The sequence below is a fragment of the Gavialis gangeticus genome, unplaced genomic scaffold, assembly GCF_001723915.1.
Source record: "Gavialis gangeticus isolate Ggan-Ray unplaced genomic scaffold, GavGan_comp1, whole genome shotgun sequence".
Taxonomy (NCBI): Eukaryota; Metazoa; Chordata; order Crocodylia; family Gavialidae; genus Gavialis; species Gavialis gangeticus.
The window spans coordinates 207,874,803-207,938,294 of NW_017729032.1; the positions used below are offsets into that span (position 1 = coordinate 207,874,803).

At 41.4% G+C, this 63,492-nt stretch overlaps 1 protein-coding gene across 3 annotated transcripts; it reads right to left on the bottom strand.

Annotated features, from left to right (window-relative positions):
* Positions 1–4,288: 4,288 nt before the first annotated feature.
* Positions 4,289–50,584, bottom strand: SLC37A1 (solute carrier family 37 member 1). Of its 3 annotated transcripts, none has more exons than XM_019525355.1 (20): positions 50,461–50,584; positions 45,251–45,473; positions 42,421–42,502; positions 39,597–39,723; positions 38,405–38,483; positions 36,854–36,989; positions 35,199–35,275; positions 33,046–33,212; positions 31,838–31,875; positions 25,853–25,936; positions 21,990–22,121; positions 19,407–19,497; positions 17,414–17,476; positions 14,623–14,708; positions 13,820–13,868; positions 11,212–11,285; positions 9,342–9,420; positions 8,150–8,247; positions 5,658–5,710; positions 4,289–5,054 (listed from the first exon to the last, which is right to left on the bottom strand). In XM_019525355.1, exons 2-20 carry the CDS (start codon positions 45,304–45,306, stop codon positions 5,039–5,041), a joined length of 1,587 nt encoding a protein of 528 aa, XP_019380900.1. In that variant the 5' UTR covers positions 45,307–45,473; positions 50,461–50,584; the 3' UTR covers positions 4,289–5,038. The 3 variants fall into 3 exon arrangements, with proteins under 3 accessions (XP_019380900.1, XP_019380901.1, XP_019380902.1); XM_019525356.1 differs by lacking the exon at positions 50,461–50,584 and adding an exon at positions 45,937–47,888; XM_019525357.1 differs by lacking the exon at positions 25,853–25,936.
* Positions 50,585–63,492: the final 12,908 nt, after the last annotated feature.

A 63,492-nucleotide genomic window follows, 5' to 3' on the forward strand; every position in this document is an offset into this window, starting at 1 on the left:
AAGATCTACAAGGTCCCTTCCGACCCGACGTCTATGATTCTATGATAATATGAAACATACACATGTGGCACACGGAATAACCCAGAGTTGGAACAAGCCATTTCTGCGCCCTAGGCCTCAGTGGTGACCAGGGCAGTAGCAGTGGCTGGAGCAGCAGCAGCTGCCTTTTTTATGCTCTTAAGCCAGAGTGCAGGCTGGTTCCCCACTTGACCACCGCTAGTTACACTGCTGGAATAACTTTTACAAATGTAAAGAGAAATCCCATTGGAAATCGCTTGCTTGAGATGCAAGAAGAAATCTAGTGGGAAGTGTATCTTAAATTGCACAAATACCCCTTGCACACACTCGGAGACAAAAAGGATCTTCAAAATGGCCTTTCTTTACTATTCAAAGAAATACCCTTAAAAACTAAGCAACTGATGGGCTTCTAAAGAGGTAAGTGACAGCAGCACTATATCTACCACAATTTAAGAGGTTCATGCTGAAAGAGGAATACATGGGCAGTGAATAATGTAATGCTATTATCATATCCCTTTCAGATCTCATGATCTGATAAGAGAAGTCCAAGAGTTACTACTCCATTCTATTTTAATTTCATTTAGATGGCTATGGAAAAAACATTGCAATTAAAATATATTTACAGTGATTTGTCTACATAGGATGTGGGCTGTAACATGGTACAGAAGTTGATGTTTTATTTCTGCAGTTATGCTCATCTTTGTGTTCTGCTGTTAAACTGAGAGCTTTATAACACATCTATGTGCATACCAATTTTTTAATTAGTGTTCTATAGGAACATGAGCCATGGAGTGAGAAAAATCTCAGGGGCCAAAGGTTTCAATATAGCACTTCCAGGGTACTTCCAATTTTAAGTTGCATCTACAGTTATGAGATTTTTTTTTCCCAGCCTCTGCCTTCATCCACATTAGAATAATAAAGCATGATCTTGATGAGGAAACTTTCTCTGCTTTTCAGTTGGGTTTGCTTGATAAGTATTTTGCCTGGCTCAAAATATTTGAAAAGCCGTGTCATGAAACAGGACTAGTATGACTGAAGAAATCTTAGCTGGTTGTGCTTTAGGATGGTAGGAAATGGGCACATTCATCTTTGCTTCTTATAACTAACATGGTTTGGTCTGCGTCTGTGCAGAAGCTTTATGCCTGTCACAGCTGCTATATGTCTGCAGAGAGATACTGTGTCAATGAATTAGCATTTTCTAATAAAAAATTATTTCATAAGAATATTCCCAGCTAATTGCACCCATGAAGATGAAGTAGCTTCTGAGTGTTACAGATAGAGAGTGTATTTACTTACACCATTTGAAATGCAAGTGTACCATGAGAGGCGTTTATAGCTTTTGAAACTAGATGAGGACTTTAAGCGTTTTTTGTACACCAAAACAATTTGTTAATTTTTTATGGTGCATTTACCTCCTACACTCGTTTCTTAATAAAATGGCACCAGGTTCAAGTTTGTGTCTTTTTTTCTCCCTTCTATTTTCCTTAGAAGTGGTTAGATGCATGGAAAACTTTGTATAACTTTTTCCTACTATTCTGATGTAACTTTACACCCCAATCTCTCCCTGGTAAGTTGCACTAAGACAACCAGTAGGTTCCCTCCCCGGCTCCTTTCCTGAGTGCCTCCTTCCACACAGGACAGAGAGGAAAGCATAACCTCTCCCACTGATACAGCCGATAGAGAGCAGTGGTGTTCTAGGTTTCAAAGGGCTGGGGAATAACCATGTGCTCATTCAGGTGAGAAAGCCAGTGTGCCTGGAAGAAAGATGAGAGTTGTTTTTCCTAAATAAACTATTTCCACAACTGTCTCTAGAAAGACAGACCCTCTCCCCATGAGGATGCCTATCCCACACATGCACGAGATGGACAGCTTTTTCAGGAACAGATTAGAGGCAGAAAAGAGTCAACATGTCCCCCTTTAATAAAGAATTCAGCTTTTATTCAACACAACGTAAAAAATATTTTAATTCCCAAATAATTAGCATTAACAAAATGAAACATTTCACACTAAGTTATGAACCCTATTTTGCCCATTGCAGTTTTGCATTCCAATGTGCATTTGCCAGCTGATTTGCTTCATCAGGTGAAGGCGCATTGACGCCTGATGGTACCAAAACACACTGTTTGATTAGCACTCAGGGATTTTTAGGGCTGGTTTTAGGAGAGAAGCAATTTCACTCTTGTACTACATATTCGCAACAGCAAAATAAGAGAACATTGGTGCCTAGTGAGCTGCCCTGCAGACAAGGTGGTTATGAAAGTTAGATCCACTAGTTCAATTTTCTGCAGTGCAAAGTGACTGTAATTGCAAAGTATGGACACAGATTTTAAAGCCAGACTAAAGGTCCTCTGAAAAATAAGAGCCTGATACTGCTGTTCTTAGGTAGGCAGAACTCCCATTGCAGACGCGGCCCTTACAGATTGAGCAGCATTGAATTCCAGTGGCCAAAGCATTTTTTGTAGCCTGAAATTGAAATGATTACATTTCCTAGCACTTTAAGAAACAAACATCAGTCATGTTTCAGCCATTTTATTATTCTGCACAATATTTTGACTGTTACATACGCCAGCTATCATTTTAGTCTGTCCTTCCCGATTTACAGATGTGGATTCCCTAACTCAACCCCAAATAAAAGTTGTAAGAAATTCTTAACATTCCACCTCTCAAGAAAACTGCACATCATTTTTTAAAATATATGCCATCCTTCTAGAACATTAAACTCCTGAATCGAAAAGGACAGAGTGTTAGGTACCAGAAACCCAATTCCTCAGAGCAATCATGTTCATTAGTTCAAATCTAGGTCTTTATACTGCAAAGGCTTTTTAAAATAAATAAATAAAATCAGCTCCCAAGAAGAAAAACACCCCAAATTTGGAGTTCATTAAACATTGTTACAACAGTATATTTCTATTAATAAATACAACTAGAAACACCTAAGACATTAGCCTTAGCAATACAGCTTTAACAAACAACTTTGGAGATGCAGTGTCTAACAGTATAAAAGGTTGTGATAACCAGGGACCCAATCCTACAAAGACTAAGGCAAATGCTTAATTTTATGCACTGAGACCCCCATTACAAAAATCAGCGGTACTACTAGGTATGGTGTATGTCAGGTTAAGCATTTCTGTAAATCTTTGCAGGCCTGGTGGTGGTGTCTAGCATTCATCACACAAAGACTCTGGATGACGAATGCTAGAAAACTTTGTTTGACTGAAGCCTTTGGAGGTTCGTTATTGCAAGCAAACACTTTGATTCAGCAAAATAGTTAAGCACATGCTTAACTTTAAATATGTGCCAAGTTTCAGTTCAGTCAGTGGGATTTAAGCACCCGCTTATGTACTTTGCTGAATCAAGGCCAAAATACAGAAACCCACACAATTGTCCTGTGTTCAAAAATGACAAGGTCAAAGTTTGAACAATTCAGAACAACATCCCTCAAAGCATAAATATTGAGCTAAAACAACACAGAACCAGCAGTTGGTGGACAAAAAAAAAAGTGTATCAGTACGTTTTTGTAGGGTTATTTTAAGAAGTGGTATTTTGTCCACCAAGTCAAGTATATACAGTACTGTCTTGTTTTGCAAAGCTTAAAGCAAAACTCAGAACATTCAAAACGTTATGGTTGCTTAAAAGTTTTAATAAATACATCTTTTAACAAACATAGAATGTGTCTATTTAACCTTTGCATTCAATCTGTATCAATGCTCCTTTACAGAAACTCTGTATTTTTTTGCATCTTATAATGTTCCCTAGAAACATGTTCTCTCTCAGAAGGAGAGAAACTGTCAGATGAAAAAAAAACTATGTTAAGAAAACACAAACAACTGCACTTTCAGGATAACATGTGCCATGACATTTCCTTTGACACCACATCCCAGATTACTTTTACCATACACACACACGTGCATGCATGCAATGAACATGGACCACCAGCCTCTCTCTGAGCATGTTTCTGGTGCTCTGATTAAAGGCCTGATGCTGTACTAAGCTGTCTTCAGGAAGATCCTTATGTCTGCATGCACCCCACTAGTATTTGTGAGGTAGGTGCCTGCACTGAAATTGTTGTGAGGTCAGGGTCAAAGTCAGCCTATTTTTGTTCAACCCTCAAAAATTAATGCTAAAGCTTCCATTACCAGTGAGACAAGATATTATCCTTTGCTACCCCAGAGTGGCCTAGACAAGCAATAAAACAGCAAACATGTAGTTTGTCCACCCAGTTTATAATAGCATTAGAGACCCTTGTAGGAAATGCTGAGCTCTAATAAGCTCAGACAATCCCAATCGAGCAATAATATCTAGCCAGAGGTCAGTAGAGGCACCCAACTTAGTACTTAGGTGTACGTTTCATTATGTTACACATAAAATAGCTGAATGTTGCCTTTGGGATCCTACTGTACAGGATTAAGTTAGTGATGAAGTTAAACCATAGCAATATGGTCTGGCTCTGGTATTATTCTGTTGAACAGTTTCAGAATATTGAATAGCAGTGAATTGTAGCCAGCTGGAAAATCCACATATAGTATTAGGATCTTGTCTCTTAAGAGATGACATGAAGGAAACTTTGATCACTAATGTTTTGTTAACAATACTGGCAGAGTCCACTGCTGGAGTAGCTGAAGAGCTTATTTTCTTCACGCTCTGTTCTCAGATCTCTTTGTTTTTTGATCAAAAATGCAGTTTAAATGTTTAATTGAAATATCCTATCCAAATGAATCCAAAGGCACTTGGTATTTCTTTCTGGCTCAGTTAAGGCATACTTGTAGCAGCTTCCCAAAGCTTCTGTCTCTTTCCAGTTCATAAAACAGTCAACATGCTGAGGTATTGATGCATGTGCAAAAAAGAAGAAAAAACTTCATCAGAAATTCACTAGTTAATTTCTAAATCGTCTTCTGGCAAGAGTACAAAATCCTTCATGAAAACAATCTCTTAAATATTGAATAAGTTATTCTGAAAAGTCTTTGAGGGAGGAGTTCTGATCACTCGCACAGACCTTATTCCAAGTCCAAGATATCATTGCTTAGTGTTCTTTAAACCTGTGAAAGCACAGCAAGCAAAACAGAAGAGCTTAATAACTTCCACATCCTGTATGCATTCTTTGTTATATACCTTTTCTATTCCATGCCTCGTCTTCTTATAATTATGGAGGGAGGACTGTACCTTATTTTACTTACACAAGTGTAAAAGGAATTCAGTTCCACTGATTTAGTGGAATTTCTCCAAATGTACATTAGTTTAGACTCAGAATAACCCTTTTTATCCAGAGGTCTTGTGGAATGAAAAAGTATAATTTGCTACTATTAAAAACTTTCAAAGAACTTAGTCTACCAGCTCAAGGGTAAAAAACTGAGATGGATCTGTCTTTTGAAGAAAGCTGTCACGTGCCATTTAGGAGTCTAATGTTCCCTGCTAGTTTTATTAAAAAAAAAAAAAAAAAAAAAAAAAAAAAAAAAAAAAAAAAATCGATAGAGAAAAAATCATCATGATTAAAAAAAGGCAGTGGTGTTGCTATTTGGGGGCAAAAGGTAGGTTGGGATACATGAACATAAGCAATCCATTATTTCTGGAATAAGAGGGAAGCAAGCTAAAAACAAACATAGTAAAATATTTAATGATCATTAAACACCAGTAATACTTACAAGGTATGATCCATTCTACATCCGAGCTCCTTCCGTATAAGACGGACTAAGAACTGCATAAAAATAAACCCGCATTAAAACTCTGCCTAGGTGCACCACGGAGTTATGTTTCAGTGTAAAATGCACACTGTCATTCTTACATTTACATTTAATATGCTATTGCAGTTTGCACAACTAAAAACCCCATTGTACTTATGGATAATTAGTATATCACTGGAAAATGATTTTGCACCATTAATGGCAAGGTGATGCATACAAGCCTGCTGGTACGGGTCAGGCTTAGAACCGATACATTTCAAAACAGAACAGATTTACAAAAATCCTCCTTTTTGACAAAATTGGAAAATGAAAAAGCTAGCTGTTGTTTCCCGGCCACACACTATTTTTCTCCCCCATTCCCTCCTCTGCCTCTTCCCGACTTTGTCTGTGGCAAAGTGAAAAAAAGAACTTCAGCAAACCAAACCACAAGGTAAGGAAAGAAAACAACAAAAACCAAACCCAAAGATGGCAAAGACTTTTTAATTAACATGTCAAACAACCTGCTGTTGTTCTTCTAAGCCTGGGATAAGAAATCCCTTGGAAATCCTCAGTGAAGTTCCCCATTTGTAGCATGAATCATTTTAAAGTGCTGGTACGGTTCACAAAAAACCAGCAGAGGGAGTCCAAGACTTAAATTAAAATGGTAGTGTATCAACAGTGCTCCAAGATTCACATTTCTGGGCATGATTGAGCAAAACTGTTTGGTATGAGAATAGCTTGACTTGTATGACAATTTGCACCAGTAAAATTTCCAGGTACTTTGGTGTTTTCAGAACCAGGTCCTTTATAGTTTCTGCCTTCTGAACAGTGATTTGTATACACAACATGGGCATGCACACCCACGCTAAGAGCCAAATGCAAACTTTCATGATCTCTGGCTGTTACTCAGGTGATCTGGTTATAAGCAAGTTTAAAAAAGTGACATCTGATTTACAAAGGTGTGGGCGGACATCAGCTGCCCAAGTGCTGCAGGGCTTTAATGGATTTTGAGGGTCTAATCTACTCAGGGGACATTTGGAAAAAGAGTTGCATCTTAACTACAAAGGCTGAAGAGCTTTACTGGCAAGAGGGAGAAAAAACAAACCAGTAAGTATGAGCAACAGGATTTATCAGGCTGACAGGGAAATTACCTAGTAGACAGGAGGAATTCCTGCAGCACCAGTAATGGCTCTGTAAACAACTTTTTATAGTGCTTTATAACACACACATTTACTTGACAAAGCATGGCAGTTAGGAAGCAGCAGTTTCATTCTGCCTTAGAAAGTCACACTTATCTCCTCCACCTGTCCATGGCACAGGACAGTTAAAAGGGAAGGCAAATCTTTCAGCGTACAATAAAAGTAGGTTTTAGGTCACAATAGAGTATTCATAGGAGCTCCTGTCAGTTATTAACTAGCATATCCATTTTATTGATTTGATCTCCAGAGGTCTCCGTGGGACAACTTTATAATGTGGGTTAAGATAAAACAATCCTCAGAGGAGGAACCTGCATTTCCTTGGATACCACTGAAGTCATTTAACTCTTCCAAGGTATCTGGTTCTGTCATTGAGCAGCTCAGACCGGAGGGGCCAGGCTGAATGGAGTCTCACACTGCTGACCCCTAAGGGAATCCCTTCTATTGAGGATTCACAAAGGGTTAGTAAGTGAAAGTTCACTGGACCTCTGTGTAGTAGGTCAGCATTGTTGCTCCAGCACTCTGGCAGAGCAGGAAACAGAGTCATAAAGATAAAACACCTAGGAGCTTTGTGGCAAAACCTGAAACAGAACCTACAAGTCAAGTTCTGCAGATGTAATATCACTGATTTAAATGGAGCTACACGCCAGCAAGTCATTTGTTCCCAGATCTCTTGACACCTTGTTTTGTGCTTTACAGAATGGAAGGCAAAGTAAGGGAAATCAGAGCAGACCCTACTCCTCTGATCATCCCATCCACTACCTTTTTCTTAAGTCAAATAATGGAAAGAAGTGCTGAAAGCAAGGCACAACTGGACAGTGTGTGGTTAGCTCTTGAGTTTCCTTACCCTGACAGTATGGATGCTGAGGCAATGCAGTAAACATTTGCTACTACTTCAGCAAATTGGCTTTGCTGCTTCAGTGTTACTTGTAACAAAGTAAATCAAAAGAATTCTTCTCTAGATCAAACCGAGTGGTCCTCCCAGATTTATATGTGAATTTTTGCTTGCAATACTGTTCACTAAAACTCCTCTAAAGAGCTGTTATATACACACATCATCCAGAAACCGAAGTGTACTAAAGACAAACTATGCTTTTGAATTAAAATTTAAGAGGATTCCGAAATTGTCATCTTTACACTTCAGTTGTAAAAAATCCTCTGCATTTGAATAAAAACAGTCCTCTGAAATGGATTCAGCAAATGGCATTAAATTGAGGAAATGAGCATTTTCATACAAATAGCTTGATACAAAGTAATCTAACATAGACAGTGACTCACCAGTAAGGCACATGCATCTGCCACCATAAGCATGTAAAATACATTGTTCCAGCCAGAAGGAGAAATGAGACCAGCTAACAAAGGTCCTAGAGCAGCACCTGCAATACAGGATGGGTATACTAGCTTGTTAAAACTGATGTGATATAAAAAAGTTACTACTAGATATTCTACATTTAGGTATTTTATTCATTTTCTGTCCTGGCTTCTCTAGAAAGCAAATCCCATATTGACATCTATTTGTAGGAGGATGCGTGAAGGGTAGATAAGTTATTATACAGTATGGCTTCATACTGTTCCTATGACGGGACAGTTTTTTGCTGCCCTAAGACTTGAATAGCTGGCTAAGGTATACAGGTGTCTGCAGACATGTAGGGATGCTGCTCTGACGCACTATAATTACAACGCGTCAGAGCAGACTTAATTAATCGAGTCTGTCTGGAGTGTGCTAATTAGCGTGCCTCCAACAGCCTCCACATCTTGTGTATTCAGCATCCCCACCTTTCAAAATGATGGCAGGGGTATTTTAACTAAAGCTTATCAAATGAACTTTAGTTAAAGTGCCCCTGCTGGCATTTTGAAGTGGTGGGACACTGAATACACAAGACACTCTTAGAGCCGTGTTAATCAAAACACTGCCCCCCCAACCCTCAGAGCAAGTGTAAAGATGCCCTATATGGAAGGATTCCCCATAGCAGGAGGAATTCCCAGGTGGTGCAGGTTCACCATGTTGACTCCAACACCATCCCCACCCAACTATTGCTATAACCAAGACATCAATGATCTTTCAAGGCTAAGACAGTTCCTTGACAGCTGGCATACACTGGGCCAGGTACCAGTCTGTGGCCAGGTCTGCCCCATATTTAAGGCATCATAAAGAATGCTTAAGGCTGCCTTTGCACAGCTCCCCACTTGCAAAGCTGGAGTGGGCAAGGTGGAAAGGATGCAGCTTGACACACAGTCCACGTGAATCTTGTAGCCTGGTTGCTTTAGAAAAAGCCTTTCTACTTGTATAACCTGAACATTTCTGATCCCCATGTCACTGGGACAAGTGCTGGGTTCCATAATTCTGCTGGTGTAGTCCCTTTTCAGAGCTGATCCACCCTCTTATACAGCTCCTAGGTCTTTTGGTTAACCTCTGCAGTCACTGTAACCTCCTATAGTCAAGACCAATAGCTTCAGAACACCGACTTACCTACAGAACCAGTTCCATCGATGATAGCTGTCACTGTGGACAGGGCCCTTGCATTCCCTTTCAGACTTTTGTGGGTGCCCTGCAGTGACAAATAATCAGTATGTAACCATTTACACCTGCTTTATGTTCTTACAATGACAAAGTAAACATTAGCATTTACTTCAGGAAGCAGCCTTAAATAATTAGGGCAAGACCTTTTTATCATTGGTTACACCACCCCTATGACCCATCTCTACTGTTTATACTCTTCTCATTTATCTTAAGCACATTCCTTATTATATATAACTGTCTGTGCTGCTTACACATGGTACGTGCAGAACAGAAAGCATTTCCCACTGGTGATTTGCTCAGAAGCTACAAGGTTATTGCAACCATTGTTCCCCTGGTCAAGAAGGCACTGTGGAACAGAAAGAAGTCACAAGCTGGACATGCAACACTAACAAAGCTACAGCACTGGAATAATTTAAAAAGCCCATTTAGAGGATTACAGAGCCAAAGGCATTAAGAGGAAGTGGTTGTAAAGGCCACTTTATATACTCTATTACTAAATCAGCATTGCAAAGTGAGGCTAACAATGACAGGAATAATTTTATAACAAGGCACAAATGGAACCTGGATGGTTCAGATGGCTGGTAATAGGACAGGGACCTTTTCGTTTCCAGGGGACTATGTAGAATTCTGTTTAGGTTACCAGTGGCCTGAAGTCTCATTCGTAACAGAGGGCTGTTTGGCAATATGTGAGAAAAATCAATTCAGTCCAGCTGCCGGAACACAGGTATCCACATCACCAGATCCTGCATCCTAGTTAATAGCCTCTTTGAAATGACTGACAACTGAATGGATATGAAGGGTAAACTTCCTTCTCAAGCTTAAAGATGGTTTGTTTAGAATAGATCACCAAAGAGGCCAGGGGTAGATTTTAAGTTCTGCTGCCTGTCCTGTATCTACAGGGCTATATACATTCAGAATATTTCAAAACCATAATTTGTACATATCATAAAAAAGCAACATTGAAGACAAGATACCAGGGTGAGGTTTTCATGGAGGATTTATTACGTCTCAGCCTGTGAGACCTTGTGTGGTATATGCAGTAGGAATGGTGGGGCATAGGCTGACTTGGATAAAGTACAAGGGTGGATGGAGGCAGATATAAGCGTTGGAGCCAGGCATGGTGCTCCAAGCCCTGGGATGAACACCACAAGCTCATTTTACACCCTCTTTCCCTTATTCTCAAGGGTGCAATTAAAATAGGTAAGCTACGGGTGGGGCATGTGCTTTTCTCATTCATGCTGGGTGGTGACCTCCCAGATCCACTTTTTGGTTTCTGCTACTAAGCCAGGATAATCTGCAGGCCAGGGCCACTCATGAGCATTAATATAGGATGGAGTTTACTGATGCTCCCTGTCCTGTACATTGCTCCTTGCCTTCTACTTAAGCACATGCTGACACTGTGGAGGATCAATCCCTCACTGCTTATTTATTAGTCTTCCTAGCAGTGATTCTCAACCAGTGTGATGCAGCACGAGTGCCATGAGATCTGTTTAAGGGTCCCATACACCATTAGTGTGGTTAGGTGTACAAATGCTTACATACCATTCACGAGATGAACCCAAGGATTTCAAATAGAAACACGGAGTTAAAAACATTCTGACCTGTTGCGGTGTTCCTGAGCTCTTTGCAATAGAACTGCTCTATTATTATTTTTTTTTGTAGTAAAAAATAAGCAAAAGCTAAGACCTGGCATTTTCCAAGCTGTGTCTTAAGTCTAACAAGGTTGGGAACCACTGTTTCATAGAAACCAGTTTTCCCCACATCATGCAGGCACATGAATGGAGCTGCCGGCTAACCATGAAACAAAGAGCAAACTCACCAAGTCAGCCGAGACTGCGGTTGTAATCAGTGCATAGGGGCCATTCACTAGGGCTCCGCTGATGAGTAGCATGACTGTAGGGAGTCAGGGAAAGAATACTGAATAAATCTGAGTGTTCTGGAAATCAATGCTAACTATGGCAATGTGTAAGGATTTAAACTCAGAGCACTCAGTGTAAATTACATTTACTGAAGGAATATATAGTAATTATGAGATTATGACTAATAGCATGTACAATTCTGATTCAGAACCTTTAAGAAGGCTTCTAAGAAAGCAAGGGTAAAGTTGTTCATCTACTAATGGATAGATTTAAGCACAAAGAGGGGACTTCTCCAAGCACAGCTATAAAAAAAAGATTCTTGCCCATCCCCAAACCCTCATTTGTTACAGAAGGTAAGCAAGGAGCATCCCTGGATCTGCTGGTGTAGTGCTTAACAAAATGGAGCCCTAACACTTTGCAAAGGCTTTGGGTACCTTGGCCACAAAAGTACAACTCTGCCAGCACTGACACTTCAACACCTTTTTTTTGTAATTCATAGGAGACCTCCAACAAATTCTGTATAGTCAAGCAGAAGGCAAGGCAGGGTGGTACCTTAGAGACTAACTTATTCAGAGAGGCATGAGCTTTCACAGGCAACAACCTACTTTGCCAGATTCTATGATTTTATGCATATTTAAGCTATGTTCTAAATTGAGTCCCTTTTAAAAGACACGAGTGGCATATGGTATGACGTACAAGGGTCTATTTAACCATCTCTGACATTTGACAAAAGGAACATAGCAGACCTTTGCCAAGTATTAGGTGTTCACTAAAGGGTGTCCGTCATGCCCCCTTTCACTCATTTCCCCACTACACCAAGGACAACAAAAAGTCCTTCTTCAGATATGTGGAAGGCAAAAAAAGAATAAAGATAGGATTGGGCCCCTGGATCAAACTAGGCAGTTGACATCTGACACTCAAGAAAAGGCCAATCTCCTAAATGACTTTTTCACATCAGGTTTTCACCCTTCCAAGGGGATCGCACTGTCAGAAAGGACACAAACCAGCCTGGGAGCGGGGGCCGGGCCCACAATTGATGTGGATCAGGTGAAGGAACACCTTGAGAATCTAGACAGTCACAATTCACGGGCCCTGGCAGAATGCACCTGAGAGTCAAGGAGCTGGCAGACATCATTGCATGCCCCCCCACCCCCCGCAAAGATATTTGAAAATTCATGGCACTCGGACGAAGTCCTAGAAGACTGGAAAAGGGCCACCGTGGTCCCTATCTTCAAGAAAGGGAGGAGGGATGACTCAGGGAATTATAGACCAATCAGTTTGACATCCTTCCTTGAAAAAATCCTAGAGAAAATTGTCAGGGGATCCATCAACACCAGACTAACAGAAGACAAGCTTCTGAAGGCCAGCCAACACGGCTTTGTTGTGACTGACAGGTCTTGCCTGACCAATGTCATCTCCTTCTATGACCAGGTGACATGAGTCCTGGACAAGGGAGATGACGTGGATGTTATATATCTGGATTTCAAGAAAGCCTTTGACCTAGTTCCCCACAATGTCCTTATGGCTAAGCTAGGGAACTGTGGCCTTGATCATCTTATGGTCCAATGGTTAGGTAACTGGCTATGGGGTTGGACCCAAAGAGTACTAGTTGATGGGACCAAATCAGTGTGGCACAGGGTGAGGAGCGGAGTCCCTCAAGGCTCGGTACTTGGGCTGGTAGTCTTTAACACCTTCATTAACGATCTGGAGTCAGGAGTCAGATGCAAACTGGCAAAGTTCACGGATGACACCAAATTATGGAGGAGGGCAGTCACACCACAAGACAGGCTGGGGATAAAGGCTGACTTGGACACGCTCTCAAGGTGGGATGACCAAAACCAGATGGCCTTCAATGTTGAGAAGAGTAAGGTGCTTCACCTCGGTAGGAAGAACCCTCAGCACACTTATAGGCTCAGCAGTGCTACACCTGCTAGCACCATGACTGAAAGAGACTTGGGGGTCCTGATTGACCACAAGATGAATATGAGTCACCAATGCGATCCTGTGGCTGGCAAAACAAACCAAACTCTGGCGTGCATCTCAAGCAAAACCAGGGAGGTCATCCTCTTACTGTACTCAGCCATGGTGAGGCCAGAGGTGAAGTACTGCATCTAGTTTTGGAATCCCCCACTTCAAGAGGGATGTGAAAAAGCTTGAGACAGCCACTTGTATAATTCAAGGCCTGCAGGGCAGGCCATATGAGGAGAGGCTGAGGGATTTGGGACTCTTCAGTCTGGAGAAGAGAAGGCTCAGGGGGGACTTGGTGGCAGCCTCCAATTACATAAGAGGGGTATATCAGAACCTGTTCACCAGAGCCAAGGTTACTGCAGTTTTTTTTCCCTGTGGCCTCCCATGGAAGTACTGAAATGCTTTCACCTAACCTTTCTCTGGGTGGCTTATGTCTATTAACACTAGGAAACACATATCCAACTGACTTAAATGCAAGCATTCAGCACCTCTCAAAAGCCAGGTCATTATCATCTACCTCAGAAATACCAATCTGAATGGAATTGAAGTAAAAAAGATAAATTGAATTAAGAACAGGCAAAAAATAATTTAAATACTCACCTATGGTGGCCTCGAGGCCCATTTTACTGACTGCAGAGAACATGTACAACTAGTGGGTATGAAAGAGCAAACAGCAGCAGTTAGAACAGCAGATTCAGGCTTGACTGATCTTTTACTTTTCCTAACACAAATCAGGAGTAACTTCAATGATGCTGAACAATAGGCAGTTGAGACTCCGTAGTCTTCACAGAACTGCAGGTTTTCATAAGACACTTCAAAATCACACTGAGAAAGCCAGTTGTCTGTTATACCAAGTTATTAGGTTTGTTATTCTGGCTGCTTCATTTTCCCATGCATCCCCTATCATATAAAACTCTCAAAGACAAGAGATAGCTGATGTGATCAACTGTTTTAACCAGCCAGGTTGCTCACTTCAGCATAAGACACAATACTGTTGATATTCATACAGTTCAGTCTATGCTAAAAAGCACGCACTGCCTGTCTGCAGCAGACAGCTTTCAAACATTAGCTCAGGGATTTTAATGATTTGGTGGTTGTTTTAAATAAAATAAAAGAAAAGAAGGTAAACTGCCAGGCACTGTCTGATTATGAGCTGCAAAACTGAATAATAGGAGTTCGGTAAAAAGATAGCTGAAAGTGATAATTTTTCATGGAGTCCTGAAATAGACATTGTACCATTTTTTAAAGTTAAAGCCTTCCCAACCCTCTGTATTTGCTCTTGCTGGAGTGACTTTTTTAGAAGCTCTTGAGAACAGGAGCTTTTAGTGGAAATGCTGATAGAACTAAAACCACAGCTGCACAAAAGACGACAAGAGTATAATAAAGAGGACATCATCTCTTACTGTGGGTGCGGCTAGGAATAACATCATGCCACAGGTCGAAGCCCTTTTTTCTAATCTATCTGAAATGATGCCTGCCAAAATTCCACCTGAGAGAGAGACGTTACAGAGCAAGAATTTTATTCACCAAACTTGAACAAAGCTTATGAAGTACTTGCCTAAAATCAGGGCAAATCATTTAAAAGTAGACTTATATACCAATGGAGTAGAGGAATGAAAACACAGTTCATATTAGTAGCAGTCTTAATATTATGTATGCCAAAATTAATCAAGTATATTAGCTTCATTGCTCTTTTTTTGTTTTGTTTTTTATTCTGAGACCTTCTAAACACCCACAAGGATATAAAGGGAGGAAGCACTTAGATGTCATTATATTGATAGTCAGGGATGAGAATTAGATTTCACTGTGGCATCAGGAACCCATCTGTATCCAATCAGCCTCTTGTAATGCACAAATAATGAAGGCCTCCACCTCTTTTGGAGGAGGAATATATCAGGTCTCACACCAGAATCCTCCATATCCCATCCAATTTCAAATGTAGGATCCAGAGCATAATCCACTACATATGTTAAGCTACAAACTACTTGCTAAGTTACATCAGAAGTTGCCTAGTGTCAGCTTTCAGTTTAATACTGGATACAGGCTTGACTATCTAGAAGGGAGCAGAGCAGGAATTCAGTCTTCTCTTATTGCCTTGCTCACCTCTTCCCCCCACCCAGCCCCTCCGCCATTTGTCCGAAACCATCTATTGACTCTTTGTTTATGCATATTAGGTGTTCTCTTGGAAATGGACCCTCTTTATGCCATGTGTGTACAGTGCCTAACACTGTGGCACCCTCATCCATGACTAGAGCACCTAGGTGTTACTGCAATGCAGAAAGATGGGTTCATTAGTTTCTGATCCAAAACAAAATAAAACTCAGGAAATGGCAGCCTGTGTCAAGGGAAGAAGAGACCCAGGGCTCAATGTCCTAGCCAGCATGTCCTCCAGATACAAAAGCTTTTGAAGAGCTCTCTCCTATTTCATTTGGCCCCATCATTACTGTAATAATTACTCCATCACTGATCCCCTTTTACTGTCATTCTTCTATGTTCCCAGATCATCCAGCTCTACTGCCCTCAACACCCTACCCCTTTCCTTCCAAAGGAAACCTAAGCCCAAGCATATTTCCTGGCTGTATTTGCCCTGCTCATCCATAATGTACCTTGTCCAGCTCTACAATTACTTCTGAGGCTTTGATTTGCACCTTAGCAAGATCCATGCTTAGACTACTGGACAAAAATCACTTTCCTTTCTTCAGTGCCATGCATATGGGTTTTCAGTTGTGTGTGTGTTGGGGGGTGGGGGAGAGTAAAACTTCACCTACAGAGAGCCCAAAAGGTGAGGAATAGTGCAGATGAAATTCCAGGCCAGGCTGGAGCCATGGCTGCTAAACCTTCCCATCACATGAACAGCATGATGGAGCCACTGGCCTGCATAACTCTGGATCCAGCCACACCTCCTCAGCTCACCCCTGTTGCTGTCTTCTGCTGAACTGGCAGAGGCCCCTTAGGTGACAAGTTAGACGTGCAGAGGAAACCCAGAGGTCAGACTACTTGAGCATCTCCAAAGTGGAACTGAATGGAAGCCCTCATTCCACTGACTTGTACCACCTTTATGCTGACTGAGAAGGTCCTTAGCAAGAAATACAAACATACCATATTTTTTCACATACAACATTTTTTCTCCCCTGGAAAAAAACAGCTGCTGGAAACTGAGTGCACAGAATACACAAGAAATACAGTAAGAGCATTTTGTGCCTTACAAGGCAAAAGCACAAGAATCTGCATGTACCTCACAGGGCACAGAACAATGAACAGGCTCCATCACTGCTGCTACTCTGTAATTTACTGCAAGAAAGAACTTTTTTCTTTATTCTGCCTGCATACTTTATTCTGGGACACATTGTATGTGAGAAAATACAGCAGCAGAGTATTATAGTAACGGAATCTTTAATTTATCATTATCTCCTCAAACTCTAGATTTTAAACACAAAGGCCTGAAGCTGACAACAATGCTTCTTAGAGGTTAAAGGAAAAATCTAGTCTCTGCACCTTTCCAACTGTGGAAGGCCTCCAGCAGCAGAACTGGCATCATTCTAATAAGCAAGTGCAAGCATAGGACAGCTGTCTGCAGAGGAAGGGATGAGGTGACAAAAAGGACAGGACAGGACTATGGGGTGGCACCAGAGCAGTCTAAGAGCAGGTCTATAGTATGTCCTGGGTGCCCATGTGTATGTGCCAAATCCAAAAATACAGTGGTGAAGCACTACATTTATAGATATATTACATACACAAAATATTATATTGTTACATTAATCAGAAACACTATTTTAAAACATTAGCCTGTGAGAGTATGTATGCATGTGCATGTGCACACACACCACTCCATTTCCAGGTTTTTTGCATGCGAGTGGGAATGAAAGGGCAAGTAATGATGCTCAAAAGTAGCTCTCCCCGAGATTGCCAGAGACATGGTGCAGACACCCCAGGACACTTGGACCTTACAATCTTCCTTGTACAGGACTCACACAAGAGGCTGTGGATTCATTCTTCCAGCCCACGTACTGAGGCTGGGGAGGTGGCAAATGGATTTTGCTCTGAGGGTCCAGTTCTACTTAGATTCATATTTTGCCATTATTTTTCAGTGGACCAAGACCAAAGCCTGATTTCATAGTGAAAAAGTAAAATCTAGTAGTTGTGTGCTACACATTGTCTTAGATGAGTCAGATTTAAAATCAAAAGTTAACTTACCAAAGATTCCCCCCACATCAAACAGTGTAGAAAGATCCCCAGCTCTTTTGGCATCAAGGTGCTCTAAGAAGAAAAGCAGAATACAGCTGATCAAAACTGCTGTTCTCACTGTATTCAAAAGGACAGATAAATTCCACTATCAACACATAACACTCCAAAAGCCAAACATTTGCAGTAATGAGTCTAGCTATATCTCTCCCTGTAAGTGTGCACATTACATGGCTTTTTCTTTCACATCACCACTCACTTATAAAAGACTACTAAATCATTTTTTTGTTATAAACTGTAATACTGTATCTAATGTAATCTGAACTGACTGCTTTCACAAAGTCCATTAGCACAGAAGTACTTGTAACATGGAGGACAGGCTATGCCTCCTGGAGACATTCCACCTGATTCTCTGTTGGCAGCTGCTGGTGGTATAAATCAGTGGTTCTCAACCTTTTTCCTTCTGGGACCCATTTGCAAAGATCCATGGCCTGTCCCGACCCACAGACCCTGCTGGTGCCTGACCCGCAGTCCCTTGCTTCCTGGGGCCATGGTGTCCCTCACTCCCGACCCACAGTCCTGTCCCCTCTTCCTGCTTGGGCCAGAGCCTGGCAGATGCGGTGGCATCTGGGCTCACGTAGGCAGCAGTGAAGCAAGTCCGGCCCTGGCATGGGCTGGAAGCAGGAGGTGGCGAGGCCTGTGCCACCCCAACCTGCCTTGGGCTAGGCCAGCCAGGTCATAGCCCCTCCTGCCTCCTGAGCAGCATCTCCCAACTGCCCTGGCCCTGCGAGCATGGGCACTGGCCCCAGTGCTGCCAGCCCAGCCACTCAGCTCTCCGCTACTCCTTTCCCTGCACTGGAAGGAGCAGGCGTCTTCCCACCACCCCTCTACCCTGCTGCAGCTTGCAATCCTTTAAAATATTCTTGCCACCCACTTTTGGGTCATGATCCACAGGCTGAGAAACGCTGGTATGAATGATAGTCACAGCCTCTTTATGTGGCAGCAGATTTTAAAAGCCATAAGATAGGCACTGGAAAATAAACTTCTTGGGCAAGAAGCACTCTTAATATTGCTCAGCAAGCAAATAAACAATATAGCAGCATCTCCCAGTCTTTGGGCTGCTTCAGGATATAAAAGCATTATTTTATATGTATTATTACTACAGTGTTTTTTAATGGAATATTCTGACTTAGAGCCAAAGCCACATCACTAAGACTTGAAACTTTCAGGGATAAACTATATTCATATTTTTGTAGTGGTTATTTCATATCACTTGGTACTTGTCACTGGGTGCATCTGCACAAGATGCTATGCTACCATAGTGATGAGCTATCGTGACATAGTTCATTGCTACGGCAATGTAGTGTCGGCAGGCATGAACTGTGATGCTGCTGCTACTATACGAGTGGTTACCGTGCAGTCATTTAGTACTTGCTTTAGCTACTTGTAAACTAAAAGCAAGTACTAAATGACTGCACAGTAACTACCAGTACTGCACAGTCCCGGCACTGCACAGGTCTTTTCCAATCCAACCCTACTACACACTACCTTGTTGCTACTGCACAGTAACGGTAGCATCAAGATTTGTGCCTGCTGATGCTATGTCACTGTAGTGACGAGCTATGTCACTTCAGCTCATCACTATGGCATCTTAGCATCTTGTACAGACATGCCCAGTGACATGTACCAAGTGATAGGAAATAACCACTGCAAAAATATGAATATAGTTTATCCCTGGAAGTTACAAATCTAAGTGATGTAGCTTTGTCTCCAAGTGTCAAAATATTTCATTAAAAAATACTGTAATACTAAGTGACTGCAGTAACAACGTGGCCACTGAGGTGTACAATTAATGTGCCAGCTGAGGTATACACTTAACTGCAGTCTTTAAATTGTCCTACTGCATTAGCAACCCTGGCAATATGTTTATTCTTATTTAATCAAGTTCACCAAACTGAAGAACAATTTTTAATCAAACATTTGTTTCCTTTACATTGATACTTACCTACATTTGTGATATAGAGGGGAAGCCAGAAAAGGAAAGTGTAACTGACCAATTTAGCAAATAACAAACACAAGGAAAATTCTATGACTCCCTACAAGAAGAAAAAGAAGCAAGGTTAGTACCTAAACAGTCATTGTTGCTTTTCTTGGTTTATATGCTAAACAACAGAGTACAAAATCTCTAGGTGGCATCTTAAACCTCTCTCTCAGCAATTCCTTAGGGGATTCTTGCTCTAGGAGCATGAAACGTATGCTCAAAGCAGACTGCAGTATTCCACTTGTGTCTCTTTCTCAGTAACTCTCCAAAATTAACCACAGAGAGAATGTTAATAGCAAAAGACAGTGTTCATAACCACTTTAGAAAGCCCCTAATTTTATTCATACATCTTCTTGGATATACCAAGATAGGTATTTGTATTGCAGTAGCTTAAGGGTGTCCCCCCATTGACCTAAACAGCCAGTATGCTACATGGTCTCACATGGGGTCAGCAAAGCCAAACCGAGACAAATTTAGGTTTCACCTTCCCCAAAGTCCCATGTTAACACCAGAGATTTTGGTGAAGTGTGGTCTCTAGATAAAAATCAGCGAGTTCACAACCCCTTACAAATTGGAGGATTATTTTACCCCATTCCATCTACTGATAATTATGTGTAAGACTTAGCTATTACTGTACAGATGATGTGCATTTTACCACTAAATAACCTATTCCAGTTTCTTCTCCCTACACTGTTTGCCTTTCTCTGACTCTTGTATGAAATTTCTGATCCATCCTTGGAGATTTTTAAGATCCAGCAAGACAAAGCCCTGACTGGGATGATATTGTTGGGGATGGTCCTGCCTTGAGCAGTGTGTTAGACTAGATGTCCTCCTGAGGTCCCTTCCAGCCCTCATTTTCTATGATTTCATTAGTCTGCCACAGTGCTACTCCCACAGGGATCATTATGTGCTGTTGGACTAACACACATACCAATACCTACTTTGCTCCATCTAACATACTATTCTTTTTCACAAGTTAGTGCCAAATGAAGTGCATGAGAGGTATCAAGATTCAAGAAGTCAGTAGCAGCAGATTTTAGGCATTTTAACCTATTATCTAAAGATCAAAAACTGTCCCCCACATTCACACTGACCCCAAAATATCTCCACTAGGACTTCATTTAAATTTGTGTGGGCTCAGAGAGATTGCTCTTGAATTGAAATAAACTTCACTTCTTTCTTTTCAGATTGCTGTGTAAAAAAATTGAGCTGCATGACACTTCTCAATGTAAACCATAAAAGAACACTCTAACATTAAGAGTTTTTGAAAATGACAATTATCATAATGTATGAGACTTTGGGTGAAGCCATCTTCTGAAGAGACAATGCCACTTTTGACAATAGTCCAAATTATATTGTGCTGTAGAAAAGCACAATCAAACGCGTTTTGGAGAGTGGTGGTTTGCCTGGACCAGGACTGAATACAACCCACTGCTTTTATGGAAACTGTTAATAGGCAACTTGGAAGGTGTTTCATTCATATTTTAGCTACTATAAAATTCGAAGTGAAATTGTTGAACTTGTAGTTTGAATGCCTCATACCCTTACTGGGCCAGGTTCCTCATCCAAACTACATGTCCCACAATACACCATGGTCCTAGGACTCCACTGATGTACTGTGACAGGTCAGTCATAGGAGACTGCAGTGGATCATATCAGACATAATTCACCTTTGGAGGCCTGGCACATAGAAGAGCATGAAAGCACAAGGAATGCACTGAGGCCTGACAGCAGGCAGATGCAGAAACAACTGAAAATATTCTGATTTTGCCTGATAAACTGCCATACACACCTTCAGGTGGAACCAGTCGCCATTAAAACCATTTTGTTTAGAGTTTTTCATCAAAAAGGAAAAAAAAAGAGTTTTATGACAGAAGTTGGTCATTTTCATAAGGACAAGTTTAATCCCTGTGGAAGCTACGTTTTCAGTTGCAAACACATTTTAGCAGAAAATTCTTCATCAGCTCTACTTAGAATTAGTCTCTTACCCTAGATTTCAAGGAGAAAAGGGGCATTATGTGCCTGTTAGAAAACAGGCTCCAAGCGCTTCATTTTTCCCCGAGTTGCTGCTTCTATCCCACACCTGTCCCCGACAACTCACAGTTCATTACCTGACCTGTCACTTATCTTCCGTCACATGTTGGTACAGCTTCACACACTTAATAATGTCAACAAACTTCTGTGCCAATTCTGTACTGTGCAAGTGCATGTTTTACAAGTTCAAATCACCCAGGAGCAAGCTGAATTTGCATGTTGGTTTTTTTTGGCTGTACGAAAATTATAAGCTATAATCAATGTATTTTTGCAGTGTTCACCTTGAAGCTGAAGGTATTCCCTTTCTGTATTCAGTCCACCTCTGATAACAACTCCCACTTTGTCACACCAAAGCACTAGGATTCTCAACATTCAAACAAATCTTAAGGCACCTCAATAGTATACCAGTTTCTAGATAGGACAACCAGTCTCATCCATTCTCCATTTCAAAAAAATGAATTCTGTAAGCCAAAAGCCAAGTCTCTGTGGAATAAGAACAATTCCTGTACTTACAGGTATTCGCAAGGCACCAAGGAAGCTTATAGGTGATGTTCCATTTCTATTTTCTTCACTGACTGGCATGTTAATGTTTAATGACGCTGCACAGTTTTCATTGTCAGAAAGTAACTGCTGCATCTCTGGAGCCTGCAATTTCCCCCATCATCAGCACACCCAAAAGACAAAAATTAACATGCATGTTTTAAACCACCAAGGTATTAGAGTGTCTTCATTTTTACTTGTACAGGAAACAATACGTGGATTTTGAAATCCCTTCTACTTGAAAGGTTATGCAATATTGTCAGTAACCATTATTGTTTAAGGCTGCTTTTACTTATGAAATCAAGTCACTACCTGCATTGTGAGTTTATTTCAAGCGAAACAGTTACACATCAGCATTTACCTTGCATAGAACTGTAAATTCCAATCTACTTCACTTATAATTCAAAGGTGCAAGCCAAATTTGAATGCTGGGTGGTTGAACTACTGCAACTGACAACTTCTTGCAGTTGTGCATTATATTGTACGTTATCTGGATTCCATGTACATGTTAAACTTGTTTTCCAGAATTTTTGTTCCTTGTATCTTCAAATTCAACAGTATAAAGAGGCCTGTATAAAGTGTACCTAGTTTTAAGAGTCTCACAAGTTAATTTTGTTTCTCACCTCATTTTCAGTCCTAATCCTTCATGCAGTTTCACCTTTGAATGAGCAGAACTTAAAACCTTTGTTGAAGAACTGGATTCTAATTGCTTTCCTTACACTGAGCAGTACGTGGCTCTACAATCCACTGACTTTGGCAGGACTACTTAAAAAGTAAAAGACTACTTAATATGAGTAGGAAATTCCAGTCTAGCTTTGGGGGTGTGAAGTCACTGATTTCACCTAGAGACCACATTTCACTAAAATCTCTGGTGCTAACATTATGGGACTCTGGGGAAGCTGAAACCCGAATTCGAGTTTCAGGACTCGCATCTATTTCTGAAGACAGAAGTGTTGATTTTAAAACTGTCAGTGGATATCAGTACTACCTTTGCCAAATGGTAAAAATAAAATATAGGATTGGTTCCCGTTGAAACTTACAGTTCTACCAGGAACTTGGGAATCAGAAGGGAAAGATTCTGATTAACATTAAAACAAAGCGGCATGGAAGCAGAAATTACAGATGAACACATTTGGATATTTTATCAAATGATTTTAAGTCTTCTCAACAGTCAACAGTTGATTCAGCTTTAATTTTGAGTAACCATAACTTCTTTGATGCTTCATAATTATTTTGACATTTGCAATTCAAACCAGCAATCCCAACCACAAATCAAAACCAAAAACAGGTCACGTCTCTCCCAGCTTTGTGTGGGCAAACTTCCCATTGATTTCAGTGTGAGTTTTGCTTGACTGAAGATGAAGGAAACCCCCCCAGGATTTGTAAACACAATAAGCCCAGCTGGAATGGGCTGAGTAAATGCTGCTCATTTCTCAAACAATAATTTTAAATACATAAAAACACAGAGATTAGAATTTCGAAGTGGAATTACCAGCACACACATAAGTAGCTTATTTTAGAAATTCATGTCGGAGATATTCATCAATAATATGGGATTCAGTGCTGGACGTGGCTGGATGAAGAAAAAAGCAATTTGGCCTTGACAGGGATAATGCTGTTTAGCTTTGTCCTCTTGTCAGAAGGAGTAACTAGACATATGGTACACTTCTGAGCTACGGGGAAGGATTCATTATTGCTCAATTCCATATAATTTAGGAAGCCAACCTGACATGACAGGCAACACAGGGAGGTATTCAGGTCATACACCTAGAATACAGCTTGCTTTCAATCATCACTTGCACTCAGTACTTACTTTCTTTTTATAGTATGTAGAATGGTCAGCTAAGAATCAGAAAGAGCTGTCAGCCTGCCATGCTAGAAATCGGCCAGTTCAAAACTGCTGAACATCTGCTGTTTGTGCAGGCACAAAAGTTAAACAGTGATAATCAGCTCAACATAGCTGAAAGATGCCCACTGTAAAAATAAGCAATCACACTCAATTCTCCTTTAACAGGAGCAAGATTACCACTTCTTGGTCAGAGGGGAAAGTGTGGGGTCATAAAAGCAAGAGCAGTAGATACCTTTAAGACTTGCTATTTCCTTGTATTCCAGACAAGTACAGCCCAGAGAAGGGGTATGCTATCTGATAAGGTATGGTGGCGAGGGCTCCCATGCTACCTTGTCAGTGCCCCTCTCATGTTCACAAAGAAGTCCCTCTCAGGGTAGGCAGATAGAGTCTCTGCTAGTTCAGTTGATTTAGTCTCTCTGCAGAGACTGTACAGTGAGGGTTATTAGTGAAAGTTGCAACTAGTGGTGGAACAGCAATTTACAGCCACTAAGTTGGAAGTTTTATTTAGCGTTTTTGTGCTCACGAATTGTCCAACAGCCCCCCTCCCAACAACAAACAAACAAAGAAAAAAACCCACCAAAAACCCCCCAGCCACCGACACACACGTTTTCATCCATTGTTTAAAAAGTATTCACTGATTAGCGCTGGCAAATCATTTCTGGGCCATAGATTGTACTCAAGTAGTTTGTTGTGGACACTGAATAAATCTAGGTGAGTGGTTTGGTTAGTTTGACTGAACACAAAGATAATGGAGGACAGCTGGTCAAAATTTGGTGCGGAAAGTTTTAATGACTACATGCTCAGTTTAGTCATAAAAGATTTCAAAATGTCCACCGCAAGGAGTGACGCAACAAAAGCGTTAGATTCAAACCAACATTTGTAAATGATTTTTTTAAACTTAAAAACAGGATTCCTATGCATAAACTCCAACTGATTAAAATTCAGTTTCTTCTCTTGGATATTCCTTCAAATGAATTCACTTGCCACATAAATAGCAGGGTGAACACAATGGAAGTACATGAGCTTGGACTTTTTTTTGCAAGAAAGGGAGACTGAACGCCCTCTATTTCAAACAGACTGCATCATCACCCTTCTGCTTACAAAGCTGCTTGAAGCCAACTCAAGTTTAACAGTTTTTTGAACATACAAAAAAGTGGTTAACACAGTCCAAAGCAAGTATCACTGTGTAAACACTGTGGATTTCAGGGCTCACTTTCTGCTGGTCAGTTGGCAAATGCTGTGTCCTAATTTGGTAAACTATGCTCATTCCCAACTAGTAGACATTCAGTTTACATGCTATGGTCCTACCCAAATCCCTTCACCTAATATCCAGCATTACCTCTGGACAGGTTCAGGTGTAGCACAATTCACTAGGCCAACATAAATCCCGTCTGCTGCTCAGTAAGGGTCTGAGCCATGCTCTTAGAAATCAATGGATAGACTCCTATTGGCTTTAGTGACTTTGAACCATGAAGAAAATTGATTAATATGAGTGGGGGAAACAGCTTCTCTTTTACTTGCTGATTTAAAAAGAAAAATCAATTAACTTCTCTCAGGATCAGTGTATTTGATAAACAAAAAGATCTAAAGAGAAAGGTAGAGTTGTGTTCTGTTTCTGTGTGCCCTGTGCTGTGTAGCACATTACTCTGTTCAGCAGTTTTATTTCCCTAATGAAATTATTATTGTAAAATGGGTCACAGATACAAATTTTTCACCTAAAATTCTCCTAAAAAGGGGGAATTTTCAATGCAGGCTTTTCAGTTTCTGCTCATCCCTTGATTATTGGGCAGTTTGCTCAGAGAGAACCTTTGGAGCAATGCAACTTGCTTTAGAGAAATTTGCAGTGTTTATATATTTATCTTCTTCTATGAGCTGTTTAGCTGGCTGGAATATTGAAGTGCTAAATCCCTTTTTATTGTGAAGACTCTATTTGATCTTTGAAAAAAATGTTGCAGTGGTAACTTAATAAAGTTTCATTTAACGTTACCTGAGATTGGCTAGTTTCCTTAGTACTTAAGTTTGGTTTCTGGACTCTGAATCTATTTGTACCATTCATGTAAGTCCTTGAGCTCTGGGGGAAAAAAAAGATGACAAAAACCCATGATTTTTTAAACTACTACTTTAGAAAAAGTTATTAATGCTAACTTCAAGCATTAGACCTTACATTATCATACAAGAGATGTTTATTTTTCATTACAAAGATGCATGCCCAAATGAAAGTCTTCCTATTTGATCACTGTGCATCTTAGTTACTTTGAATTCATATGGAGCTGTGTGAAACGGAATCAGCAGAAAATGTGACTGAGAAGCCATCTTTTTATAGTTTCATTGTAACATGTGCAATATATATAGAGAAGTGCAGGGTGTGCAGCCTGTGAACTCATTTCTCCTAATGGCTTAAATATCCCCCCCACCACACACACAATTGCTGAACACTAATCTACATTTTGTAACAATTCTTGGTCATAATTAGGCTTCCTGACTGGCAGGCATAGATACAAACTGATCAGTTTGGAAAAACCTTCTTCCCCTTTCCTCACACACAACATTTCCCCATCCACTGAAGCATTGAAGATAAAGGTTTCTGACAGTGTCTTATACCCACTTTACCTTCCAGTGCCCTGGAAAGGAGCATGAGGGTGGTAGCAGTTTTAGGAGTAGCCTCATCAGGGATCTGACCCTGCTTCCTTTCATGGGAGATTTCTGGGCCCCAACTTACACAGGACAAAGTATTTGATTTCTGAACAAACAGCTTTTCCTTTGCATGTACAATTGCAGTTCAAATTCAGTGGTTACTGCACATTTATTTTGTACTTGTATAAGCAAGTACTAAATAAATGTGCAGTAGCTGGAGTTACTGCATAGTGCCAGTGAACATCTTTTCAGAGACACTACTGCATAGCAACCTAATACGTAACACCTCAGCACTGTTTTTGCCATGAGACGCTACTGCACAGTAGTATCAGGCTACCGTGCGGTCAGCATCTCATTTAGATGAGCCCACTGAAACTGTATTTCTAGAAAAACACCACTATACAACCCTTTGTCTAGAAGGATTTGCCACTGCATTTAATCCAACCAACTAAGTTTATTGGTTGGACTAAGTGCAAAACTTGAATATATATTCACAGGCTGCTAATGAGAACCTTGATCCATGTCCATTTGGGCATAACATTACATAAGGATCACGGGGAGTCACCGTGCACTTCTAAGAGGTGAGATATTTGTTTTTAAGAAGATTCAATATACTCAACGCCACGTTAAATGTGTACAGTCAGAAACGACTGGTCTGTCCATATCTGAAATCTTAATGGAAGGTAAGGTATCAGGCAGCTTTTGCTTAAAAGAAACTATATAGTTATGTTTTGATTATTCTTTAGAACAAGCATTATTTATTTACTGCATCAGTTCGGCAGAGCAGAAAATTTATAAGAGGCAACTCAAGCTGCATTTACACATAATCCAAAATGAGAGAGTGCAGACCTGAGTGTCTAGAATACAAGTAGTTTTCCTGCATGAAAAAAGGGTTCCACAAAATACAGATTCTTGGAAATACTCATTGTTGGAAAATAAATTAAATTTTAGTCTCCTCAGGCAGACAAAATCTATTATTTGGGGAAAAGCTGGCTGTATCTTTTTCCAGTGGCTCAGCATACACACACACATGCACCCTGCTTCCCCCCACCCCCAATGACTTTTTCATTCAATTGTCATAAACAAGATTTACTCTGGTAAAGAGGAAATGTATGGAGATGACGGCTAGACTGATGCAGCATGTTTAATGATCAGACTTTATCTTCTGAAGAGAAGAAAGAAGATTCAGCCTCATATCTTCTAGATGTAGAAGCATTTTAGCACAGGAGTTTAAGAGGACCAATTTTCCTAGAGAACAGCAAAGCCATATAAAAAGATGCTTAGACTATAAAAAGATAGTTGCAGCATGTTCATGAATATTGATCAGTTATGACTACAGCTTATGTTACAAGGGAAGTGAAAGAGAGATTAGAAGCAATACTAATATTTAAAAAGCTACTAAATGTGCACAGGCTGCTGTACATTTCTTTTCTTATTACAAATACCATTAAATCTGCTCTCTGGCAGTCTGCTTTATTGTTCTTTCTACTCTCATTTATTTCATTGGTTCCTGTAATATTTGTATTTCTAACTCCGTTTACACTATTTTTTTAAATTAATATTATTCATTGGTTTAACTTCCAAAATAAAATCTGTAGTGAACAGAGAATGCAAATAAGCCAAAATGAACAGGAGTCGAGGATGCTTAATACCTAACAGACATATTTTAAATGCAAGGTTTTTATCCAATCCTAATGACACAAATGCCACTTACGAGGATTTAGCCCCCAAAATTGAGATTTGCCTATTCCTGGGGGAAGTCCAAGAGAAAAATGTGTTTTCAAGTCATCTATGCGATTTGCAAATGAGAATCTCTGGGGGTGGGAGAAAGAGAAGGACACTTTGTGCTCTGGAGAGCAAGGTTTCCAGGGAAACAGTAGGTCAAGTGCGTCACCAGACAATGAGGTTGGATGTGGGGTAGAGATCTTGTTGATATCGCTGAGAAGATTAAGTCAAAGGACATTTTTGTGGGGAAGGGTAACTGCCAGAAACTAAACTTAAAAAAAAAAAAATGACAGATTTATGTTAAACATCAGGAGAGTTACAGCTGAAGGTAACTTGTTCAGGTCAACTTTTGGCAAGATATAATAGTGATTAACTATGCAGAGCTCTTTGTTATATTTTCTAGTAATAGTGCACTGATATGAAATGTAATGCAATTAAGCATATGACTAATTCTGCATACATTTTCCTTTAAAGCCACTGTACCCAACAGCTAGAATACTCAAATTATTTCTCAATCTACAGCAAAACATACAAATATGAAAAAGTGTCCTCCAGGTAGAAATTTATGAGATTCATGTAACCTCAATCAAGGATGAGATTACAGATGTATGCAAAAATGGAGAAGGAATTCCAGTGGAAGATGCTTGTAGACACCTAATCTATTCCTGATAAAGCAAAACTTAAAATTACGTTCCAAAGACTGGTAATTAAAAGTGATAAGAAGCTTTATAATGGGCCTTTCACAGGTGGAGAGGCTGAAAAGATTAAGGCTAGTTCATTTGGAAAGGAGAAGAGAAAGAAGAGGTGTCAATGTAAGAAATGAAACATGCTACAGAAGCAATTAGTTACCCTAATTTTCTGTGCAAGACCAGGAAGGCACTCAAAATTAGAGAGGCAACAACTTTAAAACAGCTGGGAAGGGGGAATATACTGTAACACACAATTTGACTTTAGAGTTGGCAGCAAGGGATATAGATGAGGCCATGATCAATCCTTATTATAGTCAAGCCTGTATGGGTCAGTTGTGGACAGGGTGGGGGGAGGCAGCTACATTCCTGAAGAATCCATTGTGATGAACCACCTGGTCTGCTTTCTTCCCAGAGAATTAAAAACAAAACAAAACCCATAACGCTAATCACTTGCTTCAGAAATGTTGCAGAACCCCACGAATCTTTGAGTCTACCTGCTGGCTGAAGCAACGTTCTGGTATGGCTTTTGATTACGCTACCAGCAAACATTCACCAAAGTCAAAACTGCCATGGAAACTGCCTACAGATGTTTTCCAGATGTACACATGCACTCGCATATACTCATGCATAATATTCATAAATCAAGCATACCACATATGTGCTTTTTTGGTAGCAGGATGCCACCATATTAATATGGCTAAGGCTCTATTTTATACGTCGTTCTCTCTCTTTGCTCAATATTTCTTCTAACCCATCCCTTTCCATTTAGGTTATATCCACACTTAAAAAAGGAAGGTGCGTCTAAAGAGGTGTTTGCTAACACCAGCACAGATTATGGTATACTTTAGCTTTTATCTAATGTTTCACACAGCCTTCTACATTTATTCCTTTGCATTCCAGAGCAGTCTCATTAACTTCTATGTCAATCACATGGGTAAGTTATTGCAGCAGTGGGGCCTAAACTATTTCCCAACCTACTTTAATAGCAGCTAAACAAACAATAGTTTAGCGCACACATTTAAAGCAGGTAAAATCTAAGGTCTGCATGAAAAGGTAATTGGCAAGTGCTTCCTTGAATGGTCGCAACCACTTAAACATGATTCTTTGCGTGAGTGTTCAGAATCTAAGGTGACGGACAGATGAATACATGTACTGGTGTTAAATATATCAGTTTTCCATACCATTGGAAATTACACCAGGTTCAGGAATGGCTAGATGTACAGCTATCCTGAGGTAGTTCTGGCAGTAGATAGCTATCATTATGCCTCGTCACAAGGCAGCAGAGGAATAGATATAACTTGTTTGCCTTTAGCAAACCACTATGCTGGGATTGACATCAATGGACAAAACATAACCCGATGTAACAGACGTATTGGTGCAGTTTTGCCCCTAATTCTTCCAGACTGGGTGACGGTATTCCAGTTCAGGGATTTTCAGTGTTAATTTTACACTTATGGAATTGTGCTACCACAAGTAAAGGGCATGTTACTTTTATAATAATTAAATCAACATTAAAAGCAGAATGACAGGACTTTTCCCTCTTTTCCTCCCTCCCTTGCAAAAAACAAGCAAAAAAACCTCTCTCCATAAAGAGCGATCAGTCTCTGACACTGGATTTTCATACTGCCTGTTTCAAAAGAGATTGTATTTACCAGCATGAAGACAGAAGCCTGAGCCATATGTAACAAATAAAACTAAATACAAGGTACAGTTTCTTCATAGCAACTGGTACTCCTTCCAATAAAGCAGTCCTTTGGAAGTGAGGTGGTATCCAGGCTGCCCTTCAAAATCTTAACTACTCTGCCAGCAGCAAAATGCATGGGGTTGGTGCCAGCAGCCATATGGCATTTAAATTCCAAAGATTTATTGGAGATTAAGAGAAAAGTCAATATAACACTACAGTCCTTCCTCATTTGTTCAGGTTTATACCAGAGGGCTTTTTTCCTCATTACAGCTACCCTCTTATGATATAGGAAGTAATTTGTCAATTTTACCAACATTAAAAAAAGAAAAGAAAGATAAGAGCAATTCCTAATTGATGGGCTATCTGCTCCAATTCTCCTCCTCATATTTGCTTCAACTCACATCTACCAGATTCCCTTTCCTTCATGTTATCTCTTCTTAATTAACCCCTTCCCCCCTCTCCCGTACAAACAGAGCTGCCTGCTGCCATCACAGGGTCCACACTCCACTCACTTCACCTCTTCCCTCACCCTGTAGTTTTCTTATCTATCTAGACCAACTTACAGCCTATAGGCATGGTTTTGGTCTGTGAAATGCTTGGATCTGTCCTGCAGCATCCTGGGGACTGGGGGTATGTAGCTTGGCCTGACAAGTCCCCGCCACCCCTTTCTTCCCCACTGCCAAGTCCCTTTCCTGTCTCCCAGTCCCTCACTGTCCACTACTCCCAGCCCCCTATGGCATGTGCCACTCACAACTGCTGCAGAATTTACCCCTTCTCACTGCCACTGGGTATTATTGGTGGTATGTAGCAGAGGAGAGGAGCCGTGGCCTGTGGCAGTGGTGGGTAGGGTGGCCATCACAGAGGACATTCTGGTTTTCTGCTACTCTGTCCTCTATTGAGATAAAACCCAACTCTCTCTTCAAGAGAAAAATAGAGGACAAAAAGGTGTCTGGTTTTGTATCAACAGACGACAGAGGACAACCGAACCCTCTATGATGGAGACCCTAGTGGCGGGGCAGAAGGGACTGGTGGCCTGCAGCAGTGTCCAGGTCACAAGCAGCGACCTGCTGCTCTGAAAAGTTGCCGAACCCAGATCTGCGCTAAGTTCTTTTGGAGCAGAGAACATTTACTACAATGCCTGGTGTCATGCCTGTCCTTGGTTGGTCCCTAGTCACTAACATAAATATGAATTTGACAGTGGAAAAGAGCAATAAAAACAAAAAAAAAAGTGTTGACTTACACTGGGCGGTGTGCAAGAACATTTGATGTCTTTAGGATCTGAAATAAAACAGCACACACAGTTAGGTGAAAAACCAAGCAGAATGGATCTCATTCCTGAAACATTGCTGACATTAAGGCAGAGTCTAAAAAAGTTTCACCATCACAAATCACACCCCTTGCTGACAATCCAGCTATAACAGCATAAGCTCTAGTACAGACATAGCTATACGGATATAGGAATGCTTTATATAATTACTTTTGCTTCCCATGCCAGAATAAACTACGCTGATAGGCTGTGTACAGAGGAGTGTAGTACATGGTGCCGCAGGCACACCTGCAGCGCCACATACTGCATGTTCAGCTGTTCTCTGAGCTGCAAGGGATATCCAGGGGGGAAAAAAAAGCCCCAAGGACAAAAAAGCAGAGTTGCACACATGGCAGCAGCGTGCACCACCCAAAGCCAAAGCCTGGCTGGCTGGAGTCAAGCTCCGCTGCCAGCCAGGCTCTGCACTGTAGGATTGCCACTGCTGCAACCCTGGGAGGTCCTGGAGCAAACTAAGTGAACCATGTGGTATGAATTACCTAGGACCATTGTACCAGGATGGTTAAAGCAGCAAAAAGCTTTCTGTTTTCGACACATTTTATGTTTCAAAAAGCCACATTCCTTTTCACCTAAATTAGGATTGCTTTGTTTTCTTTAGTACTTAGCCTACAAAAAAGCACAATCATTCAATCATTCTCAGCCAAACACCAGGTATATTAAATTAAATGAGGGTGCTCCTGGCTATCAGATTAGGAATAGCCAGAATCTGCTATTCTTGAACTGATTTTGAATTTGCTGCTTCTTTTTGGGACTGAATTTAATAATGCTAGAGAATTAAAATAATATATGGGTTTGGGGCAAGCAGGATAGTTTCAGTCTGTTGCTGTGTATTATGCCTCAAGAATATACAAATGAGAGAGGCACAGGTAGAGATTAGACTGTGATTTAGACTCCCTCTCCCCTCTTAGCTTGTTGAAGCCTGAATATATTAATTCTTGGATGCAGGCATCTTTTTCTCTATCAAGACTTCTGGGAAGGAAGCAGTTTGAAGGTCAGAATAGCTGGGTGGATATTTATTTATGTAAAAACCCTTTGGGAAACATGTGGCATTGCCTACTTTAACTTATCCAGTGGATATTCATATCCATTTTGTATACATTTAAATAAAAAGAAGATATACTCACGTTCGATGAGAAAGAGAAAACAAACAATCCCCATCAAAGCGATTATAACACCAGGAACCACAAAAGACAGACCCCAGCAGGAAGATACCCAATAAGCAGCAATTAGTGATCCCAAGATGTTTCCCACTGAAGTGTGAGAATTCCAGATTCCCATGATGAAACCTCTCCTGTGTTCAAAAAAGATGACAATTTCAGTTATTCTACTTGGGAACATTGTTACCTGGAGAAAAGCATAACAAAGAACAATTAGTCACCACTGCTGTCTCCAATGATGAACACTTGTTTGAAGCTTTATTGTTCCAAAGAAGATCCCTATGCTTCAGGCTACGGTGTGTCATGTTGAGGTGTGACAGACTCACCACACCTCAACATTAATGAAGAACTTCCTTCTATGCAACATAGGTCTTGTACTGAGCACCTACGTGTCTGGGCTCTAAAGGCTTGCTTCAAAGTCTATTGAAGTGAATGAAATTATTTTCTATATAGGTTCAAGGGGTCTGCGGTCAGTCCCTATGGCTGTGTTTTCTCTATAGGGGGAAAAACCAGTTGTGTTCCTAACGTGAGGTATAATCCTAGGGGAAGACAAGGCAGACTGTTACGTTCACATGAGCTAGAAGATAACCTAAGGCCTATGGGAGGAATGTAATCTGTGCAGGTCTACATTGCCTCCATGTGCACCTGGAAGCATTGTCATGAAGCCTGTTCTGCTCATTCACTCCTGCTCCATGTGGACCAAATTTTGGCAACAAGGCAAACGCAGCTGCCTCAGAAAAGTGCTGAATGTGTGCCAATGGACAGTCCAGAGACACAGAACTGATGAGCATTGCTGGGCACATGCTTAGGGCTGCTCTAAAAACAACTCCACTGCCTCATTTTGGGGAGCTGGTGTGTGTGGAGCAGGAGGAAGTGGGGGGTGGTGGGGGAGACATTAAGGGTGGCACCCAGGCTTGTCAGTGGGGCAATGTAGACACACTCAAGGAGGTCACCCCACTCTTTAACTCAACCTGCTAACTTGTGTGACTATGACAAAATGATTTTGCCTTGGAGTTAGCTAATTCAAGGTAAGAATGCAACTTTTTTGGTAGTGAAGCAAGTACTAATTTTCAGAGCGAAGTCAGGGCTGGAATGCAGATAATGCAAGTCTCAGCTTACTGTTGTATTCATAGGTCCACCATCCTCCCTCCTAAGAGCAACAGACCGTATACTATATGGTGCAAAACTGGAAATGGTAAATTCTTTTTACCCAGCTGCACTTCATCTTGCTAGGTTTGGTAACACACTTCCAATTTCACAACATGGATCAAACAGACCTCTGAAGCTCCTGCAAATTGGTTTGAGCCCCTATGTTTTCTTCACTATATATTTTCTTCTACGTCCCATGATATAGAAATCACCCTTTATTTTTGTACATCCTCTCTCTTGGTCTTACTGATTACAGTGTTCATACAATGATAGCTGTAAGAGACATCTCAAGCTAGAGCAGCGTTACTGATTATTATTTCTATGCTACTGCTATTTGCGCTGATGGATGTCTTTGTAGCTACTGCAGTGCTATGAAGACTACCACATAACTTTACAAAGTGCTAGTAAAATGATACTCTCAGGAGGATTGGAAGAGGTGGCCATTTAAAAAAAATAAAGAAGAGCTATAAGAAATGACAAAACATGTCATTATACCATTTGCTACAGCTCTTTTTATGAAAATTCAAAGCATTTTAATTAAAAGTGTTGTAAACAAGCATGCCTTATGCCAATATTTATTTTTAGAGTCACACCCTGACATTTTTATGCAAGTTAAAGATACGAAAAATTGCATTTAAAACTAACAGCACAATAACAGCCTATATCTTGATTTTAAAGAGAAATTTTTCAAGACTTCCTGAAAATTCCACTCTGAAATACTTTGAGAAAATAAAATGTAAATAGAAAATTAGAATATAAAATCACTATAATACAAGCTATTATTTCTTGAACTATTCAGATAAACTAATTGCCATCAAATTATTTTTAGGAATCATCTGAAAGGTTTGCCTAATTCAAATAACGCCCCCCCCCCCCGAAACTAAATGGAGGTATTTGCATTGATATAAATATATTTGCAATGACCTACAAATATCTCAAGTACCTTGAAAAACATGTACATATATATTTACCTTCCTTTTCCAAACCAGTTGCCAATACAGGTAACTACACTAGGCCAGCCAGTAGTCTGCACCAATCCATTAGCAATCTGCAAGCATATTACAGGGAAATGTATGAATAAGAAATCCCTATGCAATTTATGTCAAGTACATCTTTTAGGAAATCCTGTGTAGGACAAGAATAAGCCCATATGACACTTTCAATTTTGATATTAATATTGTTGTATACCCTTCTTCACCTAAAGATGATAATATTTGTACCTACACCTCTTTCTTTTATGCTAGTTATTAATTAATAGTAAAACTATTAATGATGAAACTTGCAGCAAATTAAGGTCCTGTTTATGAGCTTGCCAATGATGATACTGAACCTGACAGAGCTTAAAAAAAAAGAGCTAGGAGAACTGAGACCTCCATGTCTAAACTTTTTTTTTAATATTTTTTTTTTTTTACAATTTTTGCCTCAATTTGAAAGTGTGGCAATGTCTGTGTACAAAGAAGTGATACAAACAGTCTTCCATCAGGTTTTACAATCTAGGATGTCAATTTTTAAATGGAATAAGACACAAGATCTCTCTCTCACTCTTACCTCATTTAATTTATATTATATATATATAAAATCACACCCCCCATCTATCTGCCACTTGGTATATTTATATAGATATCGATCTATCTAGATAGATATCTATAAATATCCAAATAGCTAGATCTATATAGATAGAGTGGGGTGAGGGGGGGGCGGTGGTGGAAAAATACACAAACACACACACATATATCCACGCACAAACGCACTTATATTTTGAAGGCATATATTTAACAGACAAAATTCAGTCAGAAGTCTGAGGCTGAAAGAAGTTCAAAGTGTTTAAACTGGGATTTTCAATGGAGTGCAAAGAAATGAGTTATATGCCCGATTCCCAAGGACCTCATGCCTCACTTCCTCAGGCTCCTTTGACAATTCCAGTCTAAAATTCTGTTGTGAATGCAGCAGGTGCAGCACAATATGCATCACCTCAACAATATACATTTTAACATGCAGTAACAGGTATTCACTCAAACTATTGTTTCTTATTTATGAGAACTAAGTTAGTTCTTCTGAGTGCATGTTTTTAAATGTTTAAATGACTTAGAAGCTCAAGTCACATTAAGAGCCTGACTCAAATTCTGCTGAAGCCAACAAGAATTCCCACTGGCTTCAGATAGAAGCACAGATGCTTTGGAAAGTCCCACCTCCTGTGGCTTTGTTGCAATGCCTACGAAGAGCTCTAATACACTAGTGTAAAACACTTCTCTGTTTGAGCCTCTTAAACACTTATTTCCAACAAAAAAACCCAGTATCCTATATTCAGATTGTGGCAGTTCAGTAAAAGAGTGTCTTAAATGTAACTGATTAACTGTTTGTAAATCTATCTGGACTCTCAAACAGTTTCTTCAAAAAAAATTCTGTTCAACTTCATTTAAAAATAATAATTTTAGGGCACAGTGTATTTCTAGAAAAGCTATGGCAAGCGATCTGTTATTTCATTCTAAGCAAATGCAATTCAGTTGGCTTTATCTAGCCATTTAACCATGAAGTAGTATTCATACTTAAAAACAGACAAGCTGCTATAAAAAGCACTCTGGAAAAATCGAAGAATTTAAGGAAACAAAAACAGCAGGATGCCTACCTGAGCCAGCAAGTAGAACCATAGGTTATGTACATTATAGAAATAGCCAAAGCCAAACATTGCAGTGAAGAGTCCACTGGCAAGCATTCCAGCTGTCAAGTAGTACCGGATGGGCAGTCGCTCACCTATAATGCCACTGACAGCATGCAGGAAAAGAGGAGAAAATGTTTATTTAACAAGAGTTACTGGAGGGGAACAGTACCCACATTCGGAAATATAAGTCATGTCTAACCTGAAACCTTACTGTGTTCCAGAGTGGGCTTTCTAGGTCCCTGTGCTGCTCTAGAAAGGCAGCCCCTGAAACTGGGAGCAGGCTACCCATGTTCATGTGGTACTGCAAAAGGGACTAATTAGCACTCTCTCATTTGACACATGCAGGTAAAGTTGCAATGGGATCTAACATGCAATCCACCCAACTGTGCCTCCTGCCATGCCACACATGGGATCCAGCATCAGACCCTATCATGCCTTACTGCCAGTACAGGGGGAGCCTAGGACTGCTATCCTGGGTTCCCTCTACACTGGCTAACAGCAAGCTGCAAGTCCCACAGCTGATAAGACACATGTCCCTGGCTGCACCCCACACACAGTCAGGGCTGAGTGTCTTGTGCCTGATGGGGTACTGCCCGGCTGCGAGTGGGATACAGTCATGGCTAAGAGTTCCATCAGGTGTGGGACTCAGATCCAGCTGTGCATGGGGCCACCGCTGGGATGGAGAGTCCACTGACAGAGCTCTCAGCTGCAGGGGCAGACCCCGTTAAACAAGGAAATTAAATCTGGATAGCGACCAGCTATAAAGTTAGAACACATTTTTGAGGTCTAACTTTATAGCTGGTTGGACCTTTTTATGGCATAATAGGTACTTTGCATGTGTAGTTGGTCTCAGTTAATTGTGCAATTAACCAATTAATTGCATCATACCAGTAATGTGTAAAGGGGGCCTCAGTAGCACTTCTTCCACTTTGGGAAGCAACCTGTCCACATCAGTAATGTGCTTGAAAGTGCTGCCCCCCAGGCAAGGCAAGGGTACTATGTAGCCAGAGCCAGAAAAAGAGAACTTTAACATTTTAACCAAGGATTTATTGACAAATGTCAACAGAAATATTAAACTGAGCAATTTGTATCATGCGCTGGAGTTAAACGGCCAATATTTAGTTAGCTGAATGCCAGATGCTGACATGAGAACAACCCCCTTTTTTCAAAGAAGTTTCACTGTAGTCATAATAGAAATGATTCATTTATAGAATCATTTGCTGAAAAGTTTTTACTGCCACACTGATGTAGATAACCTAGCTAGGTTGAGACTTTAAATACATGCCTACCCAAGGGAGAAGAAAGAATCTCTTACACACCTACAGAGTCTACCATAATATGGGTTTCAAGACAGATATAATTTCAAAGTGACAAGATCCAGGATTTCAATGTATGTGGCTATCCAAATTTTCCTTTTCAATGATCAGTCCTTAGAAACTTGCCAGTGATGAAGGACAATACATGTGAAGCAGTTCAGCCATTTATATTAGTAGTTTTCAAAAGGTATAAAAGAATTACCTTAAATACATTCCAATTGCATAAGCACATAGAAATGAATAATCCAGTGCTCCCAGTAGTTGCTTGTAGTTGTTCTTATCTAAATAACACATTTGCAAAACAAATCACAAACCATTTCATCTGGAATTGAGAGCTTTCAACCCATTATATATTTCATACACGTATCTTTTTCTAATATGCTTTTTTAGTTTTAAGTGAATATTCCAACTGAAAAAAAGAACACATCTCTTTTTTAAAACTTTTCATTTTGTATTTTAATCTATTAATTACAAAATAACAGTAGGAGTTTGTCTCAAAACAACATTTGGAAATGGAAGACAAATATATTAGCAAAATACAATTTATTCACATGAGTCTAGAAAGAAGGAAGGAAAGAAGGAAAGCAAACAAGAAGGAAAGCAAGCAAGAAAATGCAAAAGCCTAAAAATATTTAGGCACCTTAGAAATCCCCACACTTTCAAACGTGTTGGGTCCTCACTGGTGAGATGGTTGTTTCAATTTGCAATGGAAAGAAGTTATTGAACAGGAGTTAACAGAGTTTAATTTAAATTTAGATCAGATCTCTCCAACTGGCACAGCAGCCACTGCCTGTCCCCCTCCCCACACTGTTCGTCCTGCTATGGCAGACAGGCCCTTTGGGCTTCCTTGCTCTCTTCCACCTTCTTGCTCCTGATGGTGGGGAGGTGTAGCAGGAGGGGCTGGGGTACCTATGCTGTGTGCGCAGCAAGGGTGGAAGCCAGGCTGCTCATTTTGTGCATGTGAGAGGCAGGAACCAGGCTGCCAGCACTTCAGGTGGGCATGTGACTGGGAAGGGAGGGGTTACTATACATATGGTAGGAAGGAGCTGGCCTGCATGTGCTGCAGTGGGAACTTTGGGGAGGCTGGATGGGAGAGGATGGGAGAACCAAGCTCCCTGCATGACGCACATGGCTGGAGCAGGGGAGAGCTGGGCTGCCCATGCATCTTGGGCCTGCATGCTCTGGGGCTCCTGGCACTGCAGCCGGTGTGGCATGCCCAGCATTTGGACAGCCCTGATTTGGAAGATCCACAACAACATATTAGTCAACATTTAAATACAAAACCCATGCCTCTTCTGCCCATGTCTCCGTGTGAAGAATCCCCGTGATAAACAATAAGTTCCAGCACATCTATAAATACCACTGTTACAAAATGAACATGTGAAAGAGCTCACCAAATGGCTCCCAACCACATTGAGACTTGTTAGGTAACTTTTTAGCAGGCTGACTCTGGGTAGCATATTCTTTGTAGGAGTGGAGTTCAACTTCAGTTGAAGCAGCACAGTGCTTATGTAGTTCTCCCTAACACAGAAAGAGAATTTGAAAACTCATCCATGACTGAATCCTGCAGTAGCAAATTTAACAAGTCGGCTTATTTAGGGGCTTGAATCAAAGCCCACTGAAGTCAATAAAATTAACAAACACTAATGTATTTGGACCAGATCCCCCAAGAGTGGCTATGTGGCTAATAAACTCTGTTATAGTGCTGTTTGTTCTGAGGGATCTCGAAATACTTTACAAATTTTGGGTCAAATTTTGGCCTCATTAGTCAATGTTATATTGGTATAAGATTGGGATAACATAGTCCCAGGATTACTAGAAGTCAAAGGAAATTTTGCCATTGGCTTAACTGGTAGCAGAACTAGGTCCTACACTAACAAAAGTCCTATAGGGAATTGTGTATACGTTTAACTATGGGCTGCGAATCCTCCTACTGAGGTCAATGGATTTCTGACAGAGCATACTGTTAAGCATGTGCATAAATTTCTGCACATGATTGGGGCCAGTATATTGCAGAGGTATCATTTCACTCAATATTAAAGCCTGGCAGAGTAATAACATTTGTTTGTATAAGGCAGGCACAGGAGAAAAATTACATTCAACTGTAACCGCAAGAGAAATGCAGATTGACAAGTAGATTTTGCCTCATATCAGATTCAGCAGTTGTAGTCTCACAAGTGCTTTGGGGATCAGAGATCAGTCAGGATTTAGACTGAACATCTCATTTGAAGGTGGCATCTGCAATAGCACAGCACACTAAACATCATGGTGGGAAGAAGCCCAGGTCACCCAACAGCTGCCGAAGTCATCAATGAACACATTTCAATGGTACGTTATATTACACATGTCAAACACGAGTAGGTCACCTCAATCAAGGAAAACACATTATATTTACAGAGTATAAAAAGAAAGGGTGTATTTATCCAAAAACACTTGTATGTAAAGTCTGTGAACTCAGACAGACTGGTGTAAATCTTTAATAGCTCTGTTAGTTCAGCAACACCAATCTGGATTGATACTGTAGTAAATAAGAGCAATTTGTTCTTATACCCCCTGATAATGCTGAGAAACTTGCTTGCTTCTCTCCTGATGAAACCTTTGCATTTAAAAGTGTGTCTAACTTTATCCCCACTAATTGGTTAGTCCAAAATCTTTGTGTTTCATGCTGTCTTTCAGTTTCTCTCTCAAACATTCCTCCTGGGAGATCCCAGGGTCAAAAAAACCTCCATGTATAAAAGCAGGATGGCACACATGGCTGCAGTGCACACCACTCAAAACTGGAGCCTGGCCTTCCAAAGCCATGCTCCAGCTGCTGGCCAGGCTCCAAGCTGCAGGAGCACCACAGCTGCAGTTTCTCCAGCCTACAGGTAAGTCTGCTGGGGCCAGCACAAGTTGCTGGCCCCAGCCTCCCCTTCCCCACCCAGGGTAACCTGCCATGTGCCAGAGAGTGTGTGGCACAGGTGTTCTCTGGGGATAAGTAGCAGTAGAACAAGGTATGCCAGGGAATCAAATGTCTGCACTCGTTTGGGCATGGCCTTTGAGTCTATGAGGAGCTTGTATTACTAGAATTCCATATGGGAAGAAGGGCCTGCCCACACCGATCAGTTTGTATAATTGGGATCTATGGGTTAACAGATCACATCAAAAGGTGATGCAAGAGTACAATAAAACGATATTACAGTTTATTGTAAAATTAAAAAAAAAACAACCCTCTAACTTTTGGAAAGATCAGTAAATATTACTAAATCTGAAAGCAATAGAAAATACAAGTTTTACACATAGCTAAATTAAACTTCCCAAGAGATACAGACAGAAAGGAATTCTGTTTCGTAATTAGACTGAGAAAATGTTCACACACTGCTTGAATGCAAGCTAGAAACAGCTAAATCTAGCACTATTTTCAGGACCAGCGTAGACTGAAAACTACATCCTTGGAAACAATACACTCCAAAACCATGCTGTATTCAAACCCCAACCAACCACAGTCTAAGCTAAGATGTCATAACGGTTCTCATATGAACAATGCAAATTCAGCTTTAACCCTTTGGTCAGCCAGTCTAACTAGAAATTAAATCAATACTGTTAATAAAACTATTAAATATAACTAGTCAACTATTTTGTTTACAGGTTCAGTGCTTCTAAACAGTATGGAAGAACTAATATGAATGACAGTGTGTTAAACAATAAACTGAAGGACAGATATGAGAAATAAATTCGGGTTACTTTATTAGCAAAACATTTGCAGCTTGAACAGGAAGTCTGAAGGCATGAAAACCTCAGTTGCCATCTCTGACATCACTGCATTACTCACTCATCATAAATAAGCCAACCATAACACAAATGACTAAAAAGCCTTCTGAGGATTAGTTTGCATCATTCATATGGTTGCAACTGATTCATCAGTCTTAACTTTCCTAAATTTATAGCCCCAATCCTGCAAGTATTTACACAACTACTTTGCTTAACTCACATGTGGAAAGTTAAGACGACATACGGAAATGCTGCTTTTATATTTTGAGCTTGTGACAAGTACATGCAATATTCTAGATCCGTTCTTAGGAAAGATAATAAAAGTTTACTGTAAGCCAAATGTAATTGTCATCATGAATTTTTATACCACTCTGGGTTAAACTTTAACACTGCTGTTATGAAAGATAAAAGTGCACTTCTTTGTTCAAATGTCTTTCTGATTCCAAGAAGTGTTTCACTTTTACTTACCTTAACTATACTAATAGGTTTCCTTGATAAATGGAAGCTGGCATACAACAAAAAGGTCAGAACAAAAATGAAGGCCCGGTACCTATGACGAAGAGAATAAATGAAAGATTGAAGATCTTAAATTGTTTTATTTAGATTTATATAACTATTTTTATTAAAACATTTCAAAGCGTTTTTCAAGTATTTTTGACTTCATGTTATCACAAACCCTTAAAGCTGAAAAGGGTCTAAACAACCTATATTAAGGTATAAACCTGAGCAATCTCAATAGTTTGCCCATTAACCTAACCCAGCATCAAAGCTACTGTTCATTCTTGCTGGTCTACAAGAAATTACGCCAGAAATTTCCAGGCCATGATCTGTGAACCATAGGTTTTCTTCTTGTTCCCAGCTGCTGAAGCATACTATTTATTTGATATATATATAGCAACAATAGGAAAATTAATATCTATATGTATGTGTATACACACACACACACACACACACACACACAGTGTAACTTATTTTGCTTTGTATGCGTGTGCGCATATAATACACATACACTCCCCCCTCCACACACACTCATTTTCATATTATTGCTGCTACATGCAAGCAACTGATGTTGTTGCTAAATAGATTGCATGTCACCGGAAATGTAGGGGAGAGGGGTCTATTAAAAACCATGTTTGAAAACACTTGTTTTTACACTGCTGGTTTGTTTGACATCTACTGCTTTCCTAAGTGGAAAAAAAAAGGTGTTTGAAAGATCCAATGGGTCTGCAAGAGGCATCTCTTCTTCCTTCTGTGCTTATCAATCTTTAAAAATGACATGGTGAGTTCAAAGACCATCCACCTTTTTGTTCTGTATTTATATAGCCCCTGGCATAGTTCAGTTCCAGGCCATGTCTAGGGCTTCATACACTACAGCAATAAACATCAGTTATGCCTTGTGATGTATCTTCATTTAATATGCTTTATTACATTCAGTTGCCTATATGCATGGTTCAAGCAAGAAGCACGAAATTCAAGAATCAAAGTCCATTGCATTTGTTTTTACCTAATGCATTTTTATATTTAAACCCCCAGCTGAAATGTAGGTCAGCACAGCACACTTTAAATACCCATGTAGTACTGTACTAACACACAACCTGCTGTAGAAAGTGCTGTGGGATACATAGGTATGCTTAAACCAAGGGGGGAAACTTTTTTGACAGGAGTGCCACAAATTAATCCCCTACTCCCTGCCCTCTCCTGCAGGGCCACTCCGATTTTCTTCCCTTACCCAATCTGCTGCTCTGCTTTCTGATGGGCAGCCTGTCCCCTCCCCAGTCTGCCAATGCCACTTCTGAAAAGTATGCCACAGGTTGGCTAGCTCTGGCTTAAACCATGACTGGTATCTCCTCAGAGGGACAACTCCAGACATGACCTGCTGACCTGCACCCTGCTCAGACACCACCACTAGAAATGTGGTGGAGAAACAGCTCTAGGAGCATTCCTCTACAGCCAGCCTTTAAAAGCCATCCCCTATGTGCTCAAGATAAGCCACTAAGGATGCCCCAACAGTGACTCTGCTATAGCATTTCCAAGTTTGGAGCATGCAAGCAAAATCAGGTGTGTGGGTACTTGGGGTCTGCCTCCTGAGGCATGCTGGGGATGCCGTGGAGACGTAACTTTTCTGACCAAAGAAAGTCAATTTTGAGTACTATCTAATAGGAAGCACCTCTAGAAAGACAGAAGACGCTGGCACTTCTAAGGTATCAGCCAAGTACTACCAAGCATTAAACTATATACATTTACACTAGAGTACTAACATACCATAGCATGAGCAAGTCGCTGGATTTCCTTAGAGGTCTCTCCCCTGAGTACTGTCAGGGAGACTTTTTTACCTTATTGACCCAGGCTTCAGCAAGAAAAACATTCAATCTTGAAATAAGGCACCTATCAATGAGGGTGGCTAAACACTGGAACAGCTTACAAAGGAGGCGATGGATTTGCCATTGCCTAAAGTCCTTAAGGCAAATTGGGAATCCTTTTACAAGATGTGTTTTGCTCCAGCTTCTGTCCTCTGGACTGTGTGTGGGTCAGAGGTCTGATCTGGCTGGATAATTATGGTGGTCCTCTCTTTTCTGCATATGGAATCTATGGATAACTTTCCCTGTTCATCCCTTTTATTTTAGGCCTTTAATATAATCAAAACATTCAGGTCCACATTACATAACCAAATCTCTTCTTTCAGGGTTTCAGCTGGTCATCTGTTGGAGTCAGGAAGATAAGTTCCTAGAGCTGCTCATTAACCTTGACATGTTTCTTTTCTCTCTTTAGAAATTACACAAGAACTGATGCTACCCAAAAAAGAATGAAACATTAAAAGCTTTCAAAAGCAATCAGCCAAGTACAGCTGTTGCACCTTGTCACTTTTACATACAGAACAGTGGATTCACACAGGAGGAACAAGCAGTTCCTCCTCACAGTAGTATAAGCAAATTAATCTGTTTTGCTGACCTGAACCAACCAGCTCAAAAATAAAAAGCTGATTCTTCAAAAGAAAATGTCTGAAGCAGAGTAACAGAGGCACTCATTTGCTAGCTCCTGAAAATTAATGACAGATAAAGGGCCTTGAGTACATTTCTGTCACCTGGTATTTATATTAAACATCCTGAAGTTTAAACTCTTGGCAATGTTCTTCATTAGAAAATTAAATCAATATTTTTTCACTTTATTCAATATTTTCTCACTTTATATCTTAAGCGTTGAGAAGTTCAAAAGAGAATGAGGCAAGGGAACAATAATTCTCAGGTAAGAACTGGCATTCTCCAAAATTAAAGGTTTTTTAGATGTACTAAAAACTTACCGCTGATCTCTTGTGAATAAAGTGATAAAATGAATTCCAGGGGGAAGCTGAGCCATCTACTTCACTGCTAATATCAGGTTTTAGGTGACAAAATGATAATGCTTGGAAAAAAGCTGCCTGATGTTGCAAGTTGTTGAAAGATTCTCAAGGGGTGTTACGGAGCAGATTTCCTCTTGGGTTTCCTTTTTTCTGCATTCAGTCACTTATGAGCCAATTCTTCACACTAGGAGTTCATTTTGAAGACAAGAAGGAGAGATATTGAAAAGTTAGTACTTTAAGCATCACAGCCTCACAGGTTCCACCTTTCAGTAACACGGCTAACTATTGTAACTAGTTTTCTAGATGTCAAAAATCTGAATGAATGTTTTACATCAATCCAACATTAAGCTCTGAAAGGCTGGACACTTCTAAATTGATCGTGCCATGGCTAAATTGTGCTTTAAGTCAGGACAGTAAAAAGCAGAGGGGTGAGAAGAAAAACAGTACGCTACAGTCCTTTATCTTTTCACTTCAATGGGTTTTGCTTTCGGTTCTGAAAAATTGCCAGTGGGCATTTTTTCAGATCAGGGGCTGGTGACATTTTGTAACCCTGGCCTGAGGCTCATGACCCAGCTCTCTGCTGCAGGCTGCAGATCTCCCCTACCCTGCCAGAGTTCAAGCTGCCTGCACTCACACCACTGTAGTACCTGGCCCTCTGCAGAGAGAGTTAGTGCAGATACAGAGAGCAGCAGGGAGGGCTGTGGAGGAGGACACTGTAGAGGTGACCAGCCACTGCGCACCACACAGTCCTCTGTACTCCCCCAGGCTTGGTCAGACCTCTGCAGGCTGGATCCTACCTTTTAGTAGGTGGTTTTGGCTCAAGGGATTTAGTTTGGTGATACCTGCTGCAAATGACAAAAATGTCATTTAGCACATCAAAAGCAGTCCAACATCTAATGTACTGGAGGGTGTACCAAGATCTGGTCCAATACAGTTGTCTCAAACCTTTTCCTAATGAGGAAAGACACACAACATTCTTTCTTACAGGTAGCATGTGGTGCGCTACCTGTGCTACTGTTTGGTAGCAGGCTCAAGCCGGCTGATGAACAGTAATCCTAAGGGGAAGTGTACTGTAATGAAAGGTGTGGCTGTAGTTTGTGGAGGCATACCCAACAGTGCTTTAAACAACATAGCTCAGGTGCTAACAGTAACACCCAAATTCAGTGCAGGCTGCCAAACTCACCAGGGACCCTGCATAAAAATGTGTGTGGCTAGCCCATGCTGAGCTCTGTGCAGCTATGGCTACACTGCTGCTGGTACCAAGCTTAAAGCTAGTTGGGACTGCAGCTTTGCTTTCAAGCTTTGACTTAAATGTGGACATGATATATGATTAATTTCTATCTCCCTTCAGATGAGCAAAAAAAGTGAACTAAAGAAAAGTCTGAATTAAAAAAAATAAAGCTTACTGTTGCTAAGAAAAAGAGCTTGTCTTAGCATGGGATTCTTAGGAAGCATCACATGGTGGCATGGCTTTGAAAGCCTTTTTCTTTAGTCTTTATTCTCCTGTTTTAGTACAAAGAACCCAAGAACTGTGCTTGCAATCTGCCAGCAGTAGACACTACTGAACACAATATCTGTTGTATCAAGACTGATCTCCTCTCTCAGGCAAGAATTTTTTGGGAGCAATATCTTGAAGAAAAATGTCCTGCATTTGAAAGCTTGTCTATCTTTATTCCAACTATGCAACTGGTCAACTAAAAAATAAATCTTTGGCTCTCACATAATTCCTGGACCATCATGGCTACAGCACTACTCTAACACTACTCTTTCAGGAGACTTTTGATTCTTTTTTAACCTCTGGGAAGGAGAAATCCAATTTGTCCTGGAAGAATTAAATCTCTCACCAAGAGTTTGCTGGTCTGTTCCTCAACACCCCCCTATACTTTTGTTGTTGCTACGCATGGATCCCTTGGCTCCCCCACCCCCAATGTCCCTTGTTCAGCTTGATGACTCTCCGTGAACATTATTCCTCTCTTCCTTGCTTAGTCCAGAGAGCTAGCCTGACATCCTCCACAGCCATTCACACTCCACACAGAGGGTTCTACTACTGGAGCAGCCGCCTGGCCTGGGACATCTGCACACCTACAACACTTTTTCAAAGTAATCCCACTTAGACTGCTATGATGGCCACAACAGAAGTGAGCTGGAAAACCAGGTTTATGAGATTGCAGTGGACCTACTACCTGACAAACCTGGAACAGACAGCTGGAATAACAGCTGCATGGAGAGATCTGCAGTGCACAGCATGGGATAAGTCCATTTTTTTCCCCATGAACTGCTCACATAAAGCACAAGTTTGGAGCACTTTATGCAGACGCTGTGAATTTCACCCTACATTCACAGTAAAAGATGGGCATTTCCCATCATCTCTGTTAACCCATAAGTTTACTGGAGGCCTGTTATCTTGTTTAAATACAGACTCACAAAATGTAATAAAGAGAGAAAGAAAAAAAGAGGAAGTCTGACTGCCATGCCAAGAGTAACAACCACACAGCTCTAAAAACATTAACAGCACCATCTTATTTTGTCATAGAAGCAAGTTATCTTTTGGAAGGGATACTGGTATGATACAAAGTTAAGAACCAGGGTAATAGGTAACTTGCAGAAAAGATTATTTTATTGGAGCATGCACACATGCTAAACTCAGGAAAAATATTTAAATGCATCTTCTATCCTTTTGTTTTCAGTGGGTGCATCTAGACATGCATTCATGCACTTTTGCTGCTGCGCATTAAATTCAGTACCTCTGATATGAGGTACTAAATAGATGCACATTGGGCTGCCCTACTGCACAGTAGAAAAAGCACACACTTTTTTAGTGACACTTACCGCGCAGTCGCTTATTTACTGTATATTAGCATATTAGCACTTTTTTTGACAGACAATTTAATGTGCAGTAAAATAGGCTACTGTGCATTTAAAGCCCACGTGTAGATGCACCCGGTAAAAACAAGAAGATATTTTTAAAACTTAAAAGCAGCAACTGAAGTGTAGGAAAGTAAAATCCTAAGCCTGGTAGATAAATGATACCTTTCCCATCTCCTTGTTTCACTACAATGTCCCGGATGATATGCTATAGTTAGCTTTGAATTGGCACTTCCATTCTTAGGATTCAATTATACCTTTAAGCACAGCAGTGAGCAAGAGACATATGAACTGTACCACCCCAGGAAGTACTGGATCTGACAGACACCACCCAAAGACACAATCCCCTTGTTTCCCCTGGCTTTAGTACCAGCAGCCAGTTACAACAATCCTTAGAACTGGCTCCACTTGCCTAGTGGATTGGGATTACGGAGTGAAGGCTTTGCCCATTGCTCCGTCTTTGTGCTCATCTTCTCTGGGACAGCTAGCAAGCAGCAGCCACTTCTGCATGCTGGGATCCACAATCTTATTACATCATGTAGAGGTGTGAAGAGAGGCTCTGCTCTCCTGTGCAAGTACTAAGTCCACATCCTAGCCCTACACCACTATTTTCATAGGCTTATAAAAAAATTCTTAGGTGTCAGTAGTCCTCATGCGTCCTTTTAACCTAATAACAATTTAAGAAGGAAAACAAAATCCTGTTTGGAAATACACAGTGCAACATGGCCTGAAATAACTGCGTGATGGTACCCACTGTCAACACAAGTTGATTGAAAGACAGCTGCCTGTCCTCCCCACATGCCAAGGGACTGAATCAAAGGACTGTCATTCAAACTCTGTCTGAACTGCTACTAAAGGCTGCAAGATCGTGTTGACAGCAGCAGGGTGGTATGGATACAGGCGCAACTTCCTGGTTCACAGACCTGCATTCTGGAAAGTGTAAGTGTTTATGGCAGCTCTAATTTAACTGTGGAGCTACTCCACCGACAGCACAAAGCTGTAGCTGTTTTCCACCACCGCCTTAGTACTGCAGGTCAGAGGCAGCATGCCTTTCACAAGAAGATTGGCACAACTACTGCTATCCCTTTTAAAGAGAAATGCAGGCTTCTTGCAAGACCCTCCCCACGCCTTCATCCCCAGAGACGTGACAGCTTATGTCTCAAGACACTTCCTCTTTCCGACCTACAGATCTTTTGAGGCTTAGAAACACTGCAGCCACACAGGAAAGTTAACAACAAATAAGGAAGGGAAAAAAGCAAAACAATGTAGTACTAAGCAGACCACTGGCTTCAGAGGAGACTCCCAGTGCTTCCCTAGTACTCAGGGACTCTCCCTCTGCCTGAAGAAGGGTGGATGTACCCAAAAGCTTGCAAAGAACAATGTTTCCAACTAATCAGTTGGTCTAATAAAAGATACTGCATTTACCCAAAGAACCGTGTCTCCCTAGTACTCAGGCACTGAGAGCAGAGCGAAGTTGGGCTGGCCTTTCTCCGTGCTTGGCCAGAACATAGACTGAAGCCCACCAAATAAAGCTAAGAGCCCCCCCAATGGGGAGAGGGGCAATAAGGGCACATCACTGATTGCTTGGGACAACAAAAAGACAAAACGGGGGTGTGAGTGAAGGCCATAGGATCATAACCAGTTCACACCAAGCAGGGCACTACCAGCTAGTGCTCACTGGACCCCAAATCAAGTGTAGGGGGCCTGGGCCCGATGATCTGTAAGGCCCCTCCCAGCCCCTAACATCTAGGAAACGAGGGCAAGGAGCCAGCAGGGCGCAGATTACACTTTGAGAGAGAGAGAGAGAGAAAGAGTGTGTGTGTGTGGGGGGGGGATCTGCAAAAAAACCTAAACCAGTTCATTGATTGACAAGTCCACCTACTAAGTGACGGAGCAAGCCGATCAGACACCCCCCCCCCCGGGTTATGCTTTTCAAATCTTATAGGGGGCTCTCATCTTTTGGGGGGGGGGGGCAGTCAGCTCCCCCTTAATTCACACCCTGGTGCCCAGCCAAACTCTGTCCGGAGCCAGGAAGAGACCAGGGACAGGAAAGCCAGGGAGCGGGAACAGGAAAGCAGCGTGGCTGGGAGAAGCGAGACCTGCAGAGGTCCCCAGCCCAGCCCCTGCCCGAGCAGGATCAGCCCTCGGCAATGCCCAGGAGACGGGGGGCTCGGCTCAGCCTCCAGGCTAGGAGCAAGGAGCAGCGGAGGGGAAGGACCTCCTGCTCCCCCCTTCCCTGCCTGGCAAAGGGAGCGGGGCTCGGCGCCCAGGAGCCTCCTCCCGGGGAGACGCAGCCCCTGCCCTACCTGCTGCAGCCGGCTCGGTGCTTCCTGCTGCCGGGACACTTCCTGCCGGGCGCGGCTGCTGCCTCCAGCCCCACAACCCGTCCGGCTGGTGCCGGGGGGAAGGAGCCCGCCCCGCTCACCTGCCCCTGCCGCGCCCGCCAGCCCGCACTAGGAGAAGGGCGCTGCAGCCGGGCGGAGGCAGCCCTGGCAGAGCGGCCCCTGCCCGGGGAGGGGGCCCAAGAGGTGGCTGTGCTCATCCACGAGCCTGGAGTTGGGTCCTTGCTCTCACTTCTTTAGTCCTAGTTGCTCATTCCCCGTCCCTGGTTCCTTTGTCCAAACCCTTAAAGGTGGCTGGTGATGAACTGCTCAGGCTAGCGCCTTAAAATTGCATCGGAAATGTGTGTGTGTTACTCAAATCCAATCCTGTGTCAGGTACATAGATAGCCCTGAATACAGAGCTGGGATGCTGGGGCAAAATCTTTTTCGGGGAACTGGGAATAAGGACTCAACTTCAACCTTACCTCGCATGAAATGTAAGGCAGGACTTGTATTGCTGGAGAGACGTAGTCAGCCTCATCCTTCAAAATCCTTTTTGGGTCGCTAAGGAACTGGGAGTAAGAACCTAACTTCAGTCTCATCCAGGCAGGGTAGATCATGGGCAGGTCTAGGATTTTGGAAAGGGGGGCGCAGAGGTGAGGTGCATCACCCCATAGCACACAATGTGTATTTACCTCCAGTTCAAAGGAAACTAGAAGCTTTATTACTGCACCAGGGGCCTAAGGCTGTATGATTCATTTTAACACTGAAGCAAAAACAAATATCGCTTCATTGGAATATGCATTAATTTGCTATATCCTATTTTATGTACAAATCTATCTATAACAGCGGTCCTCAGTGAACTAGGCAAAAAGTAATGAAAAGCTGTTGGTTCGTTAGTTCTGCAGTCATTAGAATTAACATTAGTCATTCTGTAGTCATTAGAATTAAAGGTACAACTTTTTTCTCAGATTCATAAAGCAAAATCTAGCCATGAACATCCTGACAGTGTGCCCAGTGCTTTACTGAAAGTCATTTCTGCACCTGAGTTCAGACTTTTACCAAGGGTTTAAAAACAGCCTGAAAGGTTGTGAAATGCGAATTAAATTACCAGGAGCTGCTAACATAATTGAGGAGAAAATAGAGCTCAATTAGTGGAACATCAAGCCCATTAGAAAAGAGACCTGGCTCATAAAAATCTACCCGATTCCTTCTAAGCTCTTCATTCCACAGGTGTTAATGACCCTTTCTCTTTTTGAATGGCCATTAATGAAGCTTGCCTTTGTTCTGTAGTTCCGCTCTCTGTTAGCTGCTTCTGGTAATGTAGTTCCTAGTTTACAGCCCTGCAGACTGTTCTTCCTCATTCCAATAAAGTTATATTTTTTGCATCAATTTAAAACTGAATAACACAGCCTTAGGCCCCTAGCATATTAGTAAAGCTTGTAGTTTCTTTTTCCCTTAATGTTTAAGTTGTGACGCCCATTTTCAAAATCCTACATCCGCCCACGACTACAGACTCCTATTTGAAATCTCTGAGTTGATCCTGTGAAATGTGTTTACAGTACAAACATTACATGAAAGAATCCCTTGAAAGAATCTCAAGGCCTCACAGCTGAATATCACTATTCTATAAGGTGCAAATATATCCTCTTCTGCATGATTTTAAATTAATACAGCTAACTATGCCTTTCCATTAATGTAAGTCCTAAAAAGTAAGGTCCAGATTCACCTGGGTGGAACCTCTTACACACAGGGACTTTAAATCCCATTTTTTCCCAAATCCCCTTTTTAATGGATTTGTTTGTAAGGGTTTTGAGAAATACAAGATGCATTCGCTGTATAGAGTATCCTTGTCACATGTCAGTTGGGATCATCGGAGGGTCAGATCCTGCCGAAACACATCTATGTTTTCACTAACTGTATGTACTGTGTGTAGTCCCCACTAACATCAGCAACTCCACTCACCCAGTCCCTACATCAGTGATTTTAAAATCTAGAATTAGGCCACACAAAAAATAATGAGATTTTTTTTTCAGGATTCTTAGTTACTTTCTGATTTGTTGAATCTTTGGGCTGCGCTTGGTTAGCATTTTTAAACTTTTCTCAACAACTATGATCGCCAGAAACATTCTTTAAAAATCTGAAAGTTGTGATTCTGATGCAACTAATTCATTCGAGCAGCCCTTGCTTAAAGAAAAATAACAGATTTTGGTAGTTTTGTGATATAATCCCAGAAGCTAGCAACACTCTTCAAATTGTGTAAAGTTAAGACCACATATAGTTTCCCAGGAAACTGTATCCTGCTCTTACAGAAATGGACTTTTTATTATTTTTTCTTCTATCTTTTCTATGAACCTTTACCCAGTAGTGCATTTTTTATATCTGCTTCTTTTAATACTTTTTAAATACTTCAGTAGTTACTGAGGAGTGCTTTAATTATCCTGTGCAGTACAGACAGTGTCTGTTTTGCATAATGTAATATCCCTGGCTTCAGCAATCTATATACAAGATGTCTCACAGCTGTCACTGAAAAAATAAGTTCTGCTTGCTATTTCAGTTTCCCTTCTGCACTACATCTACCCCAGAGGTTCTCAACCTGCGGCACATGGTGCTCTTCTGGAATGGGGATGTCAAACTGACCTCGGATGCCAGGCCAGAAACAGACCATGGAGCTCTTCCTGGGCTGCACAGCCCCCACTGACACCAGGTGCATCAGGGCCCGGAGCCCCTAAATTGTCCATCAAAGTAGCCTGCTTGTAGCCTGGCTGGCCAAAGAAGTTCTGTAGGCCAGTTTCAGTCTGAGGGCTGTATGTGTGGCACCCCACTTTTCAGGTACACAAGAGGAAGGAATGGGAAAGCAGAAGGGAAAATCAACAAAAGAAAATAAAGAAAAAGATTTTTTTTCAAGTAAAGAAAAAGAACAATGCTACAATCTCTCTTAGGTGACCAGAGAAGTTATGGAAGTCGCTGTAATATGTAATGTAATTTAGTACTATGGGCCCTAGAGGCCCTTGGCTGCCTCCACTATCTCCATCCATTCCCATGTGCTGTGTATCTTCATCTTCCAGTCATCCCCATTTAATTTCTGTAGGTTTGACACTACATCATCTAGCCACCTTCATGTTGGTTGTTCAGGTAGCCTTTCTACCCCCTGGCACTCTGAGGAGCACTTTCTTTTGTGTTGGATTAATTCCATTCTTTCGATGTGGCCCAGCTACTTGAACTTGCTGTGCTCTGATTTTCTGTCAGGGTTGGGCCTTTATACAACTGATATGACTCGTTATTGATTCTTATGTTCCATTCTTGTGTTATGATATCATACTGTGCACCACAGGTTTTCCAGAAACTCTTTCTTTCAAAATGAACTCAGGTTTGATTATGATTTTATACAACTGAAGGTTAATTTTTCTTTAGATGAGATTTGATGGCAGGAGCCTTTGCAGTGATATACAAAAGTATTGTTTTAAAATTATATGCACTGGGGAAACATAGAGGGAGGGCCCAGATAAACTTAAAAAGGGGTATGTAACTTAAAAAGGTTTGAGAACAACTGGCTCTTGAAATGATTTTACTCTGAGGCCTCTGTGCTGCAATCATATCTTCAGCTGTACTTCCAGGAGAGTTGTCTGTCAATGGAACAAGTCAGAGTAGTAAAACTGAACACAAGTATGGGCAGGTGCAACAGGAATGAGGTCTTACTGTTACATGAAGCTTGATATAGTTAAAAAAGTTGTTGAAAATGTACCTGCCTGGATGAATAAGATGCCTAAATGGCAGTAATTAATGAAGAAGTTTGTGCGCCAGAGAGTAAAGTGTTACACCACCATGGGATACAATATCCTATAGGAACAACAGCAGCCTGGTCATGCTGAGATGCAAGACATTCATAGAGATGGGAGCCACTAGCTAGGCTGCTTCTTTAACTATATGTTAATTTATATTATTGCTGCAGTCTGAGCCACTTAACAGAGATAAAAATAGAAAGAGTGTTCCCCTAGGAAGTACACTTTGCATGAATCACGCAACTGCCCTTTTCTGCCATCTCCAGAAGGCAGGGTTTATTCTGACTGACACAAAAAATAAAGATTTGAGTTCTGTGTAGCAGAAAGGCCAGACCCCCTGAGGGGCATCAGTCTGCACGCAGGCAAAACTAGTCATCGCGAATTAGGTTGTCACCATTATCTGTACAGCCTCTCATATTTTTAAAATCTGCTTTGACCTGGTCATATACCATATGTATTCTTCTAAAGTGCTTAGCTTTGCTTTAGTAACATTCTATGCCATACTACATATATCTCCTTTTTAAAAAATCCAAATGTTCTGCTGTTTAAAGTACAAAGTGTTTCTCTTAGTAAAATACCATTCAATAAAATAAATCTCTTCCAATCCATTTGTCTCTCTAATGCCACCAAGGCTACCACAGCTAGCATAGCAGTGAGAACAGCTGTGCCAGCACTGGTTGCCAGTGGCTAAATTTACCAGATGGTTGCAAATACATAAGGACATACATGTGGAGAAACAGAAGTCTGTGCCCCTACTTGCATAGGAGACCACTGCCATGGACAGTAAAAGGGTCAGCTACCAACTAGTGACGGTAAGGAGTGATAGTGATACTGTCAGGAGGAAATTATTTAAATAAATAACACGTTTAAAAGTCTGTATGTAAGCCAGACCACAGTGCAAAAAAGCATTGGGTTTCAATGTTATTTCCTCCTACTACCACAACTCTTTTCTCATGCATAAAATAGTTGCACTGATAATTCTTCCCTTACGAAGTCAGTGCCAGGATTCCCTTCAGAGGAAATAAAGGCAGGTGCATGCCTGTCTCCAAAAATAAACAGCAGTTATGCTCTGTATATTGAAATAACCTTGATGACACTTCTGCTGACATCACAGTCTGAATATTCAAGCCAATTTCCTGGATGTGAAAGGTTAGTCTGATTTGTTCTGAACACTTAACTCCTTGAGGCCCTGATTCAGGCACATGTTTGATTACTTTTGAAGTCAGTGAGAATTACCATACTTACCCAAATCTAAGATGACTCTGAATTTCAGATGATCCTCCAATAATTAGATTCTACACATGGGAATTTTGTAACTTTTAAATAATTTTCCACATATAGAATCTAATTTTTGGAGGGTCATCTTAAATTCTTCCCTGCCCCCTCCCCATAGCTGCAATGGGAAAAGCATTGGCAGGGGGGCAAGTAGTGGGACAGGCAGTAGGGGGACAGGCAGTAGGGGGGTAAGTAGTGAGGGAGCAGGCAAGGAGGCAGGCAGTATTGGGGGAGGTGGTGGAGGGGGTCAATCAGCCTGACCCCTGCCACTTGACCCTCTGCAAGTTACCTCCTGCCCCTTCCCACCACTTGCTCCTTCTTCTGCCAACCCCCCTGTGCCTTCCCCTCCTGCCCCCCTGTTACTTGCCCTCTCCATGCCTGTATCCTCTGGCACCTGCCTTCCCCCTGGTGCCTGTCCACCCACCAGGCCTCCCTTGCTGCTTGCTCCCCACATTTCTCTCCTGGCCTGCTGCCTCTCCTCTACTTCCCATGCTATAGCCTCTCCCACCCTGCCCATGCCACTTACCCTCCAGCTGTAGCAAGCTCTGGCCCCACTCCAGCTTGGGGCATGGAGCACACAATTGCCCCAGCCTCAGCCCAGTCCAGCAGTGGCAGTGGCAGCATTCCTGAATGAGGCTTTGGGGCCTGGCAGGAGCTACTGCCCCTGTATCAGCGGTCGCTGGGCCAGGCTGTGGCCAGAGCAAACACCAGTTCCATGGCCAGACTACAGCAGAGCCAGCAGCTGCTGGAGCTGGAGCCTGGGTAAATGGGGAGGGCAGGTGGAGGGGCAGAGGCTGTGCTCCCCTCCCACCTTGTATTTGACTCCAAGATGAGAGGCTTCCCCCTCCATATTAAGTGAGGGGGAAAATCTCATCTTGGATTTGAGTAAATAGTCAGTGTATTTTTGCTTGGCTGAGGAGGGTGCTTTGTTTAATGGAGACCCCGATACAGGTATTGCAGCATGCAGCCAGTCAAAACATGGCTTTTCTTCCCAGTATAGTATATTTAGGCTTGGCAGGATTTGATTTTTATCACTAGACATTGATAAACACCGATTTCACCTGACACTCAGTGGAAACTATTTCCATCAGTACTTATCAAAATTCACATAAGGGAGATATAAAAAAAAAAAAGAGAAAGAAAAAAAAATCCAGGATGCGGGTAAGGACATCTGGGGCAGGGGGTGCTATATACACACACACAGGCTGTGCCAGCAAAGCTGTGCCTGGAGGTGGGTGGAGGCGTGAAGAGGCAGGGCTGGTAGTAGTGCGGAGCTCAGTGCTGCAAGCTGCTCACACTGCCCAGGTCCCAGCCGGGGCAGGGGCCAAACTCCTGCAGAGCCTGGCTGGGCCTTTGTGAGAGTTTGGTCCCTGCCCTGATTATTCAGGGGCTGAGGTGAGCTGAGCTGAGCTGAGCTGGGCTTGGCAGGAGTTTGGCCCCTGCCCTGATAATGCAGGGGCTGGGCCGGGCTGGACGGAACCAGGCTTCGCAGGAGTTTGGCCTCTAGGGATTGGGGCCGGGGACAAACTTCTGCAGAGGCTGGGCCAGGATCCACTGGATTTTGGCCCCTCCTCTGGCTGGGACCTGGGCAGAGCAAGGGGCCAGCAGCACTAGGCTCCCAGGGACTACCGGTCCTGCCCCTCCAACTCCCCCTCCCAGGACAGCTTTACCAGCATAGCCCCCAGCTCCTGCAGCAGCCACCATGTGCGTGCATGTGGTCTGTGTGGGTGCGTGTGCTAAATTGATAAAAAATTGAAAAACACCCTGAATTTCACACAATCCTGAAAAATACTTAAAAATAAACATAGGCAGGCAAGTTTCTTTGAGTAGATGTGATATCTTTTATTAGACCAACTGAGTAGTTGGGGAAAAGTTCTTAGCAAGCGTTCAGGTGCAGTCACCCTTCTTCAGGCACAGGGAGTCTCTGCTGGTCTGAAACTCCAAGGAATAAGAGTAGCTAAGCTCTGCTAAACTAAGCTTCTCTCTTTCCTTGGAGTCTCAGACCAGCAGAGACTCCCTATGCCTCAAGAAGGGTGACTGTGCCTGAAAGCTTGCTAAGAACTTTTTTCAAATTACTCAGTCTAATAAAAGACATCACATCTACTCAAAGAACCTTGCCTGCCTATGTCCTTAGACCAACATGGCTACAACCAAAAACAAACATTTATTTTAGCCATTGAAATTAATTAAAAATAAAAAATTGAATTGAGCCAAGCCTAAGTATATTGCACAAGCTTATTTTCATGATTAATGATTGCATATATCATACATTGGGATCTCTGCAAATTGTGCCAGAAGTACCCTCACAGCAACTCCTTTCATGTTTTTCATTTCACCATTCGTCCCTTCCCCCCCCTTCCTCTCTCCCCCAATTGGCAGAGGGGCTCCTATGGCCAGGCCGTTTGCTACAGATCATCAGGGAAGTGAAAACTGTGAATGTTTATGCACATACTCCGGGAGTAGTACCCCTGGAGGCTGTGGGGGCATGGCGACTGCCCAGGCAGCGGAGGTGGTGTTGTTGGCAGGGGTGTGGTGGTGGCGAGCGGGGAGCTCCTGCAGGTGGCCGCAGCGGTGTTGGTGGCTGGGGGGTGCTGGGTGCTGACCACCCGCTGATGCCGCTGGCAATGTTGGCAGCAGGGGGAAGGGGTGGCTAGTGGCAACTGCCTGCAGGCGCTGCTGGCAGTGTTGGCAGCATCTAATCTCAGGGGGCGCATGTGCACCCACATGCACCCCCTATGCATTGCCAATGAATCTACTTATTTTCACAGAAGAAGCTAGCACCACAAATGCTGTGGAAAAATAAATGCAAATTAATAAGAAGAGTCAACTTGATGATACAGCTCTAACTTGCAGTTTCTGAGCAGGATGATTAAATGCCATAGCATTATAGTGGACAAAAATCAAGGAGCAGCAGTCTTAGTTTCAACCATCCCAGTTATTTCACTTTTCTGTGTCATGATGGACCCTCTCTATCAATAATCTTTTTATTTAAAAAAAAAATTAGTGCTTTACGTCTACCTTATTAACAACTGGGCTGAAATAAGTAATACTGGAAATTTCTTAGGAGTGTTTTTCTTTAAAAATGTCTGCAATTAAGCCTTGCAGAGGAGAGTGAAATAGGCTTAATTGTTAACGGCATTTTCTTTTTTAAATGCAATAGGGATAAAGTTTTGTCAATGTAATTAGTACCAAATCTCTTATTAGGGGTTGCCTAATAAATAGCCTTACTGGTTTTAGAAGTTTTGGGGAATTCATTCTCATATGAATTTTTCTTGCTTGATGTAACCAATAATTGTTCTAATTTCTTCCCTCCTCACCTCCCATAGAAGGGGAAAACACTTTTGTTTTCTATGAAGCATATATGGACAATATTTACCCTATCTTTAAAACTGGAAAGTTAAAAAGGTTAGTATGAGATAGGAAGTATGAGGATAGTACACTTGCCAAAGGGCAATGAAGTGCTACCAGTATTTCAAGAATGATTCCTACCACATTTTTCTTCCTTAATGACACACTGCCAGGGGCATCTATGCTTGTAGAAGGAAGGTGGGGCAATGTAGGATGAGGAAAGTCAAGTCACTTGTTTTATGCAGGAAAACTGAGACTTCAAAACTTGGCCTCATTCCAAAATTGCAGCAAAACCTGAAACTATTGAAGTTTCCTGGAGAAACTTCCTTTTTTTTTCTTTTGTATTTTGCATTTAAAACATTGATTTAAACATGAATTATAAACGGAGTAAAACTCAAAAAAGACTTATCTGAAAAACTGAAATGTTGGGTTTTATGTGTGTGTGTGCGTGTGTGTGTGTGTGCGCGTGCGCATGTGTGTGTCACACTTCCTTGGAATTTTTTTTCTGGTGGCCTCACCCAAACAAAATTGTGGTGAAGACTACTTAATTTTGATGGGACTGTATATTCTGACAGAAAATGGGTGGTTCTACTGAAGTTTCTCTGACCAGGTGCAGTTTAGATTTTGTGAATACAATATATCAAGCACACCTGAGTCCAGTAGTCTACTAGCTTGTGAATGTGATGGTGATGGTAAGACCTTGTGGAAGACCATGCAATATTCTTCCCTAGGATTTTGAATACATTCCAAAGAGAAGAGAAGTGAAGCCTTCATTTCAGACACTTATTCTAAACTCAACAGCAAAATTCTCTTTGACTTTGGTAGAAGGTTGGACTCCAGAGACAAACCAACTCTGGCAACAGTAGTTTAATTCTATGTAGGGTGGGCATGAGCACTACCAGGGGACAAGAAATCATCTCAAATTCCACTTGTGTTTGGCAGTAGAAGTTCAAGGTGCTCTTTTTAAGGGTGCTGTGGCATGCCACACAATATTAGCACTGATAGGCATGCAGATATGCTCCACAAGATAAGCTCAGAGATTTCAAACAGGATTCCATAGTGTTAAAAACATTCTGATCTGCCATGGTCTTTCTGAGTTCTCTGCAACAGAAGAATCGCTCTATCGGTTTTCTGTAGTCAAAGAAACAAGCGAAAACTACGAGCTGGCATGTTCTGAGGGGTGTTCTGAATCTAAAAAGGTTGAGAGCCATCCTTCCAGGTGCTGGAAATCAGCTGTAGTTCTCAGGTGCTTTGAAGCTGGAGAAGAGATTAGTAGTTTGAAAGTGGCCCAGAAGGGAGAGTGCTTTCCAGCCTGGAAAGCTGGGGGGCACCTAGATTATATCAACAAACACGCTGCCTCTACTATAACTGGTGACTGCAAAGGTAGATGGAGCATCCAGGTATGCTCTTCTGGAGCTACTTGGGACTGAGACACCAAGTATTAAAGTGTTTGTAAAGGTTTATTAAATAGTGCACTTGTCAAAGGCTCATCTGGCATCAGTAGGTCTGCAATAGCAATCCTTCCATTGCTACTGTTTTCCTTGATTTGGACCATGAGGGTCTTACCTCTCCCAAAGTCAAAAAAAATCTAGAGATCTGCTGAGCCTTATGTGAGGCCTGAAAAGTCCTTTATGGCCCCTTGCTGACCCCTGGGGTGCTCCTACCTTTGCCTGGATACCGATGGCCTTCATACTCATAGCTCCTCTCTGGGAATTTGTGTCTTCCTGCAGTGCTAGCCTAGGCCATTTTCAAGGTTCTTTTCCAAGACTACTTACGCCTGGCTGCTGCCCCCTTCTGTCTGGGTGGCAGTCTTCTAGCCAAGTTGGCACAGCTAGCCCTTCCAAGCTGGAGAAGCAAACCATCCCTCCATTACCCCATTCTGAGTTGTTACAGTGTGGGTTATATAAATCCCATCACTGTACCTGGAATAGGTGCACCTTTGAGTTTTAATTTTGGCCCTTTGGCAAAATAAAATAATTCCTGTATGAAGTTTTGTACTATTGGGCATTAACAGTGATTTTTCACTACTGGATAAGCAATATCTTTCAACAGAAGCAGGACTGCATTTTATCAGGGATATTAAATTTATATTACTTATTAGTAATGTAATAGAAAAATCACTGTTATACTTACTAGTAATGTAAATCAGGCATTAAATATCCCTGATAAAATGCAGTCAGAAGACCAGAAGCTACAAAATATATTCACATATGATCTTGAATTGTATTTACTTCTATAATATATAGTCATTAGGATATGACAAGCTTCTTGGGTAAGAAAAATTGCAAATAATAAGACAGTTCGATCAAACCATATTTTCTTGCACACTGATCCTTCCAATAGCAACACTTTACTCACTAAAGGCTGCTTGAATTTTCAGAAGAAATCATTAATGGGTGGGCCCCATAGAAATCTGTACATGACTCCCCTCACCCCTATTCAAAACAGCAGTCTGAAACATTCATTACCTAGAGAAAGTGTATTTAACCACAGATATGGAAAATGTGTGCAATAGCTTGTCAGTGCATCCTATTGGACAGAATTATACCCTTAGCTATGTTAACTGTGAGGCTAAAGTACATATTAGTCCAGGTAACTTAATAAGGATTGCCTTCAAATTATTGAGATACATATTCAGCCACACACCAACAACCCCGTTAACTGCTTAGGATTAATTTGCCTCTCATGCATAAAAAATAACTACTTTTAAAACGAAAGGCTTTACTTTACTGAGCAGAAAAGCTTAGCATTCCTTAGGCAGGAGAAACCTGTGATGTTATCAGGGTTGAGGAAGGAGATGAGGTTTATGGCTATATTTAAAGCAGGCATATGGATATCAAGCGCTGACAGCAGTAAGCAATCAGAACAGCCGTTTGCATAATACACAGTTATTTAGTAACTGCAGAGCTATTATTCAGATTGGACCTCCTCAGCCAGACACTGGGAATTAGCATAAAAGCAAAATAACCCTACAATTGTGAGTTAAGTGTAAAGCTTGCTCATACTATGTCAGAATTCAAGTACAAAGCATTTTAAAATTAATACAGATACACCAAACTCTAAAGCCAGAAGATGAGGAATTTGTTAGCTAAGGATATGGCCATTTTGAGGTCCATGTTAGTAAGTTGCCTATTAGACAAAAAGAGAGCCATTAATCAGAGTGCAGGACAATTGTACATGTGAAACCATAACTGTCCAAGGGATTTAAAGTCTTACACTTCAATTGTCACTCTGCTACCTAAATTCTCACTTAGCATCCATGCAGCACCCTTGTGCTCCTACTGTCTGTGACAATTCAGTTTCAGTGTAACTTGATAATAATTTTAAAAGCCTATGACTATTTTCATAGAATCATACAAAATTAGGATTGGAAGGTCATCTAGTCCAACCCCAGGAGATCATCTAGTTCAGGGGTGGACAGTTATTTTGGGCAGAGGGCTGCATACTGCGTTTTGGCAAGCCGTTGAGAGCCACATGACAGGCAGCCCAGGCCGATTAATATTAATTTTCTAAATTTTTTAGGGGCCCCGTGGGCCAGATAGAATGGCTTGGTGGGCCGCATCCAGCCCCCAGGCTGCATTTTTCCCGCCCCTGATCTAATTCAACCCCCTGCTCAAAGCAGGACCATCCCCAACTAGATCATTCCAGCCAGGGCTTTGTCAAGCTGAGTCTTAAAAGCCTTCAAGGATAGAGATTCTACCATCTCTCTAGGTCACCTGTTCCAGTGCTTCACCACCCTCTTAGTGAGATGGTTTTTTCCTAATATCCAACTTAAACTTCTCTTGCTGCAACTTGAGACCATTGCTCCTTGTTCTGTCATCTGTTTTGTTTATACATGAACATAGGGCTTTTTTTCCAAACCATATCACATCCCTCATTCATAAACTCTGATATTTTGCTATCTTGCTTCCATCAGAAGGTAGGGTAGGGTCACACCTTAGCACAGTGCTTCTCAACCAGGGTTCCATGTCACCCTGGGGTGCCTCAAGATCCTTTCAAGGTTGCAACAGGGTGCCATGTAATGTTAGTATTGTTAGGCATGCAACTATGATTCACAAAATAAACCCAGACATTTCAGATAGGATCCTTAGTGTTAAAAATATTCTGAGCTTCTGGGATCTTTCTGATTTCTTTGCAACAGAAAAACTTCACAATTATTTCTTCATAGTAAAAAAATGAGTGAAAACTAAGAGCTGGCATTTTCTGAGGAATACTTTGAGCCTGACAAGGGGTGCCTTACATCTAGAAAGGTTGAGAACCATTGGCTTAAAGTGAAGTTACATATTTCATTTAGACCTGTCTGAGCCCCCAAGGTCTGGAACAGCCTGCCATCGGAGGTGGTTCAAGCACCTACATTGAACACCTTCACGAGTAAATTGGATGCTTATCTTGCTGGGATCCTATGACCCCAGCTGACTTCCTGCCCTTCGGGCAGGGGCTGGACTCGATGATCTTCTGAGGCCCCTTCCAGCCCTAATGGCTATGAAATCTATGACCATACTAAGGACATTTAAAACAACAGGTGTATCTACATGTTTAATTAATATGCTTTAGGTAATGTGTATTAAATCTAGTACCTTTGGGCTCCTATACAGATGCAGGGAGGCTGCTC

Coding starts and splice junctions, on each gene's coding strand:
- SLC37A1 (XM_019525355.1), bottom strand. CDS start 45,306: ATGGCTCAGCTTCCCCCTGGAATTCATTTTATCACTTTATTCACAAGA. Junction 35,276..36,853: donor GGTTCTACTTGCTGGCTCAG/GTAGGCATCCTG, acceptor ATATGCTTGCAG/ATTGCTAATGGATTGGTGCA. Junction 31,876..33,045: donor TTTTCTCTTTCTCATCGAAC/GTGAGTATATCT, acceptor GTTTTATTTCAG/ATCCTAAAGACATCAAATGT.